Here is a 72,089-nt window from a genome sequence, read left to right on the forward strand (position 1 = left end):
TCCAGAGATGGATTCGGAAGCCAACTTCCTTATTTGTGTATCTTTGTCTTTAATTTTATTGTTTAATGGGATATTCCCTATAAATGCAATAGTTGTATTTCTACAAACATCCATTACAACATGTGAGGTCTTTCTAAATCTAGCCATTTTATTTAAGCTCAACCTTGTTTAATTTTGTTAGCCTACTTAACTATTTGATTATGTACAAAGGTCCATCTAGTCTAGCTCAATTACAAGTTATACTTTGATTATCAACCTTTTAACCTAAATGGACTTATGTTTAGGCCCAATTGGATGATCTTACTCTAATGTGATCCATTAGTTAATTAAAAGCATGACCAAAACCCACTAAGTCTATATGGATTTTAGTTTTAGCCTAATATACCATCTTATTAACCTAACGGATTACAATTTTCATGCCATGTCAAATTTTAAGGCTTAATGTCTATATGTCCATTTTTAATTAGGTAACCAAATAGCAGATATTTGGCATACATAAAAATTAAAACAAAAATAGAGTGGAGAAAAATTAAATCTAGCTATTACGACCCTCCTATAACTAAAAATCAAAAGAATAACACATAAACTAAGTATTATAGTGTACCTAAATTGCCAAAAATTGCATAAAAATTCAAAAATAGGGCAAAAATTGGTGTTGAGTTGAATCAACACAAACACGGAGCTGATTAGCTTAGTGTAGAGCTAAATCAGCACTGCACAAATCCAATTGACTCTAGGGCTTGGTCGCGGTCGATTTTGCATTTTTTCTCAATTCTCCTTACTCAAAAGCCGATTTTAGATGTACAAGAGACAAAGAAATTGATTAAAACTTAGAAAATGAAGCAATAATCATAACAAAACAAATCAAATTAAGCCAAAAATCATAAAATTAATACAAACCCTAGAAAACAAAAAACACTGATAGAAGGCAAATACAATTTCACATGGCAGATCCTAGATTTCAAACATGCAACCCTAGAAATTGGACATGATCACATGAAAAAAAATAAATCAAACATATCACCCTAATTATTCCAATCATTAAATTCAAAATCCAATAGAAAACATATTATTAGATTCAAAACTCGACATATTCATATTATCATATTCAAAACCTAGCATGCATAAACATTACAGAAACATGTAAAACTATTAAAAACCTTGAATTTGGTCACATAAATCATATACAACATTTGAAATCAATCCTAAATTATTTCTAAAATCATAAAATTAAAGAAAAGGGAAAAGGGTGTTGACGATGCTGGATTTTAGAACCCTCAAGTTGTCACCGTATTTCGTTGATCTGCACGTCTCTATAAATGATAAGGTGGTTAAACCAAAGATTGGATGAGAATTCAGTGTTCTGTTGGGCTTGAGAAAAAACTTCTATCATTTAAAGAAACAACTTTCCTAATCTTATTCATTCTTAGTGACTTTACTCTCTAGTTACCAAAAATCCTCTTTGCTAAAATGAATGTAGGTTTTCTTTTTCTAGTCACAGTAGCTAATAGCCTATGATTAATATATCCACCCTAAACTTTGGTCATTCTTTTCTATTTATAGAGGTAGGTTTTTAGGAAACCCTAGATGTATTAGAAAATTATCAATAATTAATGAAATCTCTTGATTTTATTAGATATTCAGTTAGATGAATATCCGTAATCATGCTTTTGTCTTAAAATAAATCAAGAGTTGAGTCTTATGAAGCTTCATCATCTTCAGATGGTAGCATTTCAATCTTTATAGCTTCATAGTTTCCATGTACCCTTCAGCTCTAACATTTTTAATTTCTTCTACTTGCAAGCTATCATCGCATAAGCCCAGTTTTGGGATTCATCATTTGTAGCTTTTCCACCCAAGATGAGAGAACATTTCGAATCACTATTTAGACTTGATCTTTTTTAGAAGGCTTGTTCTCCATTAACCTTGCTTGTTCTTCAACTTAGCAGGCTAATATCTTAACTTTTGCCTAAGCCGCCCTTTTGGGTTTTCAACTTTGCAGACTTTATTTTTACCTAAGTCGCCTTTTAGGTTTTCAACTTAGCTTTTTCTTCTTTTTCTTTTCTTTGCTTTTTTTATTTCCTTTCTTTTTACAGATTGGGTTGTGCGAGAAGCTTCAGATACTGACCATCCGACAGAACATTGACAAGTATGAGTTAAAGTATGTGCAAGTTTAATCAATTGCCACCCCATATGCGCAAGTTCAATCAATTGCCACCCTGTGGGACCATGATAGCTGGATTTGAGATTTGATATTGTTTTTAATACTTTTTTGATTTAAAATGTTGAAGTTGATAAAAGGAAGTTTCTAGAAGTAATTTGTGACAATTATTGGATATTTCTAGTGATAATTATTTGAATATAAAAGATTTTATTTTATTTTATTAGATATTAATATGATAAAATAAAAAAGTAATCGATGATTTTTATTTTAAATAATTAACATTTATCTAATACATCTATGGTTTCCTAACCCTATTGTTATAAATAGAACAATATGCCCTAAGTCTAGGGTTAGCTATATTCATTTGAGCAATAAACTAGCACCTAGGAGAATTCACCATACGTTTCGAATTAGGAATTTTTTTCTTTAGAACGATAAAAGATTTTTTTAACCCTAGATAACACTGGATTTTCATCCGTTCTTCAATTTCAGCGCCTCATTATCTCTAGAGGCTCGCAGATCAACAATCTACGATGATAACCTTAGGGTTCCCCAAAATCCAACATCATCAATATCTTCTTCCCCTTTACTTATTCTTTTATTTTTATCATTTTAGAAACATGTTAGGATTGATTTCAAATGCTTGATATCCCTTTATGTGATTGAATATAGGGCTTCTTTTAATAATTTTATGTCTCTATGATGTTTATGCATATTAGATTTTGAATATGATAATATGAAGGTATTGGATTTTGGATTTGATGATTAGAATAGTTAGAGTAGCATGTTAGAATCTGCCATATGAAGTCTTATTTACTTTCTATCAATTTTTGCTTTCTAGGATTTTTATTATTTTATATTTTCTGGCTTAATTTAGTTTTTTTGTCCTTAGCCTTGTTATTTTGATTTTTAATCATGTTTTTATCTCTTATGCATGTTAAATCAGCTCCGGGGCCAGATGATCAACGAAAAGATGCAAAATCGGTCGTTACTAATCCCTAGAGCCGATCGGCTCTGTGTAGTGCCGATTGGCTTTGCCCTAAGTCGAACTGCTCTGCACCAATTTTTGCCTTATTTTCGGACTTCTTATGCGATTTTTGGAAATTTTTGTACACTGTAACTTTATGCGTTTTTCTTTTGATTTTTAGTTGTAGAAGGGTTATAATAGCTAGATTTAATTTTCTGAACTTTATTTTTGCTTTATTTTGGATGTATGCCAAATATCTGTTATTTGATTGCCTAATTAAAGCTAGAGATATAAACATTAGGCCTTAAAATTGGACCTGACATAAAAATTATAGTTCATTAGGTTAAGGAGATGGTATATTGGGTTTAAATTTAAAATCTATATAGATTTCGTGGGTTTTGTCATGCTTAATTGAATTAATTGGGCCATATTAGATTTAAGATTACTGAATTAGGCCTTTTTATAAAAAATAGTCCATTAGGCTTAAAGTTCAAAATCAAAGGATAACTTGTAATTGGACTTAGACTAAGTAGGCTTTGTACATAATTAATTAGTAAGTTAGGTTAATAACTTAGAATATTACTGGGCTTTAATAAAATCAGCTAGATTTAGGAGGACCTCACAAGTAGTGATTGATGTGTAATATATAAGTGTTGCATTTATAAAAAATAGACTATTAAACAATAAAATTAAAGACAAATATAAACAAATAAGGAAGTTGGCTTCCGAATCCATCTTTAGATTTATGACGCAAGCTTTCTTATGGAATCAAAAAATGCCACTCATTAAGAAAAGTGTCCTGGTTACCCGAGTGGCGACTCCCATCTCCCCGCTAGTATTTGTGACTAGTTAGCGTGTTCCCAATTAGGTTGAAAAGCCTTGTAGTGCCGTAGTCACTAAATACACTTGGTTGCGCGCCCGAAACTACCGCCCATACATTAGCCAATCCTTTCTAGATTTTCTAGCTAATAATTTCCTCTTATTGCCCTAATTTTTGTTTGATAAGCCTTTTTCAGGTTTTCTGATCAGCAGACTATTTTTCTACTATTGTTATTTTTCTATTTTTATACATAGTATTTTAATGTGCATAAAATACACACATCTAAATGGGGTTTTTAAGGCTGATTTTATGTACATTTGGATGTGAATTGGTCCCAACACTTACCCTATGCGTCTGTTTGTGTGCATTAGGTCCAAAAGAAGTCAAAGAGTGATAAAGGGAAGAATTGGAGCAGAATTAGACGTCAAAGTTGTCGAGACAAGTTAAGTTCGCGCATGAGGAAGCTGAACACGGCCGTATTAGTTTTAACACTGGCCATGTTCCCAACACGGGCACCAAAACGGGCTGTGTTGGATGCATTTGACAATAGGAAAAAGAAGCGTTAAGGAGCACGACCACAAAGAGTAACACGACCATCAGCACGGGGTCGTGTTCCCAATACGCCCACCAATACCAGGCCGTGTTCCCAACACAGGCATCAACATGGCCATGTTCGCAGCAGGTGGACAAATTAATTTAAAAGAAAGAAAAGAGAAAAATTCGATCCAAGTAGGGTTAGGACGTCCCAAAATCATTTCTTTCTCTCTCTAAGGGTTTTCTGAGCTGGAACTAAGGAAAAAGGAGACTTGGACCAAGGTTTCAATTGGATTCTCTTTGAAGATTGAAGATTGGGCAAGGTTCATTGATTGGTTTCAATTTGAGGAAGAGGAACAAGAATCGATTCAAGATTGGGCAAGAGGAATTGGAGCTGTTTACTCTCATCCAAGGGTGTATTCTGGTTTCTCTACCTTTACTCATTGTTGTAATTGAATTCTTGTGGGTTTTGATAATGAACATGATTAGCTAAACTTGTTAACCCATTGGGGTTCTTTATCTAAGGATTTTTGTACTTAACTTTTGAATTGAATGTATTGATTTTCAATATTGGTTTGCAATGGAAGTGCTTATTGATTTGTTCTTCATATCTTGTTGAATGATTATTGGAATTTGAATGTTCTTGAGAAAGACGTTTAGGTTTGGTTTGTCCTTTACAACCTAGAATTGAATTCGCCTAGGGATAGGGTGTTCGTTCTACCGGATTGAGAATTAACAACTCTCAATAGTGTTAAATGGTGCTTAATGCTAATTTGGATAATTAGAGTTAGGAAGAGATTTCAACCTAATTAATCTAAGTTAAGATGTTAATGTCCTTGAGAAAAGCATTAATTGTGTAGCGATTTTCCCACAGAAATTGAATTCAATCAATCAATTCTATCTTTAGTTTCCATTCCCTAGAGACAAGAATTCCTAAGGGGTTATTCCTTAACTTGAATTAATCCTTCCCTAGTAGCCATAGTTAGATAACAAGTAGAGTAGCTATTAGTTAATTTAGGAATTATTCATCATTCATTTTAAGCTAATATAACAGAGAACAAAGGAGTAACTCTGGGCTTTCACTTTCCTGAGGAATACGACCTTAATACTCGCCATTAGTGCTAGACTGCATCGATAGGTACACTGCCTTAGATTGTAGCTGCATAGATAGCAACCATCAAGTTTTTGGCGCTATTGCCGGGGAATGTTTGAAAGCTAGAGTGAAATTTGCTATTTGTTAATTTAGCCATTTTTTTATTTTTATTTATTTATGTTTTGTTTGTACATATTTATTTAGTTAAGTTTATGATTCAGGTAGTGGATGATAAGGAGGTTCAATGCTAAACTCTTTGTATGAGTCGTTAGAGAATGGGATCAGGAACCAAGAGAGTGCTAAAAATTGGGACACCTGTGCAGCCTTAGCAACTCGAGTGGAATCGTTTTGCAGGGCTACCGATCAACTCCCACTCCTATCCTTTCATCTCAAGATTTTTGTGAAATTTGTTGTGGTTTACATTTGAGTAATGATTGTCCATTGTGCAGTGATTTTGCGTATTGTTCTTATAATTTTGAACAGGTGAACTATACGAGAAGTTGGCTAAATAACTCGTATGAAAGCACCTACAACCGAGAATGGAGCACTCATTCACCCTTTGGATGGAGCTTCGATGGCCAAGAACCACCAGGATTTTAGCAACTACATCAGCAGCCTAATCTTGCACCTTCAACTCAAGATGAAGAGTCAGTGTCAGAGGAGTTGATGATGAGGTTCATTGCAAGTCTTGATGATAGATTCCAACAAACAGAGAGGGTCCTTGAAAGTCAACAAGCCTCAATTAAGAACATAGAGCATCAAGTAGGCTTGATCTTCAAGTTACTAGCGGCAGAACAATGGGGAACTCCATCAAACGCTACTGAATCTGAGGAACATTTGAGTGCCATCACTTTGCGTTCAGGTGAGAATTTTTCTGGTTTATCTATTATGTTTGATAATGATGCTTCTGTGCAGGACGATTTCTTAAACATGGAGATAGAACCAGAAAAGGAAGAGGCGAACATCATTCCTCTGAAAGACTATCAACAGGAATGTACAGTTGATGATGCTGAGTTGCGGTTACAGGAATTTTTGGTGGATTTTCCATAAGTCCCTTCGATGATGGAAGATGAGCACGAGTTATCTAATGAAGAAGTCTTGGAGGAGCTCGAGTTTCTTCTAGCAAGTGAACCAAGCCAAGGATTGAAGAAAACCATCGACATTCCTGAAGAAATTGCCCAATTGTCGGTCCTTCCAATTGGTGAAACTCCAGCTTTCAAATTGGAAGAGCCCCTAGAGCATCATGACTACATGCAAATATATGAGGAGCGAGTTTTGCTCATCATACTGGCAGCTCGCTTGACCGTCGAGAAGAGGAATTTGACAATTAGTCTTCTAAGCAGATACTTGAAGCTATTTGCTTGGAAGAAGGATGGATGATCATCAATCCCCACCGTTTGCTTTTCACCATGGGTCCAGCTAAGAAGACTCATCATATCAAAAAGAAGCGCTTTTGGGAGGCACCCCAATTTTTATCTTTAATTTCTAATATTTTAACCTTTTGTTTTGAAACATTTTATTAGTTTTAGTTTTCATATTTTATTTAATTTTTGTTTCAGTTTTGATTTTTAATTCTTTATTTTATTATTTGCAACTTCCACCGAGGACACACTGAATGTCCACTACACCAACCTCGGTGGACGATCAAGGCAGTCCACTAGATTTTTTTTTTTTTGCATTTATTTACTTTATTTCTTATATACATGTCATGCATTTGGATTGCATTGCCTTTGTTTCTCTTAGATGAGCATTACCATGTGGGGTATCCATAACATGTTACACTGGGGACAGTGTGTCCTTCAAGTGTGGGGTGGGTGATATTTATATACACTTGTTTTCTTATATTTTGTTTATCTTTTAGCTTTATTTATCTTGTGTGTCTTTCATTTTTTTTTTATTGTTCTTGTATATAAAATTTGGATCCTTTTCAAGTGTATATATCGCATTTCATTTATCTCATCTCAGTTATTTGTTTATTCTTTGTGCAATTGTTTTGTAAAATTTTGAAAATTTTCACTTTGTTTCGATGCTCTTACTATTGACTTGCTTTTGAAATCCTGTTTATGTCCATGTGATTGGGTAAAACCAATATTGTTGAGTCTTGCGAAAGAATGTAAGTTAATTAGTTTGAGTTTTGCACTAAGTTGCTTTGGTTTATTTAATTCTATTTTGATGATTTTTTTTGGAACCTACTAATCATTAGCATCTTGGTTGTGATACTTGAATTGATTACTTCGTTTCTTTTTGTTTGACTTATGCTTGTTAAGGATATATGCAGGGGCTCTCTAGGTTGTTTATCAGTTTAAGTGTTGTTCCTTAGTGGTTTATTTTCCTTATTTTACTTTTGATTGCTTGAGGACAAGCAATGAGCTAAGTGTGGGGTGATTTGAAGTGTGTAAAATACACACATCTAAATGGGGTTTTTAAGGCTGATTTTATGTACATTTGGATGTGAATTAGTCCCAACACTCACCCTATGCATCTGTTTATGTGCATTAGGTCTAAAAGAAGTCAAAGAGTGATAAAAGGAAGAATTGGAGTAGAATTGGACGTCAAAGTTGCCGAAACAAGTTAAGTTCGCGCATGAGGAAGCTGAACACGGCCATGTTAGTTTTAACACTAGTCGTGTTCCTAACACGGGCACTAAAATGGGCTGTGTTGGATGCATTTGACAATAGGAAAAAGAAGTGTTAAAGAGCACGACTACAGAGAGTAACACGACCATCAACACGAGGCCGTGTTCCCAACACGCCCACCAATACCAGGCCATGTTCCCAACACGGGCATCAACACGGCCATGTTCACAGCAGCTGGACAAATTAATTTAAAAGAAAGAAAAGAGAAAAACGTGATCCAAGTAGGGATAGGACGTCCCAAACTCATTTCTTTCTCTCTCTAAGGGTTTTCTGAGTTGGAACTAAGGAAAAAGGAGACTTGGACCAAGGTTTCAATTGGATTCTCTTTGAAGATTGAAGATTAGGTGAGGTTCGTTGATTGGTTTTAATTCGAGTAAGAGGAAGAAGAATCGAATCAAGATTGGGCAAGAGGAATTAGAGCTGTTTACTCTCATCCAAGGGTGTATTCGGGTTTCTCTACCTTTACTCATTGTTGTAATTGAATTCTTGTGGGTTTTGATAATGAACATGATTAGTTAAACTTGTTAACCCATTGGGGTTCTTTATCTATGGATTTTTGTACTTAAACTTTGAATTGAATGTTTTTCAATATTGGTTTGCAATGGAAGTGATTATTGATTTGTTTTTCATATCTTATTGAATGATTATTGGAATTTGAATGTTCTTGAGAAAGACGTTTAGGTTTGGATTGTCCTTTACAACCTAGAATTGAATTCGCCTAGGGATAGGGTGTTCGTTCTACCGGATTGAGAATTAACAACTCTCAATAGTGTTAAATGGTGCTTAATGCTAATTTGGATAATTAGAGTTAGGAAGAGATTTCAACCTAATTAATCTAAGTTAAGATGTTAATGTCCTTGAGAAAAGCATTAATTGTGTAGCGATTTTCCCACGGAAATTGAATTCAATCAATCAATTCTATCTTTAGTTTCCATTCCCTAGAGACAAGAAATCCCAAGGGGTTATTCCTTAACTTGAATTAATCCTTCCCTAGTAGCCGTAGTTAGATAACAATTAGAGTAGCTATTAGTTAATTTAGGAATTATTCATCATTCATTTTAGGCTAATATAACAGAGAACAAAGGAGTAACTCTGGGCTTTCACTTTCCCGAGGAATACGACCTTGATACTCGCCATTAGTGCTAGACTGCATTGATAGGTACATTGCCTTAGATTGTAGCTGCATAGATAGCAACCATCATATTTCTTGAGACGATCCAGGTTAATTAATTCAGAGAATTCGTTCCCTTCTAAGGCTGAGATCTTAGCTGCACCATTAGGTAGAATTTTCATTACCAAGTAAGGGCCTTCCCAATTAGGTCCGAACTTCCCTCTTAGGTCGAACACGGTAGGTCTTGTATGTTTCAACACCAAGTCACCAGTTCCGATATTCCCTGGCTTTACTTTCTTATTGAATGCCCTAGCTATTCGCTTCTAACACAATTATATATGATAAAGGGCTTTCGTCCACTTTTCATTAATTAGAGCTAACTGTTGATACCTTTGCTTAACCCATTGGTACTTTGGTATACAACTCTCAACGATTTCAACTCCAACTCTACTAGCAAGACAGCCTGTCCTGTCGATGTCCGCTCAGTTGTTCGATATCCCTAAAGTGCAAAATGGTAATTGAAATAATCAATCCTTGTGATTCCATACCATCTTCGAGAGCATTTTCTTTAAATTCTTATTGGTTGTTTGCACCGCTCCATTTGCTTGAGGTCTTTACGAAGAAGAGCTGTGATGCTTGATCTTGTATTCCGCTATTAGATATGCTGCTTGGGCCATGAATTTCATGTTGTTGTTTATCACAACGTGATGTGGGACCCCATACCTATAGATTAGGTTCCTTTCTATAAACTAGCTATTAATCTTGCCCCTATACTAGTGAATGACTCAGCCTCAACCCACTTGGAGAAATAGTCAATTTCCACCACTATGTACCTATGACTATTTGAAGTAGGCTTTATCTCTCTGATGATAAAAGTCTATGGAGATGTCAAATTTTGAATTTCGGTCGAAGGTATGTGACTCAAGTCATTGTAGAGCTGCACGCACGACATTTCCTTACTAAAGCTATACAATCCTTCTTCATTGTTAACTAGTAATATCCTTGACGCATAACCTTTATAGTTAACATTATGAGATTCATATGAGGCCCACATAACCCTTTATGCATCTCCTCCATTACATCCTGCATCTCCGCCTTAGTAACACATCGAAGTTAGACACCCGAAGTCATCCTTTTGTATAGCACTTCTTCATGGCTGATGTAATTCCTAACTTGAATTTGTAGTGAATTTCTTTCCTTTGTAGTTGCTTCCTCATGATATTCCTTGTCTTCTACAAATCTTTTTTTATCATAAAACCAAGACTTCTCTTCTGGTCCCATTTGTATTTGCATTATCCTGTTTCCTTGGTAACAATGTGCTCCCGAATTCATGATCATCAATGGCTTTATTGGAAGCTACAAGGGATTGTCCAATATCAACAATAGGGTAGCCAATGCATCGGTTATTTGGTTCTCATCTCGAGACAAGTGTATGAATGAACATTTAAAGAAATTGCAAACTAAAGTCCTGAGGTAATTGAAATATGGCTTTAACCTCTCTTCTTTCACTTCCCACTATTCAATGGCTTATTGAATTACCAGCATAGATTCCTCGTAGACCATCAGTTGCTTCGCTCCTGCTACCACAATCGCTTCTGATCTAAATAAACATGCTTCATACTCTGCCATATTATTTGTCACCTTAAAGTCTAGTCTCTTACCAATTGGTCGTATTTCTCCTTTTGGCGTGATCAAGACTACTCTTAACCCTACACTTGCGCTTTCAGCACCACCAAAGTACATCTTCCATTCTTGGATCTCGATTGCCCCTAGATTTTCATTAGGAAACTCCAAACCCCAAGGGTCATTTCCCTCAATTGCATTTTGAGCTAAAATTTTGCTATAGGCCTACCCTTGACTACCTTCGTGGTAACGTACTCGATGTCAACTCCAATAGGTTTATTTTTGAATTTTCTTGCACCCTATAAGATTGCAAGTAGTGTCTTAATTTCTTCATAGCCCATATCATGGCCAAACACATCTTTTCTACGAGGTGATATTTTGACTCATAAGGCAATAATTTCTTGCTAAAATAATAAAAACATGCTCCACATCATCCACACTATGCTAGTATTGTCCCCATGGCTTCCTCTTCCAAGGCCAAGAATAGAATCAACAGATTTCCATCTTTTGGCGGCTTCATCAGATACTCTTTAATCTTGTCAAAAGGCTTTTCGATAATGCTCATCCCACACATTGGGTTGGTGTTTCCTTAAAAGCTTGAATATGAGATCACAAACCATCATGACCTTAGAAATGAACTTGTTGATGTATGGCCAGTGTCCTAGAAATCCTTTGACTTCTTTCTCTATCTTCGGCGCTAGCATCTCTTAAATGGACTTTACTTTGCTCGAATTGATCTCTATTCCCGGTTGATTCACTATACCTTAGCAGCTTCCCTGATGTTACTCTGAATACACTCTTCTTTGGAATAAGCCTTAAGTTATACCTTTCTACTCGTCTTAAAAACTTATTAACAGCTTGGAAATGCCATTTCCTTTGTAATCATAGAAATTTGGAAACTAAAGTTACATAAAGCTTGATGATGAGAAGGTTTAGTTGGCTGTGAATCGAAAAATGGAAAGGAGCCGCAATCCTAGAAAACCTATGGAAATTGCCTAAAGCAAAAAAGGGAAAATACTAAATGATATTAGTCTTAAGATTGATTTCACACAGATCCAGGCTGACCCTATACTCGTTCAACTTGCACTTGCGTGAGTTCACCTAGACACCACACGGTTTACAACCTCGTACATGTTCCATGTGAGCTTGTGAGCGTTCAGCTTGAACCCGCGCGAGTTCACTGTATCTCATGCAAGGAGAGCTGTTGACCTAGAGGGAACCGCCTCTGTACCTGCACTTACGCAAGTTCACTCTAAGCTTGCGCGTGTCCAAGTTAAGCTCGCACTAGGACTCCCTCTAACCTTATGCGAGCATAGTTTGGGCAAACGACATGCCAGAGGTGATGTGTTGATTGTTCATTGGCTAAGAATTTAGGCAGGATTTTCCCTCCAATGAGGAAGAGACACATGTCCAGCCTCTATAAAAATCAACTTTTTCACTTAGTCAAAGGTTGGCAGTTTGTTTTATTGAGGAGAGGAATTAAATATTATGAGTTAAGAAGAAAAAGGTTTTTTCTTTGGAGAAAAAAATAGAACTTTTAGGGGGTAATTATTCAAAAGAAGTCGTGCTTCTTTTTGTTTTTCTGGTTCACAAAAAAGTCTTGATTCTTCCTTGATTTTAAATCACCAAGGTAGCCGCTTGAGGGCCCAAATGTAACTTTTGATTTCATTTTTCTTGCATTTATTTCCTGCATCTTTTTTGCATTTTCTCATGATTTAGTTTTTGTCCATTCTCCCACCATTTTCTTGTTTTCTTTTTGTTTAATGCATCATCAATTTTTCTTCACATTTTTTTGAATGTGCTGAACATCCATTGGATAGGTTGAACTCACGCGAGGTCAGCCCGTTCCCCCACAAGCTTTTGTCATTTTAAGTGCTAATTTTTACGCTTCGCGTTAAAATGGTGTCAGTCAAGCCATTGGGACCTGAGCCATTAAGCCCGTGCGGGGTTAGCCTCTGCCTATATGAGGTCAGGGAGCCCAAGGCTAGTCGATGTCATTTTTCTTGAAACACGGAATTAAGCGAGTTCCAGGACCTGAGACTCTAAGCTCGCACATGGTCACCCTCACCACGCATGGGTCCAGGTGCCATATGAACCCAAACAATGATGGTTTGAGTAACCGTGTGGTATTTGTAGCTCTCATTAGAGCTGAGTTTCTGTGGGCTTACCCTTGTGCACATGCAAGCTCAATCTCTCTCTTCTAGTAACTAGGAGTTAGCATCCAAAAGATATTGTGAGCCCTCTATACCTTGAGAGGACTAATCTCATACGGGTTCATCCTATACGCGCGCGAGGTCAGCCTCTGTGATGGTAAAAAAAATTTATTATTTTTATTATTATTCCTTTTATGTGCTTTCTTGCATAATTCTTAATTATCACTGTCTTACTTAAGCATTTTATTCACTATGTTTGCATTTGCTATCATTTGTGTCCCATCAAGTGACTGAAGTGCAGAATGGATAATTCCTGGTGATCTGCCCTCGACGAGGATCCAATTCAATCATATTTTATTTTGTTTTATTTATCAGTTATTAATTTGTATTAAGACTGCTAGGGCAATTCACATGCATAGTTTTCCTCCCGATTGATCCTCGTCTTCCTTAATCCAATTCTGGTTCTATCTCCTCCTCCTTTTCTATGTATGTTTAATTAAGGTTTTAGGACATCATGTCAAAAATAGATAAAATTGGACATAGTACTTACTTTGATCACCTCATGTGCAAAGATAAAAGAATTGAATGCTTACAAAAGTATGCTCTTGCGCCTTGCATGTACTCACCTCAAATGTTAAAGTCTAAAACAAATATGATACCTAGGCTTAGGTAATAAAACTAGATTCTAATTTGGTCACCTTTCCCATTTGAAGATGATAAAAACCTAAGGTACCTAAGTACCTCTCTATTAGGACTAGCAGAGGCACCAATGTGCCTCCCCCTAGGTACCAAAGTACCTCTTAAGGTTAGTCTCTTGTTTCCTCACCTCACATGCTAAGGAAGATAAAAAGAGGTTGATGTGTAAAAATGCATATAGGGTAAAACATGCTAAGACAATGTTATTATGATAGATAAAAGCTCATCTGCTTTAGTGGAGGCTAGGCTTCAATGCCTAGGCGGATATGGTGCTTTCATAAATCTTTCCTATATGTACCTAACTTTCCAAACCTAGAATTTCTAATTTTAGGGAGATAGAAACTTAGGCTTTCTACTAGGGGTACAAAGCCATCATCCTCACTCCCAAAACTATCTCGATCTCATCGGCTGGCGGCTCTTTCTCCAATTAGTCTTGAGACCATTTCATAATCTCTTAAGGCCCTCAACCGAATGACTCATTTCGAAACGGGCTTAGTACGGAGAGCGAACCCCGGACCAATAGTGGATCTTGTCATTCACAGAGGTGACTCGATTGGGGGTTTCAATAGTTGACTCTGAGGAGTGGATGAGTTTTTTCCTTTCCTAACATTATTGACTTAACCTTGCATTGCATTTGCATTAGAATTAAGGAAGGCCCTATATTTCTGGTGGCTTCGATGCAAAGGATATCCATGTTCCAATCGAACAAGAGACGACTTACACTGATGATGATCACCACCTTTGGCCCGTACTAAGGAGGTCACAAAATTATGGTGTTGAGTACCACTAACACAATACCCTGCTATATTCAAAAAAGGGATAAGTTTCTACGAAGTATAAAAAGGGTATTTGTTGCCAAGGGAAACTCAGCCTTATTAACCTAGCCAAAACTCATATAGTAAAATCTAATTCCTTCTCGTTAGGTTTACCACATGTTTGCATGATTGTTGGAATGTTAATAGAAAACCTCAAGATTAGCCTAATTCCCACTCGCTCGATAGAGAGTCTCTAGTTTTGGTATATCCCTAAATCAACAGCTTCGATGGGAAAACCCGAGGAGAACTACCAAAGAGTAAGTGAGCACACGGCTGATCTCTGAGTTTTCTATCACTGTCCCAAGTCTCTCAATGTGTGAGCGTGAAAGTCTCTTAAAACATGAAAGAAGAAAACTCACTAAGTAAGGGACGGGGACATATGTGAGTGGTCCCCGCAGAATTGTAAGAGGGCATGAGGTCCGGGTCGATCCATCACCGAGCTGAAGGCGGGGTAACAAAGTCATTGATCACCATGCCCTCCGGTTGGGCAATCAGGTTTGCGATGAGCTGCCACTTGGGTCTCAGATGCTCGTCCAACCTCCTTTTGCGGGCCTCGAACCCTCGGCTCTAGGAGTGACCACTCCCAGACCGACCTATCGTAGAGGCAATGTAGCAGCTTACTCAACATAAGAAACAGTTTGACCGTCGGGACCCTTGAAGAATGCCCTTGTGCGAGCGTCTTATAGCTCCTCATATGCCAGCCACCTTGGCGCCATCGCTGATCTTGGGAGAGGTAGATCATACAGACATGACGTGCAACTAGTATGGCCCTCCACTCCCTAATCCGATAACCAAAATATCTATTGCAGTACATAGAACTCTCTATTAAAAATCGACACTCATCAAACGCCGTCGCATCTAACATGGTGTTGGACCATAAGGTCACCTACCCCTAGGGTCCGTCCTCACCTATACTACATGACACGTCAAACATATAGGTATACAATAAATACAATGTAAGCATTAAGTAATTACTTTTCATTTTTACCTCATGCTAGGTGATTGTGTTCAACCTCTAACGATGTTGGTCTAGCTGATGTGGGCTCTCAGATTCGAATCGCGAGTCTGCCCATCGATCTAAGAAAGGGTACCTTTCGATGCCAGCCATGGCACTAATCCATAACAATCGTTACTTATGTGCCCCAATCTGTGATGAAAACATAAAAACAAAATAAGAGAAGAAGGAGATCAACAAACTTTCCAGCAGCAAGTAAGCGAAGCCACCAACCCTAGCTCCACCCCAACAGTCGCAGTCCATGAAGCAGTAGAGCTGGTAGAGGGCTGCTTGATCTTAGGCTAATGCCTTAACAAAATTTAGATCCACTAGGCTCATCAAGAAGCTCGGGTGGATGGTCGACTTGAAGTTAGAGAAAATGGTAGCCCCAAACAGGTACATCAGGATGCTCCTTGCTTCAGTGTCTTGCTGCTCAAAGAACCACCTGCAGCTGCATCTACCATCTGCTTAGTAGCCAAATTCAAACCATTATAAAAAGCTTGTACTTATAACCATATTGGTAGTCTATGGTGTGGGCAGAATTGCAGTAGGTCGTTGTACCTCTCCCAAGTGTCGTACATCGACTCATAGTTAAACTGTACAAAAGAAGATATGTTATTTCTAAGTTTAGCAGTTTTAGAGGGAGGAAAGTACCTAAATAGAAATTTCTCCGCCAAAGAATCTCAAGTAGGGATAGTGTTTGAAGATAGCGACTGTAGCCACCCCTTTGCTCTATCCTTCAAAGAAAATGGAAACAAGCAGAGACGAATTGCATCGTCTGTTGTCCCATTAATCTTGAAGGTATCATCAATCTCTAAGAAACTCGCTATATGTGCATTAGGATCCTCATCTAGCAAGCCTCCGAACTGAACCGTTTGTTGCACCATCTGAATTATATTAGGCTTTATTTCAAAATTATTGGCAATGACAGCTGGTCTCGTAATGCATGTTCGCGTCCCCTACAGCTATGGTTTCACAAAATCATACATCGTCTGGTTATTCGCATTGTTGTCATTGTCGTTTGCCATCTCTATTGTAGTGTCTTCCAGTACACTCTTATCTACGGCTTTCCTAACCAAAATCTCTTCCTCCTCTATGTTCAACTGCTTCCTCAACTGCCTGAGGGATCGCTCTAGTTCTGGTACAGGGTCTACTAGATCAGGATTGGATCTCTTGGTCATACACTACCTGAAATAACGAATAACCAATAACACAAATGAATAAAATAATAAAATCCAATGAAAAATAAATAAAGAACAAAGAATAGATGGCTAAATTAACAAGAGCACATAGTTCACAATATTTCATAATAGTTCTCATTCCAGTAAGTTATTACACTTATCTCTAAGATGCAAATCACTTAATCGTACAAGCAGTTGTCAAAACTCAATTGAATTTCTCAATTACAACGTGTTCTCAAATTGATTCAAGAATGAAAAAAAACATTTCATTGTACTTGAATGAAAACTACAATCTTAAATCAACAATCTAATCAGTTAAGCACAACAGAAGCCTAGCATGGCTAAAGATCACCCCCAAATGGGTTTAATAAAATTAGTTACAAACATTAATGATTAAACTAATACAAGAATCAAATACAAAGTAAACAAGAATCGACAAGAACATGAACACCCTTTTCTTAAATAGTGGGTATGTTATCTCCTCTTGAATAACTCTAAATCCAATCTCTGTAGCTCAAGATCTCCTTCTTCTTTCCTTTGAATCTTCAAACAAATCCTTAAGAACAACTATTTGGATGATGTTTGATGTGAATCCAAGTTCAAAGCTTAAAGAGATCCAAGATCCATTAATAGTACAAGAAGGCCCAATCACAAGGTCCAAATCCAAGAAGCTTCAACAAGCCATATTGGGTTTAATTAAGGACATTTGGAAAGCCCAAGAACTTCAACCCAATAAGGCATCCATGGAGGCCCAAGGAATAATATTTAACTTGTTTTCATATTAATAACAATTAGGGTTACATGTAGCCACCATACAAGTTAATGTGGTAATTAATACCAAGTAATGGCTATCAATGTGGGTAGTGATTATTAAGAGCCACCATATACAAGTTAATGGGGTAATCAATACCAAGTAATGACTATTAGTGTGGATAGTGGTTACTAAGGCCATTTAAGAGTAAAAGTAATCCTATGTGTGTGAGTCTATTTTAGTAGTATGTGCATAGACTTGTACTCTATATAAACAAGTCCTTTTCTCTTTCTTTTAGAGCATGATTGAATTTGATATATGAAATTTTGTTTGAGTTTTATTGTGAGGAATTTTTTCTTTAATTCTTGCTTGAACTTTGCGACTTATCAAGCTTTATTCTAGCTTGTGGTGTCAAAATCTAAATCTTTATTTTTTTGTTATTTATCAAACTTTCTTGTTTGTGGCATAAGAGGAAATTCAAAGTCTATCTTAGTATCTTTATCATTGTTGGTAAAGGGGTTAAGTAGCATCCATCTTCTTACTTCAATCTTTGAACGATCCGAATTTGTGGATGAAATTGGTAATTTCTAGTTTTCTTCTAATTCAACTTATCATAGTATTTTTGCTATTGGGGAGTTAATTGATGAAACCTACAATTCCCATCATAAGTGGTATCAGAGCATTGGCTCGAGATTGAGGTTTGCGTATCCAATACTATCTTTTAATTCTCAATATCTTGTGTTCATCTTATATTTTGCACCTTTTGCCATCTATTGTTCTTGTTATTATTATTATTTTTATCTTTATTCTTCTTATCTCAAGATTTTGTTTGCATATATCAAAAAAAAAAAAAAAAATCGTCCTAAAAGAAAAAAATTGTTATCTTTGATATTTTTGTGTTAGATCTCAGATTACATAAAAAAAAAAAATTAACTCTTCATATTCCATTGAGATCTATCTTTATAATTCTATATCTTTGTGTTCTTTGATGATCTATCTTTGTTTTTCATTTCTATTAGCCTATTTGCTACAAATTGTTTATTTCTTTAAGCCTACCTTATTATTTTCTTGTTAGCCTACCTTATTTTTTTTTCATTGATTACTACATTCTTGAAATTTTGTTTGATTGAGAAACTTAGTTCATCTAAGAAATCAAAAGGCAAATTTGAGAGGTAAAAGGCAAGAGTGTGAGATCATTAAAAAAAAAAGAAGAAGCCAAAATTGAGTATAAACACAAGTGGTATACATCAATTTTGAGTGAAAACACGTGAGGGAGTGTTGTGAGATCGTTTCTTTCTATTTTCTTTTATTAAAATTTTAGGTTTTACAATCATGTCAAAAGACACAAGTTCTTCTACAAATGATCATGTGATTCAAGCTATGCAATAATAATTCGAAAGAATGTTTAGTATGATGGCGGGAGTCAATGAAAAATTAGAGAAGCATGATGGCATCCTTAACCAATTACATGGAGAGCCTAGACAAAGGAGACATCCACCAATTGACCAAGAGGACTATGAAGGAGAGGATGATTTGGATGATGATCAAGTCACCTTGTTGGGACAACGAATCAATCCTAGGAGATAAGCTAGGAGACGACATCCAAATGATGATGTTGATCGCAACCTTGGAAGCATCAAAATGAAGATTCCTTCATTCCAAGGAAGAAATGATCCAGATATGTACCTTGAATGGGAGAGGAAAGTGGAACTCATCTTCAAATGTCATAATTATTCGAAGGAGAAAAAGGTAAAACTTGCCGCTGTTGAGTTTAGTGATTATGCAATTGTTTGGTGGGATCAATTTTGTAAGGAAAGACGTAGATATGGAGAAAGACCTGTGGAGTCTTGGAGAGAAATGAAGCAAATCATGATAAAGAGGTTTGTTCCAAGCCACTACTACAGAGAGCTTCATCAAAGATTACAAACTCTAATTCAAGGATCCATGAGTGTGGAGGAGTATCACAAAGAAATGGAGAAGGCTATGATTAGAGCAAATGTGATAGAAGATCGTGAAGCTACCATGGCAAGGTTCTTAAGAGGGCTAAACAAAGACATTGCTGATGTTGTTGATTTGCAACATTATGTGGAGATTGAAGATATGGTGAATTTGGCCATGAAAGTGGAAAGGCAATTGAAAAGAAAGAGGTATGATTCTAAACCAAATATGGGTTCTTCTTCTTCTTGGAAAACTTCTTGGGGGAAAAAGGATGATAAACCTTTTACTAAGTCAAAAGTGGAAGAAACTAAACCTAAAATTGACTTGGGTAATAAGGGAAAGGGTGAGAATCAACCAGCCCAAACTAGGGGAATCAAATGTTTTAAGTGTTTGTTTCATGGGCACATTGCTAGGGAATGTCCAAATAAGAAAGCTATGATTCTAAGGAATGGTGATATTGAGTCGGAGAGTGAGGGGGATAGTGATGATGATATGCCTTCTTTAGAAGATTGTAGTGATGTTGAATGTGCTAAGCGAGATAATCTTGTTGTTCAAAGAACATTGAGTTTGCAAAATAAACATGATGTCCATAAGGAGCAAAGGGAAAATCTGTTTCATACTCATTGTTTGATTTCTAACAAGTTGTGCAACATGATTGTGGATAGTGGAAGTTGTACCAATGTAGCAAGCACTTTGCTAGTGGAGAAATTGAAGTTGCCTACTACCAAGCACCCAAGACCATACAAGTTGCAATGGCTTAATGAAAGTGGAGTTGTAAAGGTAAATAAGCAAGTTTTAGTTTCGTTTCAAATTGGTAGATATAAGGATGAGGTGTTGTGTGATGTGTTGCCAATGTTGGCCGGACATATGTTGTTGGGGAGACCTTGGCAATATGATAGAAGGGCTAGTCATGATGGATTCAAAAATATGTATACTTTGACTATGGATGGAAAAAGGTTTAACCTTGGACCATTAACTCCAAAACAGATTTTTGAAGACCAAATGCGCATCAAGCAACAATATGAAGAAATGGGTTCTTCATTGGGAAACTCTTTGGGAAGGGAAACCTTTGAGAGTAAAGAAAAAGGTGAGATGAGTGAACCTAAAAATTCCAATTCTATTGACCAAAATGGGAAACACAAGGTGAGAGAAAACAAAGAAGGTTCAAATGAAAGAAAAATGAGTGTTTATGCAAAAATGAGTGATGTGAAGGAAGCTATGCTTTTGAGGCAACACATGCTTGTACTTATGTACAAGGAGATTTTGCATATTTCTAACGAAATAACCAATTGTTTGCCTAGTGTTGTTGTTGATCTTTTGCAGGTTTATGAAGATTTATTTCCGGAAGAAATTCCAAATGGTTTGCCACCTAAAAAAGGCATTGAGCACCAAATTGATTTCATACCCAGAGCAAGCATTCCAGATAGACCAGCATATAGATGTAATCCGAAGGAGACCAAGGAAATCGAAAAGCAAGTGAGTGAGCTTATGGAGAAGGGTTATGTTCATGAAAGCATGAGTCCATGTGCCGTACCCGTCTTGTTAGTGCCTAAGAAAGATGGAACTTGGAGGATGTGTGTTGATTGTCGTGCCATCAACAAAATCACGGTGAAGTATAGACATCCCATTCCTAGGCTAGATGACATGTTGGATGAATTGCATGGTTCATATTTGTTTTCAAAAATTGATTTGAAATCTGGTTATCACCAAATTAGAATGAGAGAAGGTGATGAATGGAAAACAGGTTTTAAAACTAAACATGGTTTATATGAGTGGTTAGTAATGCCTTTTGGTTTAACTAATGCACCAAGCACTTTCATGAGATTGATGAATTATGTTTTAAGAGCATTCATAGGCAAATTTGTTGTTGTCTATTTTGATGATATCTTGGTTTATAGCAAAAATTTAGATGAGCTTGTACAACATTTGACTTGTGTTTTTGATGTGCTTAGAGAAGAGAAGTTGTATACTAATTTAAAGAAATGTTGTTTTTGCACTAATAAAATTACTTTTCTTGGATATATTGTCAATGACAAGGGTATTCATGTTGATCAAGAAAAGGTAAAAGTAATTAGAGAATGGCCAACACCCACAAGTGTAAGTGATGTAAGAAGCTTTCATGGTTTAGCTAGCTTTTATAAAAGGTTCATTAAGAATTTTTCTACCATAGCTGCACCTTTAATTGAATGCATAAAAAAGAATGTTGGTTTTAAGTGGGGAATTGAACAAGATGAGGCTTTTAACTTGCTAAAAGACAAATTAAGTTCTGCACCCTTGTTATCTTTGCCAAATTTTACTAAACCTTTTGAGATTGAGTGTGATGCAAGTGGCATAGGTATTGGAGGAGTTTTGATGCAAGAAGGCAAGCCCATAGCATTCTTTAGCGAAAAGCTAAGTGGAGCAAGTCTAAACTACCCTACATATGACAAGGAGTTCTATGCATTAGTGAGGGTTCTAAAGACATGGCAGCATTACCTTGGCTACAAAGAATTCATAATTCACACTGACCATGAGTCCTTAAAGTATCTCAAAGGACAAGGAAAGCTCAACAAGCGACATGCAAAATGGGTGGAATTCATTGAATCCTTTCCATACATCATTAAGTACAAGCAAGGGAAAGAAAATGTGGTGGCCGATGCATTGTCAAGAAGGTATGCCTTGATCTCTAAACTTGATGCAAAATTATTAGGATTTGAATACATAAAAGATCTGTATTCTAATGATCCTGATTTTGCTAATGTTTATGGGGTATGTGAGAAAGGGGGTTTTGATAAGTTCTATAAGTTTGATGGTTTTCTTTTTCGGGAAAACAAATTGTGTGTGCCACAAAGTTCTTTGAGAGAGTTACTTGTGAGAGAGCCACATAGTGGAGGTTTAATGGGACATTTTGGGATTAAGAAAACTTTGGATATGTTGGGTGACCATTTCTTTTGGCCACACATGAAAAGGGATGTTGAGAGAATTTGTGAGAAATGCATTACTTGCAAACAAGCCAAATCCAAAGCAATGCCTCATGGTTTGTATACACCTCTTCCCATACCAAATGAACCTTGGGTAGACATTTCTATGGATTACCTAGGTCCAAGGGAGGGAGAGATTATATTTTTGTTGTTGTGGACAGGTTTAGCAAAATGGCACATTTCATTCCATGTCACAAGACAGATGATGCAACCCATATTGCGAATCTATTCTTCAAGGAGATTGTAAGGCTGCATGGAGTGCTAAGGACCATTGTGAGTGATAGGGATGTCAAATTCCTAAGTCAATTTTGGAAGACTCTTTGAGGAAAGATGGGGACAAAGCTTTTGTATTCTACAACTTGTCATCCGCAAACGGATGGACAAACAGAGGTGGTCAATAGGACACTTGCAACACTTTTGAGGGCTCTCATCCAAAGAAATCTTAAGAATTGGGAAGAATGTTTGCCACATGTGGAATTTGCTTACAATAGGAGTGTGCATGGTTCAACAAATTGCTCACCCTTTGAAGTTGTGTATGGATTCAATCCATTGACTCCATTAGATTTGCTACCATTGCCATTAGACAAAGCTAATTTAGAGGGGAAACAAAAAGCTGAATTCATCAAGACTTTGCATGAGAAGGTGCATGCAAACATTGAGAAGAAAACACTCCAATATGAAAAGCAACACAACAAAGGGAGGAAGCAGGTCATTTTTGAGCCTGGAGATTGGGTGTGGGTGCACTTGAGGAAGGAAAGATTTCCTAACCAAAGGAAATCAAAGCTTATGCCAAGAGGAGATGGTCCTTTTAGAGTGCTTCAACGCATCAACAACAATGCCTACAAGCTAGAACTTCCAAGTGAGTATGGCAATATTAGTGCTACTTTCAATGTTAGTGACTTGTCTTTGTTTGATGTAGGTGATGAAGATGATGGAGCTGATTTGTGGACAAATCCTTTTGAAGAAAGGGGGAATGATGTGAATCCAAGTTCAAAGCTTAAAGAGATCCAAGATCCATTAATAGTATAAGAAGGCCCAATCACAAGGTCCAAATCCAAGAAGCTTCAACAAGCCATATTGGGTTTAATTAGGGACATTTGGAAAGCCTAAGAACTTCAACCCAATAAGGCATCCATGGAGGCCCAAGGAATAATATTTAACTTGTTTTCATGTTAATAACAATTAGGGTTACATGTAGCCACCATACAAGTTAATGTGGTAATTAATACCAAGTAATGGTTATCAATGTGGGTAGTGGTTATTAAGAGCCACCATATACAAGTTAATGGGGTAATCAATACCAAGTAATGGCTATTAGTGTGGATAGTGGTTACTAAGGCCATTTAAGAGTAAAAGTAATCCTATGTGTGTGAGTCTATTTTAGTAGTGTGTGCATGGACTTGTACTCTATATAAACAAGTCCTTTTCTCTTTCTTTTAGAGCATGATTGAATTTGATATATGAAATTTTGTTTGAGTTTTATTGTGAGGAATTTTGTCTTTAATTTCTTGCTTGAAATTTGCAACTTATCAAGCTTTATTCTAGCTTGTGGTGTCAAAATCTAAATCTTTGTTTTCTTGTTATTTATCAAACTTTCTTGTTTGTGGCATAAGAGGAAATTCAAAGTCTATCTTAGTATCTTTATCCTTGTTGGTAAAGGGGTTAAGTAGCATCCATCTTCTTACTTCAATCTTTGAACGATCCGAATTTGTGAATTAAATTGGTAATTTCTAGTTTTCTTCTAATTCAACTTATCATAGTATTTTTGCTATTGGGGAGTTAATTGATGAAACCTACAATTCCCATCAATGTTGAAGTGGAATTCATCTATGTTTTCCTCTTCTTAATCATTTGGAAGGTTGCTCTCAAGGTTTGTCTTGAATACTCCAAAGTTCTTTCTCTATGTCTTTCTAGTCTTTCTCTTTCCTTTTTTATCTTCTTTTAAATTAGGTTTCGGGATCCAACACGGCCTGGATTTGGCATGCTGACCAGCACGGCCTGGATCCATGCCGTGCTGATCTAATAGTGTACATCTAGCCTTCTTCAACACGGCTTGGATTTGGGTCGTGTTGCTCAGCACGGGCATGCTTTTAGACCGTGTCACTCTCAAAAACTGTGTTGCAGATCGTTTCTTTTCATTGAGGTAAGGCATTTCAGCACACTCTCTGATCCTAATCGTGCTCCTCAGCATGGTCGTGTGGAATAGTCTAACCCGCCTGATTCAACCGTTTCTTCCCAATTTTGGTTTGATTTCTCTCTACATTTGATGATGTACCTAGAAAAACACCTAAGACACAAAGGAAACTAAAACATGGTGATTCTAATACAAAAAGACATATAATTTGCCTTAAAAACAACTTAAAATCAAGCATACAAACATGTGTAATATCAAGGATATCACCACTCCTTTTGAGGGATTCTCAACATTCTCTTTAGGTTCCTCAAATGCACCTAGAAGATCATTCACACAAACACCTTTCCCAAGATCAAGCTTGTTTGATTCATCAAAAACTACATTCATAGACTCTTCAACTACTAAAGTACGTTTGTTAAAGACACTATAAGCTTTGTTTGATGTAGAATAGCCTAGGAAGATTCCTATATCGATTTTGTCATCAAATTTTCCAAGGTTGTCCATGGTATTTAAAATGTAGCATTTGCATCAAAAAACTCTCCAATATGAGGCCTTAGGTTTTCTTCCTTTCCAAAGCTTATAAGAAGTTTTGTTTAGTAAAAGTCTTTTGAAAACTCTATTTGTAACATAACAACTAGTGTTAACGGCTTCAGCCCAAAAGTAAGAAAGAAGTTTGTACTCATTGAGTTGTCTTAGCCATTTCCATTAGTATTCTATTTTTCTTTCCACAACTCCATTTTGTTGTGGTGTTCTAGGAGATGAAAAATTATGAGAAATTGCAAATTCTTTATAAAGGTTTTCAAAAAGATCATTTTCAAATTCCTTTCCATGATCAATTCTTATAAAGGAAATCAAATACCCTTTTTTCATTTTTAACATGTTTTGCAAAAGATTTGAAAATATTAGATGCTTCATTCTTATGAGCAAGGAAATTAATCCAAGTAAATCTAGAGTAATCATCAACAATCACAGATGTATATGACTTTTCATCCAAACTAGCTACTCTAGTAGGTCCAAACAAATTCATATGTAAGAGTTGAAGTAGTTTAGAAGTACTTACAATAGTTTTAGATTTAAAGGATGATAAATGTATTTTCCCATTAGACATGGTTCACAAGTCTTGTCTTTGATGAACTTCACCTTTGGAAGTCCATTTACTAGCTCATCTTTGGCTAACTTGTGTAGAAGCTTCATTCTTCAATGCCCAAGTCTTCTATGTTATAACCAAGATTCATCAGTAATAGACACAAGACACTTAAAAGATTGATTAGTAACTTTGTGTAGGTCAATTGTGTAGGTGTTGCCACTTATTTCTCCTTTGAATATCACTTTGTCATCCACTAGGGTGTTGACAAGACATCCATTAGAGTCAAAAGTTAATTTGTTCCCTTTGTCACAAAAATGACTCACACTTAATAAATTATATTTCAAAACATCAACTAGGAAAATATAATCAATGAAAGATCTACCATCCTTACCTATGGAGCCGATTCCAATTACCTTACCTTTGGCATCATTTCCAAAAGATACTTTGCCTCCGTTATAGTTATTGACATTCACAAAGAGGCTCTTGTCACCTGTCATGTGCCTTGAGCACCACTATCAATATGCCAAAGATTTGTGGTTGTGGATATAAGACACACTAACAAAAATAGGTTAATTCACTTGATTTTAGCTACCCAAACAAGGTTAGCATTGGAAAATTCATTCATGAAATGATGCTTTTTCCTTATTTTTCATTTCATATTGATAGGTCAAATTTTCATGCAATAATGGCAAGTGACTTTAGCATTTTTAATAAGATTTGAATTGGTCTTCTTAGCCACTTGTGCTTGAGGCTTAGACCTCATATGATTGCCTTTTGCACATGCATGAATAAGATTCGTTAGATGAAGATGAAGATGATTGCCTTCATCATCTTCAATTTGTTGTGAGATGAAGATGATGAAGCTCCATTGAACCCAAGTCTATGTCTCATAATGGGAGGTCTTTGAGACACGACTATTGTGTCAAGAGATTCTTTCCCTTTATGAAATTTTAAAATTGAGTTCCTAAGCCCTTTAACCTCATTTTTAAAGAATTATTCCCTTTAAAAATTTTTTCTTTTGAAATATCATCCAATGGTTTTCTTAAGTATCACTGGAAGTTTTTAAGGAGGCAATTTCCTTCTTTGAAATCCTAAAGTCTTCCTCCAAACTAGAACATATATTTTTGTAAAAATTTAGTTTTGAAAGCATGTTTGTAAGATCTCATCCTTACCATCCAACAAGCCATTAGTAAAAGAATGAGAAGATGAACAACAAGAAGAAGAATTCCATGAATGAGAAATGCAACATACGTCATGGGAGTCTTCCATGTTTGCTGTGAAGCAAAGATTTGCAATATCCTTGATTTTACACATGCTTGCATGCTTGATCTTGAGTTATTTTTAGAGCAATTTATGTGTTTTTGTATTAGAACACCCTGTTTTAGTTTTCTTTGTGTCTCGGGTGTTCTTCTAGGCACATCATCTAAGTTAGAGAGAAATCAGACCAGAATTGGAAAAAATGGATGAATTGGGCACGTTAGACTATTCAACATGCCCTGGCCACACGCCTGTGCTGAGAGCTAGGTCAGGGTCAAAAGGCGTGCTTAAATGCCTTACATAGGGCAAAAGAAGTAATTTGCAGCACGATTTCTTAGAGTAACACGACCTAACAGCATAGTCGTGCTGAGGAGCATGACTCGAATCCAAGCCGTGATGAAGAAGGCCGAAAACACACTTTTAGATCAACACAGCATGGATCCAGGCCGTGCTGACCAGCACAGCTCAAATCTAGGCTGCGTTGAATCCTGAAACCTAAATTAAAAGAAAAGAAAAAGAAAGAGAAGAAAGAGTCGTGCAGAGAAAAAGAAGAGAACTTTGAAGTATCCAAGACAGACCCTTAGAGCTAACCTCGAGACGATCAAGAAGAGGAAAAAAGATGAATTCCACTTCAACATCATCAAGATAGCTGCTCATTGAGGATTCGATCAAAGATTCAAAGGAAAAAAGAAAGAGATCTGAACTGTAGAGTGTTGATGCAGAGTTATTCAAGAGAGGATAGCATCTCACCATTTGAGAAAAGGGTGTTCATGTTCTTTTCCATTCTTGTCTACTTTGTATTCAATTCCTGTTTTAGTTTAATCATGAACATGTGTAACTAATTCTAGCAAACCCATTTGGGGGCGATCTTTAGCCATGTTAGGCTTGCTTTGTGCTTAAATGATTGGATTATTGAATTAAGATAGTAGTTTTCATTCAAGTATAATAAATTTATTGTTTCTTCTTTAATGTTGAATCAATTTAAGAACGCCTTTGTATTGAGAAATTCAATTGATTTTGTATAACTATTTATGTGATTAGGTGATTTGCATCCTAGAGATAGGTGTAATAGCTTATTGGAATAAGAATTAGACACTCTTATTAACGGTAATTTAGAGATTAATGCTATTCTAAAATCAATTGTTAAGAAGAGATTCCGGCTATAGATCTTTAGGACTAGGAATTGGTTAACTTGAGAGAGAGGCCAATTCATTCAATAAATTATCTGCAAATCACAATTCTTAATCAATCAATTCATAATTTATTTTTTGTAAGCCAGCTAGCTAAAGTGATCTCCAATTTGGTTAACTCATCTTATTGTCTTTCTTCAACTCTTATTCTCTTTATTATAATTTAGCTTTCAATTGCATTCTTGATCATCTTTAGTTAATAAGTTTCACCACCTTGTGATCGGTTAGATAATAGGAATAGCATAGTAGTAGTAGTTTTTCAATTCCCGTAGGATACGATATTGCTACTTGCCATAGGTAGATTACATTCGATAGGTGCACTTGCCTATAGATTGCTAGTCGTGTTTAGCACGCATTAAGTTTTTGGCACCGTTGCCGAGGAGCTTGTTTTGAGAAATATTATGAACTGTGTGTTCTTGTTAATTCAGCCATTTATTCTTTATTCTTTATTTTTCCTTTGTTTAATTTTATTCTTCTATTCATTTATGTTGTTGGTTATGTGTTATTTCAAGTAGTGTATGACCAGAAGGTCCAATCTTGATTTAGTAGACCCTCTACCAGAACTAGAGCGATCCCTCAGGCAATTGAGAAAGCGATTGAACATAAAGGAGAAAGGATTCAGGTTGAGAAAGCAGCACACGAGAGTGAATCGGGAAACATTACAATAAAAATGGCAAACGCCAACGACAAAAATAATAATAACCGGATGATGTATGATTTTGCAAAACCATCGCTGGAGGGGACACGAACATGCGTTACGAGACCGGTTGTTGCCGCCAATAATTTCGAAATAAAGCTTAATGTGATTCAGATGGTGCTGCAAACGGTTTAGTTCAGAGGCTTGCCGAATGAGGATCCTAATGCATATATAGCAAGTTTCTTGGAGATTTGTGATACCTTCAAGATTAATAGGACAACAGATGATGCAATTCAGATCTGTTTGTTCCCATTTTTTTTGAAGGATAGAGCAAAATGGTGACTATAGCCACTACCTCCTAACACTACAAATACCTGGGATTTGGGGTACTCCCCGTGCTCTTCCCTAAGAATTACTTTTTCTTTGATGTTTGATGTTTGATGCACCCAACACGGTCGTGTTGGGGCCCGTGTTGGGAACACGGCCAGTGTTGAAACTAACACAGCCATGTTCAGCTTCCTCATGCTCGTACTTAGCTTGTTTCGACAGCTTCGACGTCCAATTATGCTCCAATTCTCCCCTTTATCATCCTTTGACTTCTTTTGGACCTAATGCACACAAACAAATGCATAGGGTGAGTGTTGGGACCAATTCACATCCAAATGTCCATAAAATCAATCTTAAAAACCCCATTTAGATGTGTGTATTTTACGCATATCAACGTGTGAACCTAAACCTACTCAATCTTCTCTGTTATCTAATCTAAAAAATGGCATTGATGAATAATTCATAAATTAACTAATAGCTATTCTAATTGTTGTCTAACTACGTCTACTAGGGAAGGATTAATTCAAGTAAAGGAAGAACCCCTTAGGAATTCTTGTCTCTAGGGAATGGAAACTAAAGGTGGAATTGATTGATTGAATTCAATTTCCGTGGGGAAATCTCTATGCAATTAACGCCTTTCTCAAGAACACTAACATCTTAACTTAGATTAATTAGGTTGAAATCTCTTCCTAACTCTAATTATCCAAATTAGCATTATGTACCATTTAACACTATTGAGAGTTGTTAATTCTTAATCTGGTAGAACGAACACCCTATCTCTAGGCGAATTCAATTATGGGTTGCAAAGGACAATCCAAATCTACAACCTCTTTCTAAAGGTCATTCAAATTTCAAAAATCATTCAACAAGATATGAAGAACAAATCAATAAACACTTCCATTGCAAACCAATATGGACAATCAATACATTCAATTTGAAATTTAAGTACAAAATCCCTAGATAAAGAACCCTAATGGGTTAACAAGTTTAGCTAATCATGTTCATCATTACAACCTACAAGAATTCAATTACAAAAATGAGAAAGGAAGAGAAACCTGAATACACCCTTGGATGAGAGTAAACAGCTCTGATTCCTCTTGCCCAATCTTGGATCGATTCTTGTTTCTCTTACTCAGATTGAAACTAATCGACGATCCTCTCCAATCTTTGATCTTCCAAGAGAATCCAATTGAAACCTTGGTCCATGTCTCCTTTTTCCTTAGTTCCAGCTTAGAAAACCCTTAGAGAGAGAAAAAGATGAGTTTGGGATGTTCTCACCGTAGTTGCCTCCCTTTTCCTGTTTTCTTTCTTTTTAAATTAATTTTTCCAGCTGCCATGAACATGACCGTGTTGATGCCCGTGTTGGGAACACAGCCTGGTATTGGTGGGCGTGTTGGGAACACGGCCCCATGCTGATGGCCGTGTTACTCTCTGTGGTCGTGCTCTTTAACGCTTCTTTTATCAAATGCATCCAACACAGCCCGTTTTGGTGCCCGTATTGGGAACACAACAGTGTTAAAACCAACACGGTCGTGTTCAGCTTCCTCATGCGCAAACTTAGCTTGTTTCGGCAGCTTTGACGTCCAATTATGCTCCAATTCTTCCTTTTATCATTCTTTGACTTCTTTTGGACCTAATACACACAAATAGACGCATAGGGTGAGTGTTGGGACCAATTCACATCCAAATGTACATAAAATCAATCTTGAAAACCCCATTTAGATGTGTGTATTTTACGCACATCAATTACATTGTTCTTATTTCTAGAACTTGCTCGGTAATGCTTGTTGAGGTCATATGAACAATCAAATGTTATGAAATGATAAGGGCACTTAGGATTCACCATTGTAGCCAAAAGCCAACCTGTAGATATTTTCCATTAGTTAGCCATGTTTGAACCTATCCACTTTCTTTATTTTTGCCATTTTTCTTTATTATCACACCTTGTTAAGCCTTTCATTTGTTGATCCTTACCCTAGTTCTTGAATTTCTGCAATGTGCTCATTGAGTTGTTGGATAAAATGCCAGTTTTATTGAATTTACTAAGTCCCTTAAAAATTTTGTTTAGATGCTCCCTTTAATCCAAAACAAATCTATTCTTTCTTCCTAAAAAAAACAAATAAAAAGTACTTTATTGAGTATTCATTCATTCTTCACCTTTTTTAGCATCTTGTTTTAGAGACTTTGGAACTATAGTGAATTTAATTACCTTTGTTTGGCATTTAGTCCTTTTTGAGCTAAATTGTGGGGGAGGCATTGTAAAAGTTCAGAAATTATTTACACCTCACTCCTAAATTTGCCATACCTAAACCTAAGCCCCATTACAACCCTTGTAAAGACCCTTTGATTATGATATTTGATTGCTTGCAATAGCGGAGATGGGATTTATAAGTAAGCCTATGGTAAGTAAGTTGAATATAATTGATTTGAGTGATTGATGGCTACCTTTTAAACACTAAGTGCATAGAGCGATCCCTTGTGAGGCATATGGTTTCTTGAATATTTAATATTGAATGTACTATTTAACTTCTTCATCCACTAACATGATAATTACTCTTGTTTAGATTACTGGTTTGGATTTTGGTTGAGTTTCAATTTGGTATAGATTGAATGTTGCTCAAATTGTAATCCAATTCATGAACTTTAAGGAGGATTGGTTGCAAGCCTATGATCTAAACTGTTGATTGCTTGAGGACAAGCAAAAGTTTAAGTATGGGGCGATTTGATATTCTTGATTTTACACATGTTTACATGCTTGATCTTGAGTTATTTTTAGAGCAATTTATCTATTTTTAGAATCACCCTGTTTTAGTTTCCTTTGTGTCTCAAGTGTTTATCTAGTCACATCATCTAAGTTAGAGAGAAATCAGACCAGAATCGGGAAGAAACGGATGAATCGGGAGTGTTAGACTGTTCAACACGCCCGTGCTGAGGAGCAGGTCAGGTCCAAAAGGAGTGCTGAAATGCCTTACCCAAGGTGAAAAGAAGCAATTTGCAACACGATTTTCGAGAGTAATATGGCCTAGGAGCATAGCAGTACTGAGGAGCACGACCCGAATCTAAGCCGTGATGAAAAAGGCCGAAAGTATACTTTTAGATCAACACGACATGGATCTCAGCATGGCCTAAATCCAGGCCGTGTTGAATCCCAAAACCTAAATTAAAAGAAAAGAAAACAAAAGCGAAGAGAGAGCCGTGCAAAGAAAAAGAAGAGAACTTTGAAGTATCCAAGATAGATCCTTAGAGCTAACCTCGAGAGGATCAAGAAGAGGAAACAAAGATAGCTGCTCATTGAGGATTGGGTCGAAGATTCAAGGGAAAGAAGAAAGAGATCTGAGCTGTAGAGCGTTGATACAGAGTTATTCAAGAGAGGATAGCATCTCACCATTTGAGAAAAGGGTGTTCATGTTCTTTTCATTTCTTGTCTACTTTGTATTCAATTCCTATTTTAGTTTAATCATGAACATGTGTAACTAATTCTAGCAAACCCATTTGGGGGCGATCTTTAGCCATGTTAGACTTTCTTTGTGCTTAAATGATTGGATTATTGAATTAAGATTGTAGTTTTCATTCAAGTATAATAAATTTATTGTTTCTTCTTTAATGTTGAATCAATTTGAGAACTCCTTTGTAATTGAGAAATTCAATTGAGTTTGGACAATTGTTTGTGTGATTAGGTGATTTACATCCTAGAGATAGGTGTAATAGCTTATTGGAATAAGAATTAGACACTCTTATTAACGATACTTTAGAGATCAATTTTATTATAAAATCAATTGTTAGGAAGAGATTCTAGCTTTAGATCTTTAGGATTAGGAATCGGTTAACTTGAGAGAAAGGCCAATTCATTCAAGAAATTATCTACATATCACAATTCTTAATCAATCAATTCATAAATTATTATTTGTAAGCAAGCTAGCTAAAGTGATCCCCAATTTGGTTAACTCATCTTATTGTCTTTCTTCAACTCTTATTCTCTTTATTAAAATTTAGCTTTCAATTGCATTCTCGATCATCTTTAGTTAATAAGTTTTACCACCTTTTGATCAGTTAGATAATAGGAATAGCATAGTAGCAGTACTTTCTCAATTCCCATGGGATACGATATTAATACTAGCCATAGCTAGATTACATTCGATAGGTGCAGTTGCCTATAGATTGCTTGTCGTGTTTAGCACGCATCAATTTGCCTCCTCTTCTCTTTCGCTTTCATTGTTGGAGGATGAAGATGCATCACTCCAAGTAGCTTTTAAACCCTTCTTCTTCTCTTTGTCTCCTTTCTCCCTTTTCAAGTATTTGGGACAATTCGACTTGATATGTCCTTGCTTTCCACATTCATAGTAAGTGACTTCCTCCTTCTTGTCCTTACTTGTTCCTAGCCTTGAGTGCTAGGGCTTTCTTCTTCCCACTATCTCTATCAACTTCATTCTTCACAAGAGACATCTCATGGATTAGAAGTTTACCTATGATAACATCCGTAGGAATCTTCCTTAATTCTTCATTTGCTTCTTCAATCCTAGCCACTCTAGCACCATATTTATCCAAAGGAAGGCTCCTAAGGATTTTGTTGTTAATGACCACTAGCTCATAATGCTTCCCAAGCTTTCTCATGTTGTTGATGATGGTGAATAGTCTATTTGTCATATCAGTGATAGACTCATTTGGCTTCATCTTAAACATCTCATACTCGGTGACATACATTTGGATCTTACTTGATTTTACTTGTTTTGTGCCTTCATTGTAGTTCCAAGGTAGTCCAAATTTAATGAGTCGTAGTGCAATGTTGCACTCTCCCACATTCTTCTCTAGAGAGACAACTCACAAGTATAGCCATTGCTTGCTTACTTCTTGTGGTTGTCCACCCATTCTTCTTTAGGAAGGATTCTTTCTTCACCATTCTTTATTTTAGTAGGAGCTTTCCATTCCTTCATCACGTAGTCTCACACTTCAATATCATAGGAATCTAACTAGATTTCCATAAGAAATTTCCAAAAAGCATATTCAAATCCGTCGAAAAATGGCTTGTAGTGTTGGGTTGCTTCATTGGTTGCCATGACCTTTACACTCGCAATTAAGCTTGATAAGAGTGAACTTGCTCTGATACCACTTGTTGTCCCTTGGATCTAAAGGGATTAAATTGGTGACCTTAAATTGTTGAAGTAAATGGTTTTAGGTAAAAACACAAGAGATTAAGGATAATACAAGGAGAGTAAAGGTTAGAGAAGATGACACAAGGGTTTACAGTGGTTTGGGAATAATCTTCCCTACATCCAATCCTCAAGATCACACTTGAGTATTCCACTATAATCACTAAGATTACAACCTTTGGGTTTTACAAGTTAACCCAACAACTTGGTGTTTTTCAAAGCTTACAGAAAACCTCTTCCCTTAGTGAATCAATCTCTCACTAAGTCCTTTAATACTTGATTATTAATAGTTACTCAACAACCAATTCCCTATGTTTTTAATACCTAAGCTCACACAACAACCCTATAGAGTTTTACTTAAACAAAGAGTTTTAACCTAATATACTTTACAAAGAAAGAAACTAAGTGTAGAAAGTTGAGAAATAAATTTATAAGAGTTTTGGTATACCTAAATCACATACTTAGATATAGAGTCTTTAAGAGGGGTATTTATACATATACCAATCCCTTGGAGATGTTATAATGAGTCTAAAACTTAGTAATTGCAAGATTGATGACTTGGCAAAAAACTACCTATGGTCATGAAAAGTGCCCCCGCACTTCCCAAGCGCGCTCCCGCTTCCTGAAAAGAAACGTTGGGGCTCCAACGGCTCCATTCACATGGCACTGATGGGATGACTGGTATCTCAACGGTTACTGACATCACATTAACTGCAAAAACTATCCATGTGCCACAATAGCGCCCTCGCGCTTACCTTGTTCGCTCATAGAAGTGCCCTCGCGCTTTTCATCACGCTATCATCTGCTACTTTCAGTCTCAAGCTCAAATATGAAATGCCCCCATGCTTCTGAAGTGCTCTTACACTTCTTGAAGCTTTAACACTTTAACTCCTAGATGTTACAATGTAAATAGCAAGATATTAGGTGGATTTTTCAATGTCTTGTAAACTTTTGATTTTATGAAAAGCACCCCAATGCCCTAGAAATGCCCCCGTGCCCTAGAAGTGCCCTCGCGCTTTTTGGATCTTTTTACAAGACTTACTTTAAAGCTTAAGAATGTTTAGTCTATGCTTGGTTCCTTTAGTGCTCTATCATATAGACACTCAAAAATGATGTTAGTAAGGTTCAATTTGGGTGTTAAGATGAAAATAGATATCAATTACACCTTAGGTCAATAACTTTATCGTCTATGTGGGTCAATCCTTCGGAGCTATCAAGAAAGCCTTTGGTGATCGTGAAATCAGGTGCACCTTATTATGAAGAGGGATCATATAATGCAAGTTTAGATGGGACTAAAGGAGAAGCAAGCTGTGAATTCAAGCTAGAAACTACATCAACCACGTGGGAATCCTGTATAGAAGAATGGTGTCAGTTGTATAGCTTTGATGTGTGACTAAAGTAAAAGCTTAAGTAGTGATGAAGAAAATGCACAAGGGAGTATGCAAGCCTCATATGAATGACATAATGTTAACTAAGAAAATCATGCGGCGAGGTTATTACTGATTAAAAATGGAAAAGGATTGTATAGATGCCGAGAATGCCAGTTGTACAGTGAGTTGAGTCACGTGCCCCTAAACAAGCTGCATAATGTCTCCTTGGCCTTTTGCCATTTGGGGATCAAAATCATTAGAGAAATAAAGCCTCATTTGAATGGTCATAGGTTCATATAGCAATTGACTACTTCTCAAAATGGGTCGATGCCGAGTCATTCACCACTCTAGGGCAAGGCAGATGGCTAGATTTATAAAAAGCAACCTAATCTGTAGATACAGGGTCCCACATCACATTGTAATGGATAATAGGGTACAGTTCATGGGTGAAACAGTGGACTTGCTAGTGGAATACAAGATAAAGCATCATATGTCTTCTTCGTACAAACCTCAAGTGAATGGAATAGTAGAAGCAGCCAGTAAGAATCCTAAGAAAATACTTTCGAATATGGTATGGAATCGTAAGGACTAGTCATTTCAATTACCCTTTAAACTTTGAAGATATCGGACAACCGAGCGAAGTCGTGATATGCATAGTTTTACACATATTTGTTGGCATATTATTGCGGATATTCTTAGCATTTATTGTGTTTTTATAGCATGATCACCCATGTTTTGTGTTCTTTCGTGTTCCAAGAGATTTTGTAGGTCCATCATCAGTGCTTTAGCATTTTAGTTCAATTTCGGGCAAAAACGGAGGGAATCACAAGCTTTTGACCTTGGGAAGTCAACAAGGACCGTATTGGAGCCCGTGCAAAAATTCCAAGTCATGTAGCTTAAGAACTTTGAAGCAGCACATTTTTCGAGGGTATCACGCCCCAAAGCATGGTCCGTGTTGGCTAACACAGGTCAGAACACGGCCCTGCTCGATTTAGTTCATTCTGTCAATTGGAGTCCAACACGGACTGGACACAGCCCGTGTTGAGGGAAACGGGTTGGAACACAGCCGTATTTGCACAATGTATAAAAGGAACGAGCCAAAAAGAGCGAAAGGGGTTCCAGATCGGCGATTTTGACTCTTCATCTTCCTTTATAATTTTGCTAGACATGTTTCAAGCATTTCAGGGCGGCTTCCAGGAGACTGGTCCCACCTTGGAACCTCAGATTAGTGATTCTGGATTTTAGATTGAAGATTGAAGAGGAGTTTTGGAGCAAATCAAGAGGCTATTCTGGAGATCAACTGTAGTGTACATCAAGACTTGGAGCTGTTAATCCAATTCTAGGAAAAGGGTGTATATGTTTCAATTTCTTTATTCTCTCATTGTAATTGAATTCCTATTTGTTTTAGATATGAACATGTGTAGCTAGATTGGTTGAACCCATTGGGGTTCCTATGTTGTTGGATTGCTTTTAATGTTTATGAGACTTTGATTATCAATGCTTGTTTCTTGTTGCTTTCATTATTAATGAGAAATCACATTATTCATGAGACGTTGTGAGTTGTGGTGTTTAGATTGCTTTATGTAATTAAGAAGTTCATTTAGCAATTGGAAATTTAAATAGCAAGAACTGGTCAATGATCACTTAGAGATAAGGATTATTGACTAGCCGGATTAAGAATTAACAGAGCTTAATAGAGGCGGATTAAAGCTTAATGCTAACTTAATAATCGATCGTTAGGAAGAGATTCCAATTTTAGGTTCTTAGGTTTGGGAATTCGGTTATCTCGAGAGGGAAACCGAATTCAGTTAAGAATTCATCCACGGGTAATCGCAATTAGTAATCAATATAATCTCTACCTTCACTAAAATCCAACTAGCTTAGGTCCTCTTGGGTTTGCTTTTTCCTTTAATTGTTTCATGAAATCCTTCCAGACTGTTTGACATTTAGTTAATCACTTAGCTTATATATAATCATAGAATAGCAACTTCATCGATTTGTTAAGGTTAGATAGCATAAGACGCTGCAGTAGTTCTAGGATCACCCTTTCCTGAGAATACGACCATGATACTCGCCATTAGTGCTAGTTTGCATCGATAGGTTCACTTCCTTAGATTGTAACTATATAATTTGCCTATCAAGTTTTTGGCGCCGTTGCCGGGGAACTTTTGTGTCAGCTAGAGTGAATTTGTGTTTGTGTTAATGATGGTTGCTTTCTATGCAGCTACAATCTAAGGCAGTGTACCTATCGATGCAGTCTAGCACTAATGGCGAGTATCAAGGTCGTATTCCTTGGGAAAGTGAAAGCCCAGAGTTACTCTTTTGTTCTTTGTTATATTAACCTAAAATAAATGATGAATAATTTCTAAACTAACTAATAGCTACAAGCAAAATTCTAAGGGAGATGCAGGAGTAATTGATAAATAAAATAACCAAGACAAGAAAGCAAACCCAAATGGAACCTAAACTAGTTGGCAATCAAATAAATGATAAAGGATTGGTGAGTCTAATTATGCTACCCGTGGATGAATTCTTAACAGAATTCGGTTTCTCTCTCGAGATAACCGAATTCCTAAATCTAATAACCTAAAGTTGGAATCTCTTCCTAATGATTGATTCTTAAATTAGTATTAAGCTTTAATCCGCCTCTATTAAGCTTTGTTAATTCTTAATCCGGCTAGTTAATTATCCTTATCTCTAAGCGATTATTATACAGTTCTTGCTATTCAAAATTCCAATTGCCAAATGGACATATCAATCACACAAAGCAATATAAATACATAATTCACAACGTCTCATGAATAATGCATTATCTTATTAATACTGAAAGCAAGAAGAATACAACTTGTTTTTCTTTGATGTTTGATGCACCCAACATGGCCGTGTTGGTGCCCGTGTTGGGTACACGGCCAGTGTTTAAACCAACATGGCCATGTTCAACTTTCTCATGCGCATACTTAGCTTGTTTTGGCAGCTTTGACGTCTAATTATACTCCAATTCTTCCATTTATCATTCTTTGAATTCTTTTAGACCTAATGCACACAAACAGACACATAGGGTGAGTGTTGGGACCAATTCACATCCAAATGTCCATAAAATCAATCTTAGAAACCCCATTTAGATGTGTGTATTTTACGCACATCAAATAACCCCACACTTAGCTCATTGCTTGTCCTCAAGCAATCAAGAGTAAGTAAGGCAGTATTTGATGCATTGAGCGATTTAACACTATCCTTTAAACACTTTGAGTGACTTAGAGTGAATCTTGTGAGGAGTTGGTTCTGAATAATTTTGTTGAGATAGTATTTTGTGAATTTATAGCATCTTGGTTGTGATGATTGAATTGATTGCTTTGTTTCTTTTTCCTTGACTTATGCTTGTTAAGGATATGTGCAGGAGCTCTCTAGCTTGTTTGTCAGTTTAAGTGTTGTTCCTTAGTGGTTTATTTTCCTTATGCTTGCTCTTAAATCCTGCTCCTACCACTTATGGAGAGTCAACAGCCATGTCAAGAGTTCTTTATAAGGGTTGTAATGGGGATTAGGTAAGGGTAGGTAAATTTGGTAAGAGTTGAACCTATGGTGTTCTACAATGAGATAAATGACATGCACACAAGCCACAAAAATTATAAGGGATAAACAATGAACAGTAGTCCAAGGTGGGAAATAGGAATCAAGTCAAAATGTTTAGCTCACTTACTTTCTTTCTTTTCATCACCTTTCCTTCTTATTCTTCTATTTATTTTTTTTCTTTTTTTTTCATAAGGGAAGAACATTCACGTAATAGAGTGAATTTCTTTTGGATTGAAGAAAGCTGCTATAAGATTCCACACTATTCCCAAGACAAAAATTCCCAATAAAAATAACTGATATGCAGAATCATAACCCAAAGCAGAATAAAACTAAGTGGCAATGAAATATGATAAAAAGAATGGTGAAAGAGAGGGTTATCTACAGAATCAATAAACGAATGAAGGCTATTTGGCTAGAATGAAAAACCTAAGTGCCTCTATCATACCAAAGTGTTAAACTCTCCTTGTGGCCCTCATAAGCATTACCGAGCAAGTTCTAAAAGTAAAGACAGTAATTGGCACTCTCAACAAGAAATAAATACAAGCATATAAAGTGTATGCTTACAATTTAGGCTCAATTTCTCACAAGTGTGCTTTTGAGTAGGTTCCAAACAAAAATCATCAAAACAAAATTAAATAAACTAAAGCAACTTAGTGCAAAACTCAAACTAATTATCTTACATTCTTCCACAAAACTCAACACTATCGATTTTACCCGATCACATGGACATAAACAGGATTTCAAAAGCAAGTCAACAGTAAGAGCATCGAAACAAAGTGAAAAATTTTCAAAATTTTACAAAAGATTGCAAAAAGAATAAATAAATAACTAAGATGTGATAAATATTACCCACCCCACACTTGAAGGACACACTGTCCCCAGTATACAAAATATATAAGAAATGAAAAAGGAAAAAGAACTAATACTGCCCTGACTATGGCTCTAGAGTGAAAAGAGGTGCATCATCAGGGATATCAGGATGTTGGCTAGTCTACGGTAGATGAGTGGCTGCAAATAATAAAATAAAGAATTAAAATCAAAACTGAAATAAAAATTAAATAAAAATTAAATAAAATATAAAAACTAAAACTAATAAAATGTTTCAAAATAAAAAGTTAAAATATTAGAGATTAAAGATAAAAATTGGGGTGCCTCCCAAAAGCGCTTCTTTTTTATGTGATGACCTTCTTAGCTGGACTCATGGTGAAAAGCAAACGGGCGTGATCGATAACCATCCATCCTTCTTCCAAGGAAATGTCTTCAAGTATCCACTTTGATGGGCTCTTTATACAACCTACACCTAAGGCAGTGAACCTACCGATGCAGCCTAGCACTAGTGAGTATCAAGGTCGTATCCTTGGAGATCGGGTGAACCTAGAGTTACTACTGTTTGCTATGTTATCTAGTCTGAAATAGGGTGTGAAAGTTCTAACGTACCAGCTAATGGTTATGAGTGCAAATAAGTAAATGAAGAACAACGAACAATCAAAAGACAATTGCAAAGAGAGAAACAAACCCAAAAGGGAGCCTAAGTGATGGAATTCTAAAAATGGATTGTATGGATTGCTGATCTTGCTTACCCGTGCCTAAATCCTGAATTGAATCCCGGTTCCTCTCTCGAGCTTATCGGATTCCTAAACCTGCACTAACCTAATAGATTCTCTTCCTATCGGATTACTACAGATTAGCATTAAGTATGATTTAAAACTATTAAGAGTTATTAGTTCTTAATCCGGCGAGTAAATCAACCTTATCTCTAAGTTTAACTACCAGTCCTTACTATTCAATGTCCAGTTGTAACAAGCATTTCTCAATGTCAAGAAACAACCTAATAAACAATTAATCCAACGTCTCAAATTAACTGAATCAAACTTTTATTACTGAATAGCAAGAAGATTGCAAGAATGACAATTATAAAAACTAACAATTAAGCATAATCCATCAACAAAGGTGAACCCTAATGGATTCAAAAGATCTAGCTACTCATGTTCATGGTTAAAGCAATTAGGGAACAAAATAAGGAAAAACAAATTAAAGGCATGTACACCCTTCTCTTTCAAGCTGAATGAGAAACCCTAAAATTGCAAATTCAAAATCTCAAACCCTAGTTGCCTCTTGAATGCTCCCAAAGTTTGTCTTGATCTTCAATTTGATGTTGGAACAAGTGAAATCCCTCCTTCAATTGATGAATTTTTGATCTCTCAAGGTTTACAATTGAGGTATAGGAAAACAATTGAATAAGTGTGTGTCTTGGAATTAAGTCCAAAAATCGTCTCCTTTCCAAAAGAACTCAAAATTGCCTATATAGTTGATTGTTTGAGTCCAGTCAGTGATGATTGACTCCTTCCAAGCCGTGCCCAAGCCGGTCTTTGAGCCACCACAGGCCGTCTTTGGAGGCCGTGGTGGCTACGGAAGTCATGCTGAAATGGCACTATTGGGGATAGCCTCTTGGTAATTCAGCACGGCCGGAGTCCAGGCCGTGCTCAACCCTCGAGGTGCTAGTTCTCACCCAATTTGATGGATTTTGGTCCGTAATCACTTGTATTTCCCTCGATTATTGATGGTGTCCTTCGAAAATGACCTGAAACGAGAAAGGAAACAAAAGACAGGTGATTCTAGCATAAAACGGGATAATCATGCATAAAAATGTAAACAGTCGGGCATGAAAACATGTGTAGTATGATGCTTATCAAATTACCCCACACTTAAACTTTTGCTTGTCCTCAAGCAATCAACAACTCACTCCTCAAACAGATACCAAATAACTCAATCAAATGCATTGCAGGAGGTTAACTCAAAATAAATTTCAAAACTCCATAATGATTTTTCCCAAAATCCCCAAATCACTAAATCCTTAAGAGAGAGAACAAACTTAATAAAGTTGCTAAAGTTAAAATGATAAACCATCTAAATTGAGAAATTGAGAACCATGCCTCACAAGATGTCACTCAAAACACACAAGTGTATATAGGTGAAAGAAGATCGCCAAGCTCTCAACGCAAAAATACAGAAAAAGTGCTTACCATAGGCTTGCTTATAGATCCAATCTCCACTACTACGAAATAATCAATAATCATGATCAAAGGGTCTTGAGCCAGGTTGTAATGGGGTTAAGGTAGGGTACGTATAAATATGGAAAGTAGGCTACAAGTTGCTGGAAGTTAAGCAAGTAATGCAAGAAAGTAATGAAGGATCAAGTGTTGTACCAAAATGAACACTAAATTGCTCTAAAAATAAGATGATGCTCAAAATGAACTAAATTAATACTCTTTTTATTTTTTTTTATTGAATATATATATACTATGTATATATATTACAACAGCTTATGTAGGGGTTGTTGGTTATTGACACATACAATAAGACTGAATATCAATTTTTTTTTTTTTTAATTGAAGGGAGCATCTATGAAAAATCTAGCAACTTAGTGAAATATATGATTGCAGATTGATCCAAAATAAAATGCAGCATAAACTTACATAATTTCCAGCAACAATGGTTGAAAGAATGGTCAAATGAATAGAAGTGATAAAATGAGTGTCACTGTTATTATTATCACGAAAGGAAAGGCTAAGGCTCAAAATTGGTTCACTAAGGGAAAAACAGGGTTAGGCTTTTTGGCCAAATTGTGTAAATCCTAAGTGCCCAAATCATCTCACGATTATTGACGATTCATGTAAAGCAAGTTCTAGAAACAGAGATTCTGTACAATGCTCACTAATGAAAGAAAAGGGAGCATAATAGTGATGCACCAATTAGCTCAAAATCTCACCATTTGAGTGGGTTAAAATTGCATGAATTCTCAAACCAAAGTTTAAACAGTCAATCATAATAATAAGCAACAATATTAACAGTGTTCTATATCTAAGATAAAGTAAAATGGAAGAATTTAAGGAAAAATACTAGTTTTACCTGGCTGGATTGTAATTAAGAGATTCGTTCATTGCCTTCTTCCCAACAAGGTTCGATAAAAGCTATAAGGGAATCCATTCAAAGGAGAAAAAGTCATCAACTACTTAATTAAAACAAAAATCAAGATAGGTATAACATCAGTAGATACCTACCCCACATTTTAGTATAACACTGTCCACAGTGTTAGAGAGATTAAGACTGAGCAAGCATATGATTCACATATTATGGTTCTGAAAGGTCATACTTTTTTTTTTTTAAAAAAATTAAAAGGCATAGTGTTCTACTTAACATAAACAGACAAATGCAAGGAAATAACATAAAATTAAGCATGCTACAAGCAAGAAAGTAAAAGGAGATAATAATAAAAAAAATAAAGAAAAAGGAAAAAGGAAAATATCACAAAATTTTGTTTCGCTAGGAGTCTGCTGATGGTGTATCCTCACTGGTTGGATCTGCTGGAAGTTGGGGGGCAGGGAAATTTGCTGAGGAAGGGGGCGATGGTGGATCAGGGTCCGTGAAGCATGTTGCCAAATCGAACTCCATATCATCAATGAGCCGCTGATTTTGTGCTCCAGTCTCTGCCATCTTTTGAATCTGCACTACTATGAAGTCTGTCTGGGTGGCCTGCCTTTCTAAACCACTCATGAGCTGTTGAAGCACACTGTTCAAACTGCCAAACTGTGCCTTTGTTTCTTCTTGAAACCGCACAAAATCAGTATACTGCTGCTGCTGTAGATCGCAGACTCGATCTAAACGGTCGGCCATAGCACTGATCTAAACGCTCGATGTCCCTGCCGAATGAGAGGATGAGGCTCCAGATGAGGGCATAAACACTCTAGCTGGGTTAGGAATCCTAACATTCGGAATCTCGACCGACGGATGTTGGGCTCCTCTAGCCGCTGCCTCTCTAGCCTCCCTGACTATTGTGCTCACGAGCCTATATTCAATACCATGTGGATGTCTAGTGGCCGTGATCATCTGCATGTTGATCATCTATCTGATCCCTAGTGGTGTCATGTCACCAATATTTGGAAGCTCCGACAGACAGTCGTCCAATACATCCAGTCTCTTAGCTAACCTAGTCACATACGGACCGAAACAATAATGCATCTTCTTCTGGGCGTCTACTATAAATGAACGGACTTAGCGAGCCAATAAATATCCCAAGTCTACCTTCTTCTGATGTTGCATAGCCCAGAGAATAAAGACATCGATGCGTATTCTGGCTGTCCCCTCGGCTTGTAATGGTGTAAGCTAGAAGGGTATGAATGTAGCGGAGATGGTCCGGTAGGCTAGATGCCTTAGACCTGCTTGGGTAGTATGTTTCCGGCCTCATTACCAATGAGTCCCACATGGTGTCATATGAAATTGGGTGGATGTAGAGACATCCCTGATACTCCTCCCCTGAGATTTCTTGTTCAGTCCATAATCCTAAATGCATGCCAAATTGTGGGACTGACATCGAGAACTCCCTTCCCCTAAGCCTGAAATAAATTGCATCAGGCTGATGCCAATTTGTGATCTCTTGCTGCAGGAAGAAGGTGCTGAGGAACTCGATCGTAAGCTCACGGTAGGTTGGCTCAATGATGTCAAAAAATCTCGCATACGGCAGAGTCTCGAACAGTGTGTGCACATCTTGAGCTAATCCCACTCTCTCTAGGGATGTGAAGTCTATGCAACGGCCCGCCATCACTTTCTTCCATCTCATGACTTGGAATCTACTTTCATTGTCTGCATTAGGGAATGTCCACAATGGATGACGGCCAGGTGTGGATAGGTTCACAGCAGGTGCTTTCCGAGGTCGGACTATTTGCTGTTGTGGTGGAGGTGGAAGTCATGGTGCTGGTTCACAGTCTTTGTGGAGGAAAACGTTCCTTCACCACGCGATCGCTTGCTGGTACCGACGCGTTTCAGTTGCTTTCTACGAGATTTATCGCGGTCCGTCATATCACCTAATGCAACGAATTATTATTATTTTTTTTTGTAAGAATTCAAGTTAATGAAAGAAATAATCTACCGAATCAACAACATAATGATTATAATTCGACTAACCAAAAACTTGTATAAACTAATAAGCCGATACATACCAATCTAATTTATCGTGAACCAGCAATTGCAATTTAAGTCTAAACATTGTTCATGCTTTGCATGCTGTAGGCACATTTTATTTCCACCAAAACCCTACACTTATCATTTTCATAACCGACTACACTACAAACACAACAACTAATGTAAATTAACCTAACCAAGGTCATATGGTTACAATATAAAGCCACCAAGATATCCTAGCATGTCCTAACAAAAGTATATGTATAAAATAGAAGTCAAATCATAATTAAATTAAAAAAAATAAAGCAACAAATGAAGAGACTTACCTGAGTTCGTTGAGGAAAGTGAGAAGGGTGAGATAAGGGTATAAGAACAACACCTTTGAGCTAAGGAAAACAAAAGGGAAGCAAAATTTTTAGAGGCCTCCCCTTCTTATAGGCACGTGGTCGGCACGGGTGAGGGTAAGGTTGTGCGGACCAGCACGGCTAGGACTCAGCCCGTGCTGAGCCTTTAGCCTTCTTGTGATACACCTTGGCACGGGCAGTGGCACGGCCGTGCTGACTAGCACGGCATGGGGTTGTATCCCGTGATGCCTTCGGAAGCCGTGACCATTTATTCTCTATCCTTCAACACGGGCTTGACTCTAGACGTGCTCCTCAGCACGGCCTGGTGTTGTAGCCCGTGATGGCCACGGAAACCGTGATGAAACGAGGTGTTTCTGGGCTTTCCTTTGCCATCTCGAGTCGCCTTGCTCCATACCTGTATTTAACACATATACGCACGTAATTAGATCATAGAACAAGTAGATATGGTCAAACGGAAGAGTCTGTCCTCTCCGATTACATAAGTCCGAAAAATTAAAAACCCTAATTACTGTTAAGCAACTATAATAAAGTCAAAGGAAAATAATGAAACAATCACAACTAATTAAAAACATGAAAGTATAATCCAAGTCGAATGTATAGAAGTGCTTATTTATTTATTTATTTATTTAGCAGAGTCTTAAGCTTGACTCATTCGGATCACCCTTCCTGTGCATACAAAGCCAGGTCAACTCGTTGCTCACTAATCAACGAGTTACAATAGTATCGCTTTAGCCGATGGCCGTTCACTTTGAAATCTCCCTTCTCTGGATGATGCAACTCTACCACTCCATATGGAAAGACTTGTCTGATCTAAAATGGTCCAGACCAACGAGTCTGCAGCTTTCCGGGAAACAGACGAAGGCGAGAGTTGTAAAGCAACATTCGATCCCCAACTTGAAACTCCTTAGGCTCACGAATCCTTTGATCATGCCATTTCTTAGTCCTTGCTTTGTAAGTTGAGGAGTTTTCGTACGCCTGCTGGCGCCACTCATCTAGCTCACTCAGCTGCCATTGTCGCTCCTTACCTGCAAAATCAATATCAAAGTTACAAGTTCTAAGGGCCCAAAGTGCCCTATGCTCTAACTCAACAGGCAAATGACATGACTTTCCATAAACAAGGCGATAGGGCGTAAAACCTATAGATGTCCTAAAAGCAGTCCTAAACACCCATAATCCATCATCTAACTTAAGGGTCCAGTCTTTCCTACTGGTACTAACGGTTCTCTCTAAAATACGTTTAATACCCCTATTAGTTACCTCAACCTGCCCACTAGTCTGGGGGTGATAGGGAGTAGAGAATCGATGAGTAACTCCGTACCGCTTAAGTACTTTCTCTAATTGGGCGTTGCATAAATGTGTTCCTCTATCACTAATAAGCGCCTTGGGTATGCCAAACCTAGCAAACAATCGCTTAAGGAATCTATAGACAACCCTGGCATCATCAGTGGCTACAGCCTGAGCTTCAGGCCACTTAGAGAAATATTCAACAGCAACTAGAATGTACTTATTACCATATGAAGAGGGAAAGGGTCCCATGAAGTCGATGCCCCAAACATCAAAAATCTCAACGACTTGCACACTAGTTTGGGGAATCTCATCACGAGAAGAGATATTACCTGCGTGCTAGCAAGGGTCACAAACCTGAATAAATTTCCGTGCATCTTGGAAGAGCGTAGGCCAATAGAATCCTGCCTCTAGCACCTTCCTCGCTGTATGGTTTGCTGTGTGATGACCTCTAGTGGGTCCCTCATGGCAATGCTTCAATATTTGGAGAGTCTCTTCGCCATATACACAACGGCGAATCACCTGATTTGCACATACTTTAAACAAAAAGGGATCTTCCCAAATATAGTATTTCAAATTAGCGAAGAATTTCTTCTTTTACTGATAAGTCATACCCTTTGGTAGAATCCTAGCAACCAAATAGTTAGCATAATCTAAAAACCAAGGAGTATCAGTGTATACCTGAGTGATATATAAATGTTCTTCTGGAAATCGATCGTCTATGGCCGTCTCATCAAGTGCATCCAAGTGAGGATTTTCCAATCTCGACAAATGGTCCACTGCCAGATTCTTCGCGCCCTTCTTATCCTTGATCTCGACATCAAATTCCTGTAACAAAAGAATCCACCGAATCAATCTCGGTTTCGCATCATTTTTCAGGAATAAGTACCTCAACGCCGAGTGGTCCGTGAAGACAATGGTTTTGGAGAGGACGAGGTATAATCTAAACTTGTCGAAGGCGTAAACAACAGCCAATAACTCCTTCTTTGTGGCGGTGTAGTGTTCCTGGGCTCCTGTCAAAGTCTTGCTAGCGTAGTAAATGGGTTGGAACTTTTTTCCAATCCTCTATCCAAGCACAGCTCCAATGCATAATCACTAGCATCGTACATCAGTTCAAAAGGCAGCCCCCAATCAGGAGAAACTACGATTGGGGCTGTAGTTAGAAGTTTCTTAAGTAACTCATAAGCTGCCAAGCATGCATCATCAAAAATAAAAGGTATATCTTTAACTAACAATTGAGTGAGAGGCCTAGCAATCTTAGAAAAATCTCTAATAAATCTCCTATAAAACCTGGATGGCCCGGAAAACTCCTAAATTCTTAATGAACCTAGGAGGAGGTAGCTTAGATATTACTTCTACCTTAGCTCTATCCACCTCCATCCCAGCCTGAGAGATCTTATGCCCCAAAACAATCCCCTCTCTCACCATGAAATGGCATTTTTCCCAGTTTAGTACTAAGTTAGCCTCAATACACCTAGCTAACATGCGCTCAAGGTTTGCCAAACAAAGAGAGAAAGAATTACTAAAAACAGAGAAGTCATCCATAAATACCTCCATAGACTCCTCAATCATGTCCTCAAAAATAGCCATCATGCACCGCTGAAATGTAGCCGGTGCATTGCACAGTCCAAATGGCATCCGTCTATAAGCAAACGTCCCATAAGGGCAGGTGAAGGTAGTCTTCTCTTGGTCCTCAAGTGCAATAGGAATCTGAAAGTAACCTGAAAAGCCATCAAGCAAACAATAAAACATGTGACCTGCTAAACGTTCAATCTTCTGATCAATAAAAGGAATAGGGAAATGGTCCTTTCAAGTTGCATCATTAAGCCTACGGTAATCAATGCAAACTCAGAAGCCTATTATCGTCTGATTCGGGATCAGCTCATCCTTCTCATTCCTTACCACTGTGATGCCTCTCTTCTTGGGTACAACCTGCATAGGACTAACCCACGAACTGTCAGAAATGGGATATATTAAACCTGCATCAAGAAGTTTAATTACCTCCTTCTTTACCACTTCTTTCATGTTCGGATTGAGTCGTCTTTGAGGCTGAACAACCGGCCTGAAACTGTCCTCCAATGAAATCTTATGAGAGCAGAAACTTGGATTTATGCCCGAGATATCGGCTATATTGAAAGCAAAGGCCTTCTTGTACTTCCTTAGAACTTCCAACAGCATGGCTTGTTCTTCAGGAGTTAGATCGGCTGCTATGAATACTGGTAAGCGCTTCTCTTCATCGAGGAAGGCATAAACCAAGTGGCTCGGTAACTCCTTCAGTTCTAAGACTGGTGGGTCCTCGAATGAAGTCTTTACTTTCTGCACCCCAGACTTGTCAAGAAAAAGATAGGGATCAGTTGACAAGCTCGGCTCAGAAGCCAATAAAACAGCGAGTTGCTCCAACACTTGCTCGTTGGACAACTCCTCATCCTCAGCTATTACTACTTGCAAAGGGTCAGAACATAAAATTTCTTGCAAATGGGACTCAACCACATCATCAATCACATCAATAGAATATACAGTATTATCATAGTCCAGTGACTGTCTCATGGAAGTGGCTAGGTCAAAGGTAATGGTCTCATCATCAACTCTAAGCTTAAGCTTTCCATCGCTTACATCGATAACAGCCCTCGATGTAGCTAGGAAAGGCCTACCCAAGATAAGAGGCACAGTGCACTCACCCTCCATATCCATTACCACAAAATCCACAGGAAAGATAAATTTATCTACCTTTATAAGTACATCTTCAACAATACCTCTAGGAATTTTAACAGTCCTATCTGCTAACTGAACACTCATCCTAGTAGGCTTAGGTTCATGCAACCCTAATTTGGCAAATGAACTAGTGGGCATTAAGTTAATGCTAGCTCCTAAATCAGCCAATGCACCACTAATTGATAAATCACCAATCATACAAGGGATAGTAAAACTCCCTAGATCTCGTCGCTTGAGTGGCAGTTTGTTCTGGAGAATAGTTGAACACTCCTCATTAAGCACCACCTGACCAAGATCCTCCAACTTCCTCTTGTTGCTCAAAATCTCCTTTAAAAACTTGGTGTACTTCGGCATCTGTGAAATTACCTCAACAAAAGGTAAGTTAATTTTCAGCTGCTTAAATAAGTCAAGAAACTTACTGTATTGCTTGTCCACCTTATCCTGCCTCAACCTTGCAGGATATGGAACCGAGGGCTGATGCTCCCGCACAGGGCTCTTTTGCCTGTATTCTTTCATTCTCTCATTCTCTACCACCTCAAGGTCTAGTCCTTCCTTAGCTAGCTCGACCTGCACGATTGTATTATCCTTATCAGCTAAAGGCGAAGAACCAGTCAATTTCTTACCTGAACGCAAGGTGATAGCCTTGCAATGCTCCCTCGGGTTTGACTCTGTAGTGCTAGGGAGCGATCCTGGAGGTCTCTCTGAAAGCATCTTAGAAATTTGGCCAATTTGAGTCACCAAGTTCTGAATCGAGGCCTGCTGATTCCTAAGTGCACTATCAATCACTGGAATCTCGTTTGTGAGCGTCACAAACTTCATCATAAGCTCCTCTAAATTTGACTTCTTTTCTTGTAGAGGAGGAGCTTGTGCAGCCCAAGGTTGTTATCGTGGTACATTGATGAAGTCTTTGAAAAGCCTGGCAGACCCTAGGTATTATTGTTCCTCCAAACTGAAATTGGGATGATTGCGCCATCCGGCCGTTGTTTGTATTCTTTGTAAGGGTTATTCTGCTGCCTTGGGGTATTCCCATATAATCAACTGTTCAACATTAGAAGACATAGCGAATTAGATGGAAAACTAGTAGAAGATGAAGCAAACATACCTCCTGCGATGCGATTCGCCTTTGTAATGCGGGCCACTATAAAACTTCATGACCAACGTTATTTGCATGAGCAGAGCATCGGAGTTGGTCGATCTTCTTGGCTAGAAGCTCCACTTGGTACGCCAAGGCTGTAGAGTCCACTTGGTTGACCACTCCTGTCTTCTGGTCGGCTCCTAGAGGATTGCCAACGATAGTTGTTCATGGCCATTTCCTCTATCAAGTTCGAGCACCGTCTCTTGTTTAGCGCCCACTGCTGACATCCACCATCGCCTCGTTGCAAGGTTCAACCCGACTGTAGAAGGTCCAGACACGCATCCACACTGGCAATACGTGATGTGGGCAGCATCTCAAAAGATCCTTAAACCTCTCCCATGCATCGTACATGCTTTCATCATCAAACTACACAAAAGAAGATATGTCATTTCTAAGTTTAGCAGTTTTAGCGGGAGGAAAATACTTATATAAAATTTTTTCAGCCAACGCCTTCCAAGTAATGATCGTCTGTTGTGGAAGAGATTGCAGCCATCTCTTTGCTCTGTCCCTCAAGGAAAATGGAAATAATCTCAGCCTAATGGCATCATCGGTTGTTCCATTTATCTTGAATGTGTCACAAATCTCCAAAAAGTTGGAGATATGTGCATTGGGATCCTCGCTGGGCAATCCTCCAAATTGCACGCTTTGCTGGATCATCCGGATAACATTGGCCTTTATCTCAAAATTATTGGTACTCACGGTGGTCGACTATACTCATTTCGTCCCATCTAAAGATGGTCGAGCAAACTCGTACATCGTCCTCCCCGATCATCGTTGGCACGGGGGTCATGGTTTTCCATCGTGTCTAGTCTATCCACAGGTACCTCAACCTCAATCTCCTCCTCTTCTAATTGCAACCTCTTCCTTAAGAGTCCGGGGATCGTTGGATCGGATAGAGGCTTTATAAGATTCGAGTTTGAGCTCCGGTCATAAACTACACAGGCCCGAAAGTCCACACAACCACCAATCAACAAAAACAATATAATAATAAATAATAAATAATAAATAATAAAAATAAAATAAAAATAAAATAAATAAAAAAAAATAAAGAATAAATGAATAAACAAATAATGACTAAATTGACACAAAAACAATTCACTCTAGTTCATAATTCTTTGTGTTCCCCGGCAGCGCCAAAAACTTGATGGGCTCTTTATGCAACCTACACCTAAGGCGGTGAACCTCTGAGTGCAGCCTAGCACTAGTGAGTATCAAGGCCGTATCCACGGAGATCGGGTGAACCTAGAGTTACTACTGTTTGCTATGTTATCTAGTACGAAATAGGGTGTGAAAGTTCTAACGTGCAATTTAATGGTCATGAGTGCAAATAAGTAAATGAAGAACAACGGACAATCAAAAGACAATTGCAAAGAGAGAAACAAACCCAAAAGGGAGCCTAAGTGATGGAATTCTAAAAATGGATTGTATGGATTGCCGATCTTGCTTACCCGTGCCTAAATCCTGAATTGAATCCCGGTTCCTCTCTCGAGCTTACCGGATTCCTAAACCTGCACTAACCTAATGGAATCTCTTCCTATCGGATTACTACAAATTAGCATTAAGTATGATTTAAAACTATTAAGAGTTATTAGTTCTTAATCCGGGGAGTAAATCAACCTTATCTCTAAGTTTAACTACCAGTCCTTACTATTCAATTTCCAGTTGTAACAAGCATTTCTCAATGTCAAGAAACAACCTAATAAACAATTAATCCAACGTCTCAAATTAACTAAATCAAACTTTTATTACTGAATAGCAAGAAGATTGCAAGAATGACAATTATAAAAACTAACAATTAAGCATAATCCATCAACAAAGGTGAATCCTAATGGATTCAAAAGATCTAGCTACTCATGTTCATGGTTAAAGCAATTAGGGAACAAAATAAGGAAAAACAAATTAAAGGCATGTACACCCTTCTCTTTCAAGCTGAATGAGAAACCCTAAAATTGCAAATTCGAAATCTCAAACCCCAGTTGCCTCTTGAATGCTCCCAAAGTTTGTCTTGATCTTCAATTCGATGTTGGAACAAGTGAAATCCCTCCTTCAATTGATGAATTTTTTATCTCTCAAGGTCTACAATTGAGGTATAGGAAAACAATTGATTAAGTGTGTGTCTTAGAATTGAGTCCAAAAATCGTCTCCTCTCCAAAAGAACTCAAAATTGCCTATATAGTTGATTGACATGGTGAGTCCAGTGTGATGGTCGACATGGCGGAGTCCGGTGTGATGATTCGACAGTAGGAGTCAAGCGATCTTGAATCTGTGGAAATCTATCTTGACTCCTTCCAAGCCGTGCCTGCCCAGCGGTCTTGAGCCACCACAGAGGCCGTCTTTGGAGGTACATGGTGGCCTCTGAAGTCGTCTTGAAATGGCACAATTGGGGATAGCCTCTTGGTAATTCAGCACGAGTCAGGCCGTGCTCAACCGGTGCTAGTTCTCACCCAATTTGATGGATTCTGGTCCGTAATCACACGTATTTCCCTCGATTATTGATGGTGTCCTTTGAAAATGACATGAAACGAGAAAGGAAACAAAAGACAGGTGATTCTAGCATAAAACGGGATAATCATGCATAAAAATGTAAACAGTCGGGCATGAAAACATGTGTAGTATGATGCTTATCAATCCACTTAGAGGGACAATCGTTAATTTCCTCTTCCCGACTGTCAAGCAAGCTACCAGTATGATGGGTAAGACTCGCTCTTCCAATTTGAAAGCTGAAGTTTCACCAATTGGAAGGATCGACGATTGGGCAATTTCTTCAGGAACTTCGATGGTTTTCTCTATTCCTTGTCTTGGTTCACTTGCTAGAAGAAACTCGAGCTCCTCCAAGACTTCTTCATTTGATAACTCATGCTCATCTTCCATCATCGAAGGGACTTGTGGAAAATCCACCTAAAATTCCTCTAACTGCAACTCAGCATCATCGACTATACGTTCCTGTTGGTAGTCTTTCAGAGGGATCATGTTTGCCTCTTCCTTTTCTAGTTCTATCTCCATGTTCAAAGAGTTGTCCTGCACAGAAGCATCATCGTCAAACATAATAGATAACCCAGAAAAATTCTCACTGGGCATAAGTAGCGGTGCTCAAGTGTTCCTCGGATTCAGTAGCGTTTGATGGAGTTCCCAATTGCTCTTCAGCTAGTAACTTGAAGATTAAGCCTACTTGATGCTCTATATTCTTAATCGAGGCTTGTTGATCTTCAAGTATCCTCTCTGTTTGTTGGAATCTATCCTCAAGACTTGCAATAAACCTCATCATCAGCTCCTTTGACACTAACTCTTCACCTTGAGTTGATGGTGCAAGATTAGGCTGCTGAAATTCTGGTGGTTCTTGGCTATCTAAGCTCCATACAAAGGGTGAATGAATACTCAACTCTTGATTGTAGGTGCTTCCATACGAGTCATCTAGCCAACTTCCCGTATAATTCACCTGTTCATAGTTATAAGAACAATGAGCAACATCACTATGTAATGGACAATCATTACTCAAATGTAAACCACAAAAAAATTCATAAAAAAACTTGAGATGAAAGGATAGGAGTGGAGAGTTGATCGGTAGCCCTGCAAAATGATTCCACTCGAGCTTCTAAAGATGCATAGGTATCCCAATTTTTTGCACTCTCTTGGTTCCTGATCCCGTTTTCCAATGTGTCATACGAAGAGTTTGAATTTAACATTGAACCTCCTTATCATTCACTACCTGAATCATAAACTTAACTAAATAAATATGTACAAAAAAAATAATAAAAAAATGGCTAAATTAACAAATAGCAAATTTCACTCTAGTTTTCAAACATTCCTCAGTGTACCTATCGATGCAGTCTAGCACTAATGGCGAGTATCAAGGTCGTATTCCTCGGGAAAGTGAAAGCCCAGAGTTACTCCTTTGTTCTCTATTATATTAACCTAAAATGAATGGTGAAAAATTTCTAAACTAACTAATAGCTACAAGCTAAGTTTTAAGAGAGATGCAGGAGTAAATAAATTGTGTGTGCCACAAAGTTCTTTGAGAGAGTTACTTGTGAGAGAGGCACATAGTGGAGGTTTAATGGCACATTTTCGGATTAAGAAAACTTTGGATATATTGGGTGACCATTTCTTTTGGGCACACATGAAAAGGGATGTTGAGAGAATTTGTGAGAAATGCATTACTTGCAAATAAGCCAAATCCAAAGCAATGCCTCATGGTTTGTATATACCTCTTCCCATACCAAATGAACCTTGGGTAGACATTTCTATGGACTTTGTTTTAGGATTACCTAGGTCCAAGGGAGGGAGAGATTCTATTTTTGTTGTTATGGACAGGTTTAGCAAAATGGCACATTTCGTTCCATGTCACAAGACGGATGATGCAACCCATATTGCCGATCTATTCTTCAAGGAGATTATAAGGCTACATGGAGTGCCAAGGACCATTGTGAGTGATAGGGATGTCAAATTCCTAAGTCACTTTTGGAAGACTCTTTGGGGAAAGATGGGGACAAAGCTTTTGTATTCTACAACTTGTCATCCGCAAACGGATGGACAAACAGAGGTGGTCAATAGGACACTTGCAACACTTTTGAGGGCTATCATCCAAAGAAATCTGATGAATTGGGAAGAATGTTTGCCACATGTGGAATTTGCTTATAATAGGAGTGTGCATGGTTCAACAAATTGCTCACCCTTTGAAGTTGTGTATGGATTCAATCCATTGACTCCATTAGATTTGTTACCATTGCCGTTGGACAAAACTAATTTAGAGGGGAAATAAAAAGCTGAATTCATCAAGACTTTGCATGAGAAGGTGCGTGCAAACATTGAGAAGAAGACACTCCAATATGAAAAGCAACACAACAAAGGGAGGAAGCAAGTCATTTTTGAGCCTAGAGATTGGGTGTGGGTGCACTTGAGGAAGGAAAGATTTCCTAACCAAAGGAAATCAAAGCTTATGCCAAGAGGAGATGGTCCTTTTAGAGTGCTTCAACGCATCAACAACAATGCCTACAAGCTAGAACTTCCAAGTGAGTATGGCAATGTTACTGCTACTTTCAATGTTAGTGACTTGTCTTTGTTTGATGTAGGTGATGAAGATGATGGAGTTGATTTGTGGACAAATCCTTTTGAAGAAAGGGGGAATGATGTGAATCCAAGTTCAAAGCTTAAAGAGATCCAAGATCCATTAATAGTACAAGAAGGCCGAATCACAAGGTCCAAATCCAAGAAGCTTCAACAAGCTATATTGGGTTTAATTAGGGACATTTGGAAAGCCCAAGAACTTCAACCCAATAAGGCATCCATGGAGGCGCAAGGAATAATATTTAACTTGTTTTTATGTTAATAACAATTAAGGTTACATGTAGCCACCATACAAGTTAATGTGGTAATTAATACCAAGTAATGGCTATCAATGTGGGTAGTGGTTATTAAGAGCCACCATATACAAGTTAATGGGGTAATTAATACCAAGTAATGGCTATTAGTGTGGATAGTAGTTACTAAGGCCATTTAAGAGTAAAAGTAATCCTATGTGTGTGAGTCTATTTTAGTAGTGTGTGCATGGACTTATACTCTATATAAACAAGTCCTTTTCTTTCTTTTGGAGCATGATTGAATTTGATATATGAAATTTTGTTTGAGTTTTATTGTGAGGAATTTTGTCTTTAATTTCTTGCTTGAACTTTGTGACTTATCAAGCTTTATTCTAGCTTGTTGTGTCAAAATCTAAATCTTTGTTTTCTTATTATTTATCAAACTTTCTTGTTTGTGGCATAAGAGGAAATTCAAAGTCTATTTTAGTATCTTTATCCTTGTTGGTAAAGGGGTTAAGTAGCATCCATCTTCTTACTTCAATCTTTGAACGATCCGAATTTGTGGATTAAATTGGTAATTTCTAGTTTTCTTCTAATTCAACTTATCATAGTATTTTTGCTATTGGGGAGTTAATTGATGAAACCTACAATTCCCATCATAAAGCCAAACGTGATACAAATGATCCAAAATAGTGTACAATTTGGGGGACTGCCGAGCAAGGACCTAAATGCTCACATGAACAACTTCTTGGAGATCCGTGACACCTTCAAGCTAAATGGAACAACTGATGATGCCATTTGGTTGAGGCTGTTTCCTTTTTCTTTGAGGAACTGAGCAAAAAGATGGTTGTAGTCACTCCCAGCCAACACTATTACGACATGGAGATCGTTGGCTGAGAAGTTTTTATATAAGTACTTTCCTCCTGCTAAAACTGCTAGATTGAGAAATGATATATCTTCTTTTGTGCAGTTCGATGACAAGAGCATGTACGATGCTTGGAAGAGGTATAAAGACTTGCTTCAATGTTGCCCGCACTACGGACTACTAGTATGGTGCAGGTCCAAACCTTCTACAGTGGTTTGAACCTTGCTACTAGGCCGATGGTAAACATTGCAGTAGATGAGGCCCTGAACAGTAAGACACCGGAGCAGGCGCAAAATCTGATAGAGGAGATGGCCATGAACAACTACCAATGGCAATCCTCTAGGAGTCGGCCAGTCAAGCGTGGAGTGGTCAACCAGCTAGACTCCATAGCAGCCTTGGCAATTCAAGTAGAACTTCTGACCAAGAAATTAGACCCGACGGATGCGGTTCATGCAGCCCGGATAAAATTTGTGAGTTTTGCGGTGTACGCACTCTGGTTAATGTCTGAGAGGTATGTTTGCTTCACCTTCTAATTCTTCATCTTCTATTATTTTTGCTTACCTTGAATAGGTAGACTATATGGGTAATGCACCTAGATAGCAGAACAACCTATACAACAATAAATACAACCCCGGTTGGCGAAATCATCCAAACTTCAGTTGTCAAAATAACAATGCCTAGGGTCTACCAGGCTTTTAAAGACTGCATCAGTAGCCACCACAGCAGCAGCAGCAGGTTGGACCATCACAGCTTCCTCCACCAACCGAGAAGAAATCTAACTTGGAGGAGCTGATTATGAAGTTTGTCACATGAACTGAGACGAGGTTCCAGCAGACTGATAGTGCTCTTAGAAATCAACAGGCGTCCATTCAGAACTTGGAGAGTCAGATTGGGCAAATTTCTAAGATGTTGTTTGAGAGGCAACAAGGAGCGCTCCCCAGCACTACAAAGTCAAACCAGAGGGAGCATTGCAAGGCTATCACCATGCGATCAAGTAAGCAGTTATCTAGTTCTTTACCATTTGTTGATGATGATGGTGTTTCCATGCAGGATAAGCCAGCTAGGAAGGAGCCAAAGCTTGAGGCAATAGAAGCAGAGAAAGTGAAAGACAGGCAGAAGAGCCTTGTGAGAGAGTACCAGCCACCAGTCCCCTACCCTGCTCGACTTAACTAGGAGAAGGTTGATAAGCAGTTTGGTAAGTTCCTTAACTTGTTTAAACAACTACGTATTAAAATACCTTTTGTTAAGGCTATTTCACAGATGCCGAAGTATGCCAAGTTCTTAAAGGAAAGTTTGAGCAACAAAAGGAAGCTGGAGGATTTGGGACTAGTGACTCTGAATGAGGAGTTTTCAGCTATTCTTTAGAACAAGCTGCCACTCAAAAGGAGAGATCTAGGGAGTTTTACTGTTCCCTGCATTATTGGTGATTTGCCTATTAGTGGTGCATTGGTTGATTTAGGAGTTAATTAATTTGATGCCCATTAGTTTGTTTGATAAGTTAGGTTTGAGTGAACTTAAGATCACTAGGATGAGCATTCAGTTAGCTGATAGGACTGTTAAGATTCCTAGAGGTATTATTGAGGATGTACTTGTTAAGGTAGACAAGTTTATTTTTCCTGTTGATTTTGTAGTTATGGACATGGAAGGTGAGAGTATTGTGCCTTTAATCCTAGGTAGACCTTTTCTGCACTAACCTAATGGAATCTCTTCCTATCAGATTATTACAGATTAGCATTAATCGTGATTTAGATCTATTAAGAGTTGTTAATTCTTAATCTGGCGAGTGGATTAACCTTATCTCTAACTGTTAACTACCAGTTCTTACTATTCAATTTCCAATTGTAACAAGCATTTCTCAATGTCAAGAAACAACCCACAAGACAATTAATTCAACGTTTGAAACTAACTGAATCAAACTTTATTACTGAATAGCAAAAAGATTACAAGAATGGCAATTACAAATCTAACAACTAAGCACAATCCATCACAATAAAAACCCTAATGGGTTCAAAAGATCTAGCTACTCATGTTCATAGTTAAAGCAAAATAAGGAACAAATAAGGAAAAGAAAATTGAAGGCATGTACACCCTTCTCTTTCAAGTTGGATGAGAAACCCTAATTTTCCAATCTAAAATATCAAACCCTAATTTGCCTCTTGAATGCTCCCAAATGTTGTTTTGATCTTCAAATTGATGTTGAAAAACAAGTGTAATCCTCCCTCAATTGATGAATTTGATCTCCCAAGGTCGACAATTGAGGTCTAGAAGACAAGTGAATTGAGTGTATATTGGAATTAGGTCAGAGAAATCGAGCCCCCTCTAAGAAAATCTAACTTTTGCCTATATAGTCTCTTCAGCATGGCCGTGGTCAAGCCTGTGCTGGTCAGCACAGGCGGAGTCCAGGCCGTGCTGATCCCTAGGGTTCCATTATGTTGACCTCTTCCAAGCCGTGCCCAAACCGGTACTGAGCCACCACGGGCCGTGCTGGAGACCGTGGTGGCTACGGAAATCGTGCCAAAAGGCACTCTTGGAAGGCACCTAGTTGGCAATTCAACACGGCCGGAGTCCAGGCAATGCTCAACACTCGGGGTGCTAGTCCTCGCCCAATTTGATGGATTTTGATCCGTAATGATGCATATTTCCCTCGATTATTGATAGTGTCCTTCGAAAATGACCTGAAACGAGAAAGGAAATAAAAGACATGTGTTTCTAGCATAAGACGAGATAATCATGCATAAAAATGTAAATAATTGGGCATGAAAACATGTGTAGAACTTGCTCTATAATACTTGTTGAGGTTACATGAACTTTTGAATACAATGAGATGATTTGGGCAACTTAGGAATTCACCACATCTGGCCAAAAGCCTACCCTTTGTTTCCATTAGTCAGCCAGTTTTAAGCCTTAATCTTTTCTTTATAATTTGCACCTATACACTACACATACACCATTCTATACATTTATCTTTTCTTTCATCCTGTATACTGAATAATTATATGTTATGCTTCTTCTTTTATGGAATCATAGTGCCTAATTTTGTTATAAATTCACTTAGTCTTTTTAATCATTCTTTGATGCTCCCTTCAATCCAAATTGGATAACTGTTCTCGTTGTTTATGTCACTAATCATACATCCCCTGTGTAAGCTGCTATGGCATATATATATGCTAAAAGAAAGAAGAAAAAAAAGAAGAAAAACAAAAACAAAAAAGAAAACTTCTGACTTATTTCTTAGCTCTTAGCTCTTTTGGATTTAATTCTTGTGAGCATCATTTACTTCAAATAAGGCTTAGTAAGTATTTTTGTTGTTTTGGCATTCAGCTCTTGAAGCATCCATTCTAAATAATTGTCATGATTTTTCAGTATACTTTACACTTCTATCCAAATTTTCTTATCTTTACCTTAGCCACATTTCAACCCTTGTAAAGACCTTTCGATTTTGGTATTCATTTATTCGCAGTAGCGAAGATGAGGTTGATGAGCAAGCTTATGGTAAACAGGTTTTGTGCAGCTGCGTTGAGGGAATTTTCTTGTTTACTTGAGTGATTTAAGAGATTCCTATGAGGCAATGGTTCCTGGTCTTTAATGCTGAGTTATTATAAAAGTTGTATTTTGAGATGGTATTACTATAGTTCTTCTTTGAAGGTGTATGATTTGTTTAGCTACTCGAGTTTCATTCTTTATATGTTGAATAAGGTTAAGTTATGAACTTTAGCATGGATTTTGAGGGGTGATTGTTGCTTGTATATGTATTGAGTTATCAATTGCTTAAGGACAAGCAAAAGTTTAAGTGTAGGGTGATTCGATGTGCATCATTTGATACATGTTTATATGCCTAATTGCTTCCATTTTTATGCATATATCTTGTTTTATGCCAGAATCACCTGTGTTTTGGTTCCTTTTACGTATCAGGTGATTATTGATGGACATTATCAGTAGTCGAGGGAAATACGCGCAAATACGGACCAGAATCCATCAAAATTGAGCAAGGGCTAGCATTCCAAGGTTGAGAATGGCCTGGACTCTGGCTGTGCTGAACCATCAACACTTGACCCTCAAGAGTGCCATTTTGGCATGGTTTTCGAGGCCACCACGGTCTGTGGTGGCTCAGCACTAGCGAGGGCACGGCCAGGAAGAAGCCTTAAATTGCGGGACTCGAAGGTCCAGCACGGCCTGGACTCCACCTGTGCTGATCAGCACGGGCTTGACCATGGCCGTACTGAGACATTTATATAAGCAAATGCGAATTATTTTGCTAGGGTTCGATTTTCTGACTTGATTTCACACATACATGCACGAGCCATCCTTTTCCAAACTTCAATATCTGACTTTAAGAGACTATTTCGCCTATTGAAGGAAAGATTAGATTGGTTTAAACATCAAATTGAAGATCAAGAGTGGATTTAGAGGCATTCAAGAGGCAATTTAGTGTTCATCATTCAAATTTGGGAATTTAGGGCCTTTCATCCGACTTGAAGAAGAAGGGTGTACATGCTTTCAAATTGCTTTTCCGTATTTGTTCCTTTGTGTTGCTTATTAGCATGAGTAGCTAGAATTGTTGAACCCATTGGGGTTCCTATGTTGTTGGATTGCTTTTAATGTTTATGAGACTTTGATTATCAATGCTTGTTTCTTATTACTTTCATTATTTCTTGAGAAATCACATTATTCATGAGACTTTATGAGTTGTGGTGTTTAGATTGCTTTATATAATTGAGAAGTTCATTTAGCAATTGGAAATCTGAATAGAAAGAACTGGTTAATGATCACTTAGACATAAGGATGATTGACTAGGCGGATTAAGAATTAACAAAGCTTAATAGAGGTGGATTAAAGCTTAATGCTAACTTAATAATCGATCGTTAGGAAAAGATTCCAACTTTAGGTTCTTAGGTTTGGGAATTTGGTTATCTCGAGAGGGAAACCAAATTCAGTTAAGAATTCATCCACGGGTAATCACAATTGGTAATCAATATAATCTATACCTTCACTAAAATCCAACTAGCTTAGGTCCCCTTGGGTTTGCTTTTTCCTTTGATTGTTTCACGAAATCCTTCCAGACTGTGTGACATTTAGTTAATCACTTAGCTTGCATATAATCATAGAATAGCAACTTCATCGATTTGTTAAGGTTAGATAATATAAGATGCTCCAGTAGTTCTAGGATCACCCTTTCCCGAGAATACGACCTTGATACTCGCCATTAGTGCTAGTCTGCATCGATAGGTTCACTGCCTTAGATTGTAGCTACATAATTAGCCTATAAAAGTGCATAGTCACATTCCAATTAAGTGTGATAACACTAATGCAATTAATCTATCTAAGAACCCCAGTCAACATTCTAAGAGTAAGCACATGGACATTAAACATCACTTCTTAAAAGACCATATGCAAAATGAAAATATAGTGCTCGAATTCATTGACATTAATAATCAACTTGCCGATATCTTCACCAAGCCCCTAAGTGGGGAAAGAATAAATTTTATTAAAAGAAAACTTAGTATGATAGATGGAGACTACGAGTGACCATCGACATTGTGTCGAGGTATCGCTCTTCGTACTAGGCTCATTTGGAAATGATTCGATTGAGGGTCCTAAGGGATTCAAAAGGCCTTAAGACTAATACAAGGAGTCGCCACCTGATGAGATCAGAATAGGTTTTGGGAGTGAGGATGACAACTTTGTACCTATAGCGGAGAACCTAAGTTTTCCCAACCCTGAAAACAGAGATTCTAGGTTCGAAAAGTTAGGTACAGATAGGGAAGGTTTACGATAGCACCCCTATCCGTCTAAGTGGTGAAGCCTAGCCTCCACTAGAGCAGACGATTTATCTTTTATCCTAATAAAAATGCTTGAGCCTATTTTCACCCTATATTCATTTTACACATCAACTTTTTCTTATCTTCCTTAACATTTGAGATCAGAAATTAAGAGACTAACTTAAGGAAGACATACTTTGGTACCTCAACTAGTCCTAGATGGAAGGCACATTAGTGCCTTAGATTTTATCTTGGCATCCTATAGTCTTCACATCATTCATAATTCTTATCATCCCTAATCTAGGTGTCAGATTTATTTTAGCCTTAACATTTGAGGTAAACAAATATGAGAAGCGGGAGCTTGCTTTATTAAGCTTTCATCAAGACAATTGCTAAGTCCAATTTTTATCCATTAATTACATGTGAAATGATATCTTAAACATAATTTAAACATACATAGAAAAGGGGAGAGGAGAATAGAAACCAAAAAGGAATTAACGAAGCCGAGGATTAATAAGGGGGCCTAAATATGCAAATGGTCTTATTGGCCTTAATACAAATTAATCAAATAAATAATAAATGATCAATCCTCCTCGGGAGTGGATTTTCAAGAATTGAATTCTTTACATCCCGAGTTAGCAGGTAAACAAGTAATGAATAATAAAAGGCATATGATGAACTAAATGATGCAAAAAGGAAATAATATTGACGAAATTTAAAAGGGACAAAATAAACACAAATAAGTATTAAATATCATGAAAGATACATAAGACATTTTCTTTTTTGTTCATCATAAGGCTTGACCTTGCGTGGGTATAGGGTAAGCGTGCACGAGGCTAGTCTTCTCAAGACACAAGAGGCTCACTGTGTCATTTAAGACGCTAACTTCTTGATTCTAAAGAGAGATTAAAATCGTGCGAGGTTAGTCGTCAAACCAAAGCAATAGTAGATACGGTGTCGTTTCACTTAAAGATTCCTATTCGGGTTCATGTGACTTCTGGACCCGCGCGAGCAAAGGGTGACCTCATGCTAGCTTAGGTGTCCAAGGCCAATGAGTTACCAAACATAATGTTTTAAGTGAGAATGACTTCGCTTTAAGCCTCAGGCTCCCTAACCTCATGAGCAGAGAGGATGTCCTTGCATGCACTCACTGGTACAAGTCCAACAGCTTTAAGACGACACCATTTTAGGTAAAACGCAACACAAAAAAGACTCAAAATAATGCAGGTTTGAGGGAAAGCAGCAGACCTCACACGAGTATAGAGTGAACTTGCTCGTAAAGAGGATGTTCTCGTACGCACTCAGCAGTGCAAGTCCATCGGCTTTAAGACAACATTGTTTTAGGAAAAATGCAACACAAAAAAGACTCAAAGTAATGCAAGTTAGAGGGACAGAAGCTAACCTCGCATGGGTATAGAGTGAACTCACGCGGGGTCAGTGAGCCTAGAAAATGTTTTACAACAGCATAACAAAATAGACAGAAGATAGTCGGGGATTAGAAGAAGATAATAGGTGCATAGAAGTAGTACATAAAAAATATATAGTAAAATCAAAGAAATAAAAGAAAATGACAACAAATGCAGAGAAAACATGGAAAAGATGGAAATAAGAGTAAATTTGAGCCCTCAAGCGGCTACCTTTATGACTTGATTGAATGAACAAGTTAATGGTGTGTGAAAAAAAGAAATAGAATGTGGCCCTCTTTTTCTTCTTCAATAAAAGCTCCAAAGAAGACCCATTAGAGGGAAAATTAATCTTCAATAACTCTCCAAATGATTAATTTTTGCCAACCCCTCACCTAATGCACAATGTTAAACATTTATAATAAGGAGTTTGACAAGTTCCAAGGACCCATTGGAGGGAAAAAAGTCCCACTCATATTTACTCCAACAGATGATTGAAATGTCACATTGAGGTGACCTATACCAAGACTAAACGCACACAAGTTCAGAGCAGAGCCTCACTTTGTCCTCGTGCCAAGTTAGATTAAGCTCCCGCGGGTTAAGTTGGAACATGCACAAGGTCAAGGGTAGAGGCCCATGGTCCTAGGTCAACGTTGGATTCCTGCAAGGGCTACCTAAACTCGCTCGAGATTACTCTAGGCACGCACAAATCCAAGTTAAACTCGCACAAGGCCAGAATTTTACACGTGCACAGGGTGAGATCGCTCCTAGTCAGCCTATCCTCGCGCTACCTTACCGGTAGGGGGAGGAGACTTTGAATTTTTTGCTCTCTTTTCTACTTTGTTTTTTATCAAGGCTAACAATAATGAGTTTTAGGGTTTTAAGGGCCATGATCCTACTCTTTTCCTTTCTCTCACAACTGATTTAGACCTTCTCATGATCAGGCTTTATATAACTCTAGCTTTTAGATTTTCATGATAATAGATTACCCCCTGCTTTGGAGGAGGAATGCTTTTGAGGGTGCACCAGTGTGATATCAGTATCTTCTCGAGAGTGCACAGGTTTGCCCCCTACATCTTAAAAATAGTGATTATTAATAGAGTTCAGCTACGTCTTACCCCTTTGCTTTAGGAGGCACGAAGATAGACTGAAGCACAGAAATGCGCAGCCGAGATAGAGCATAGTGGTCAGTACTTGAAAAAGAGAGGAGCGGCCTCAGGGTGGACCCTAGGTGAGGGTAAGGTGAGGCAAGACTATTGGACCATGAATGAACCTAAAAAATAGACTGAAGTGGCTTAAAGGGGCCATTGTGCTGGGCTAGAAGTGACCTCGCACGGGGTCAAGGTTTTCCTTACATATGGTCAAGTTTAAACTTGAATGAGATAAACCTTGTCCTTGTGCGAAGTTAGATATGAGCTTGCACAAAGTGAGTTTAGACGTACCAATGGTTCTAAGGGAGCCAATAGTAGTAGGACTAAAGCATGAGCGTCAGTGCCCACAGGATTGGATAGAGACCCCAATTTTGGCAACACTGTCGACGCACGTCAGCACAAAGGTACAAGGCCAAACATGTAACTTTACTTCTTGTACTTGTTCCTGGACAAAAATATGAGTAGAGATGTGCATGCGATTTATGGTAAGACTTAGTAACAAGTTAGGATAGCCTAGAGTTTTAATTAATTGCGAGTATGTATGTGAATGCTAATAGGATATTTGTAGAAAAGACCTAGAAAAATGTAAAGTACACTTATAGGAAAAAGCATAGGAATATTAAAAAAAGTTAGAAAACTTTAGAAAAGAATAATTTGCATAAGAGAAACACTATAGATCTCGAATGTGTTGAGAATGTAGGAAAATTTTTAGAACCTCAATGGGAATACTATAACTATCCATGTACACTTGGGCATCTTATCATAGTCTAGTCAATAATATTGCCGGTGTCTTATAGTGGTGGGTGCGCATCCTCATCTGCATTCAGGATTGCATGGAGGCAATAGGCTTCCATCACTTTGTAGGCATGTTAACAGGTTTAATGAAATTACTAGAGAGGTGTTTTGACACCACCCATTCCTTTCTATTGCCATTCAGGGAGATGATCTAATGCCCCTGGACTTAATGACAATGACTAGGATCTAGCTTGGTAGGGTGCCGGTGCCCTTGGATGATAGACTGGCATATAGCCCGAGCCTCGTTCCTCAGTTGCTTGGCTACTCACATTTCATCAAGGATAAGAAGAAGCTATATTTTATGACATGAGATAATGATGGTGCCTTTCACCTGTGAGGAGGTGGACCAGTATATAAGGACCTTCCTGATGTATCTGTTTGGGCCACCATCTTTGTGAATGCTGAGTCGACTATCCACATGAGCTTCTTGACGAGCTTGGCAAATCTTAACATTATAGGTTCGTTTGGTTCAGTCAGCAGCCTTATGCCAGCTATATCGCTTTATGGACCATGGCTGCCGGGCAGTTCGAAGATTGGCAACTTTGCATACCTACTGGTGGTGGGCTACTTATTATAATTTTATTTTCTCTTGGTATCTTTTATAGTTCTTGTCGACTAACTCTTCAGTTTTTTTTATGTTATTTCAAATATGGGCACATGAGCATTGTCTATTAAGGATTCGCTCCCCAACTAGTGCAAGCAGCTACCTATTTCTAGACCATTAGGTCGATTCTTGATCTAAGCTTGAGAGCTCCCGTCAGCTCGACCAGCACCACCAGCGGCTAAACATGGTCACCTGCCCTGAGGTAAAAAAGAGTTAGTTTTTTGGGCAATTTGCATTATAATTTAATGCATACCTGCATGTCTGACATGCATAATTTTATAGGTGATGGCAGACCCATAGGGGGAGATGGTCATAAGGTCACCCGATATGGTCAAGGCTGCAGCATTCGACAAGTGTCGATTCTCGACAACGAGCTTGATGTACCGACGCTAGTATTATGGTGATAAGATCAGGGGTTGGAGGTCTGATCCTATTGTGTACCCCATCCCATTTTCACTACACCCTCTAGGAGTGTGATAAGGCAAGGGAAGTTAACTGATGAGGATTTGGAAGAGGCCCATGTGCTCACATCCTTCGAGGATGCAGGGGGAAACCGTAGATGCTCTCCTATACCGAGTATGCAGCTTCCTTACCTTTGAGGTGGATTGGCCCAAGTGGTGGTGCCTTATAGCTGGAGCATTGAGGATGGCAGAGGGAGGTAGGAAGAGGGCTCGGGGTCTAGGTGGCAATTAATCCTCAATTATGAGTGCTCAGCTAGAGGGGTTTGTAGGCCTCACATGAATATCATAGTGCTGACTAGAAAAATCATGCACCAAGGCTATTATTTATTGACAATAGAGAAGAATTGCATAGCCTTTGTAAGAAGATGCCATCAGTGTTAATTATAAAGTAATATTAATCATCAACTTCCCATTGGACTTCACAATTTGACATCTCCATGGCTTTTCACAACTCGAGGAATCAATATTATTGGAGAGATAAAGCCTCCCTTGAACGAACATAGGTTTATAATCGAGCAAATGACTATTTCTCTAAGGGGGTCGAAGCCGAGTCATTTACAACTGCGAGGGCAAAGCATATGGCCAGATTTATAGAAACGAATTTGATTTGTAGGTATGGGTCCCGCATCATGCTACGACAAACAATAGGGTACAGTTCATAGGAGTACCGGTGCATCTACTTGAGGAATACAAGATTGAGCATCACATATCTTCTCTATACAAGCCTTAAGCGAATGGTGCAGTTGAAGCAAGCAAGCAAGAACCTGAAGAAGATACTCTAGAAGATAGCATGTAAAATGGTGTCGAATCTCAAAAAATAGCCAATCGGCACTGTGTAGAGCCGACCGGCTCTGCATAGAGCTAATTCGTCTCTATACTAAACCAATCAGCTCTTTGTAGAGCCGATTCATTGTACACTGAGCCAATTGGCTTTCTGGGCAAAAATTTTAAAGTTTTTTGACACTTTGGTCCCTTAACTTGTAGAAACTACCATTTTAACCCTCAAAGTTATTTTTTTTTTCTAACAATCGAGTCCAAATTGATTCTAGAAAATGATTTTGATTCGATTATTCTTAATCCTAACTTGGATTCATCCGTCCTCAATCTCCTGAGACTCAAGAAAAGCAATAACTTTCATCATAGGATTTTCCGTAATTCTCTCAATATATGGATCTAGAAAATAGGTGCTGACAGCTCGTATCTTATGAAGAAGATTCTATCTAAGGATGTTGCTAAGATTCTAGACTTGGAAGGGAATGAATTCTCTAAACCCATCAACCTAGATCATCTTAATAAATACTACATTTGAAAAAAAATAAAAAAGAGAAAAAAGAAGAAGAAAAAGAAAAAGAAAAAATAAAAAGTGCTTCTTGATTAGAAAACCTCAAATTGATGGCCATGCAAAAATTGAGCCAATAATAAGACAAAATCTTCAGCTTGAAAATCTGAAAGGATTGGCTAATAATAGGAGTTATATCATGAGAAATAAAAATGTACATTTTTGGGCCTTTACTATATGAATAAAATTGTCTAGAGTTTTTATCAAATTTGCATATGAATGATTATTACTTTATGCACTACTAAAGGAAAAATAGAAAGCAAAATCTGTGAGATCTAATTATAGAAGCATGTTTCATTTTCTCCTCTTTGCACTTGCATTTCTAGACTTATCAACTAGTTGGCAGGTCCTCTTGTCCCTTTGTAAATCCAAGTTCAGTAGTAGTGTGGAGCAGAACTCAAGCCTAGAAATCGTCGGCTGTGGTTAGGTCACCTTTAGCATTGATATTGCACTCTATGGTGCGATGGTGCCACAGTCTCTCAATCTTATATCGGAAATCTTGCTTCAATAGAAAGCCTTCGAAGTCCGAAGGGTATTCTAGAATCAGTTGCTTCTTCCCATACTAGCGGTAGAGCCTAAAGGGTGTATAGATAGTAGATGCTTAGAGCCCAAACAAATGGACACAACCACCATATATCATAAGCATGACATGTTGAATCTTTCACCAAGGGCAAGTCTAGTGAATAAGAGTATCTGGTATGCCCTTCACCCAACCAATCTATTTTTGTGACCTTAAGGCATAACAATAGAGCGGACTTGCACATGCTTTGGCTCATATTTGTCAATGTCTCTTGGAATAGTCAATATTTGAAGCTTTTTGTGCAACCAAATCTATAGAAAAAGGAAATAAGAGAAAAAAGGTAAAATAAAAAAAAATAATAAAGAAAAGAAAGTGTTAAGTCGAAAACCCGAAAGGGTGGCTCAGGCAAAATAGAATCTGCTAAGTTGAAAACCCGAAAGGGCGGCTTACGCAAAAGTTAAGGTGTAAAGTGAAAAGAAAAAAAAAAGAGATTTGGTTGCATACCTATCAGAGAATACGAGTGCTAACAAACCTTTAATGGGCTTTGTACATATCCAATCCAATAAAGGTTTCAGCCAGAATCACTAGAACTATATTAGCACCACGCTCCACTTGATTAATAATAGTAGCAATTCGGATATCTCATCCTCTTTAAGGAGAAATTAGCAAAAATTGAGCATAAAGACAAAAGCTTACTATCCTAACCCAGACAGGAATTCCCCTATCCTTCTTATCATGACAGGAAATCAAAGAAGTAAAGATAATATACTCACCAATATAATGAGAAAGTACCTCAGCTAAGGGCATGTTGAACAACTCTACAATTTTGCCAAGAAAAGGATCATCAAGTCTTAGTAAGGCAATCAGATGGGTACTCATCGATTATTGGGCATCATTCTTAACCATTAAAGCGAAAGACATTGTCTTTTGGGCACACCAAAAGTTAAGAGTCGAGTGAAGAAACCTGTAGTCAAGCTTGATATGTTAGAAAGCCTTAAAAGAGGAAAGGTGAGATTTCTCAAGCTTGATCCATTTAGGGTTCTAAGAAGGGTTTTGAGGGCTTTTGCACTTCTTTAAGTCATGCTTTCTGATATCCTTGATCTTACATATGTTTGCATGCTTGATTTTGAGTTATTTTAAGAGCAATTTATGTGTTTTTGTATTAGAGTCACCCTGTTTTAGTTTTCTTTGTGTCTCAAGTGTTTTTCTAGGTACATCATCAGAGTTAGAAGAGAAATCGGACCAAAATCAGGAAGAAACAGTCGAATTGGGCGCATTTGACTGTTCAACACGCCCTGCTAACACGCCCATGCTAAGGAGCACGATCAAGGAGGGCATGCTGAAATGCCTTGTCTATGGCGAAAAGAAGTGATTTGCAACACAGTTTCTGAGAGTGACACGGTCTAGGAGCATGTCCGTGCTGAGGAGCGCAGTCCAAATCCAAGTCATGCTGAAGAAGGCCACATGTACACTTTTAGATCAACACGGCATGGATTCAGCACGGCCCAAATCTAGGCCAAAGAGCGGGACACAGAGAAAAAGGATAGAAAGAGAACTTTGGGGTATTCAAGATAGACCTTGAGAGCTACCTTCCAACGATCAAAAAGAGGAAAACGGAGACAAATTCCACTTCAACATCATCCATTGGATTGAAGATTCAAAGGACAGAAGAAGGAGATCTTAAGCTGTAGAGATTGGATCCTAATAGGCATCATACTACACATGTTTTCATGCCAAAATTGTTTACATTTTTATGCATGATTATCTCGTTTTATGCTAGAATCACCTGTCTTTTGTTTCCTTTCACGTTTCAAGTCATTTTCGAAGGACACTATCAACAATCGAGGGAAATACGCGTGATTACCGACCAGAATCCATCAAATTGGACGAGGACTAGCACCCCGAGGGTTGAGCACGGCTTGGACTCCGATTGCACTGAATTGCCAATTAGTTGTGCTCCAAGAGTGCCTTTTGGCACGGTTTTCGTAGCCACCGCTGGATTGCCAATTAGTTGTGCTCCAAGAGTGCCTTTTGGCACGGTTTCCGTAGCCACCACGGCCTCCATAACGGCCCGTGGTGGCTCAGCACTGGCTTGGGCACGACCTATCTGACCCAGAGTGCTCTCTCAGATTATTAAGACGACATTTGCAAGTAGTTAAGGAGGAGGTCGGAGTTACAATTCAGGTTCATAGAGCTAACGTGATGGAGAACCACAACCCCAGGCCGATGACGATCATAGGACGATGTACGAGTTTGCTCGACCATCTTTGGATGGGATGAAAACTAGTATAGTCAGACCTGCTGTAGTAGCCAACAATTTTGAGATAAAAGCCAATGTAATCCAGATGATCCAGCAGAGCATGCAGTTTGGAAGATTGCCCAGCGAGGATCCCAATGCACATATCTCTAACTTTTTAGAGATTTGTGACACATTCAAGATAAATGGAACAACCGATGAGGCCACTCGGCTGAGATTGTTTCCATTTTCCTTGAGGGACAGAGCAAAGAGATGGTTGCAATCTCTTCCACAGCAGATGATTACTACCTAGAAGGCGTTGGCCGAAAAATTTCTATATAAGTATTTTCCTCCTGCTAAAACTGCTAAATTTAGAAATAACATATCTTCTTTTGTGCAGTTTGATGATGAAAGCATGTACGATCTATGGGAGAGGTTTAAGGACCTTTTGAGATGCTGCCCACATTACAGATTACCAATGTGGATGCAGGTTCAGACCTTCTATAGCGGGTTGAACCTTGCGGCCAGAGATGGTGGATCTTTGTAGCGGTGGGGGCGCTAAGCGATGAACACCCGGCGGGCTCAAAACTTAATAGAGGAAAGGCCATGAACAATTATCAGTAGCAATCCTCTAGGAGCCGACCAGGAAGACAGGGAGTGGTCAACCAAGTGGATTCTACAGCAGCCTTGGCAGCTCAGGTGGAGCTTCTTACCAAGAAGATGGACCAACTCCAGATGCCGGCTCATGCAGCGAACGTTGGCTGCGAGTTTTATGGTGGCCCACACTACAGTGTGAACTGTACTGCGGGAGGTATGTTTGCTTCATCTTCTTCTACTTTTCCAATCTGTTTCTGCTGTGTCTTTTGATATTGAGCAGGTTGATTATATGGGGAATGCCCCAAGGCAGCAGAACAACCATTATAGTAACACATACAACCCTAGGTGGCGCAATCATCCCAACTTCAGTTGGAGGAACAATAATGCCCAGCGTCCACCAGGTTTTCAGAGACTTCATCAGTAGCTACAACAACAGCCAGCTAGGCCTACACA

General features: G+C 38.0%; 4 non-coding genes across 4 annotated transcripts; 2 read left to right on the plus strand and 2 right to left on the minus strand.

The window, feature by feature from the left end:
- The first annotated feature begins 16,128 nt into the window (after window positions 1-16,128).
- LOC112535089 lies at window positions 16,129-16,235 on the plus strand. The gene has a single exon (XR_003079288.1). It is a non-coding gene; the product is annotated as a small nucleolar RNA R71 (small nucleolar RNA).
- Window positions 16,236-50,901: 34,666 nt separating this feature from the next.
- Window positions 50,902-51,008, plus strand: LOC125369972. Its single transcript, XR_007215691.1, has one exon. It is a non-coding gene; the product is annotated as a small nucleolar RNA R71 (small nucleolar RNA).
- A 5,835-nt stretch (window positions 51,009-56,843) lies between these two features.
- Window positions 56,844-56,950, minus strand: LOC112535092. The gene has a single exon (XR_003079291.2). It is a non-coding gene; the product is annotated as a small nucleolar RNA R71 (small nucleolar RNA).
- A 14,456-nt stretch (window positions 56,951-71,406) lies between these two features.
- LOC112535095 lies at window positions 71,407-71,513 on the minus strand. Its single transcript, XR_003079294.1, has one exon. It is a non-coding gene; the product is annotated as a small nucleolar RNA R71 (small nucleolar RNA).
- Between the last annotated feature and the right edge of the window lie 576 nt (window positions 71,514-72,089).

Source organism: Ricinus communis, chromosome 4 (assembly GCF_019578655.1).
Source record: "Ricinus communis isolate WT05 ecotype wild-type chromosome 4, ASM1957865v1, whole genome shotgun sequence".
NCBI lineage: Eukaryota > Viridiplantae > Streptophyta > Magnoliopsida > Malpighiales > Euphorbiaceae > Ricinus > Ricinus communis.